This window comes from Botryllus schlosseri, chromosome 2 (assembly GCF_051294905.1).
Source record: "Botryllus schlosseri isolate E-star chromosome 2, Bs_hap1, whole genome shotgun sequence".
Classification (NCBI taxonomy): Eukaryota; Metazoa; Chordata; class Ascidiacea; order Stolidobranchia; family Styelidae; genus Botryllus; species Botryllus schlosseri.
In genome coordinates, this window is record NC_137237.1 from 23,668,485 (window position 1) to 23,740,573 (window position 72,089).

The 72,089-nt window shown below is 39.6% G+C and overlaps 4 long non-coding RNA genes across 10 annotated transcripts; 1 reads left to right on the forward strand and 3 right to left on the reverse strand.

The window, feature by feature from the left end:
* Positions 1-15,340: 15,340 nt before the first annotated feature.
* Positions 15,341-16,616, reverse strand: LOC145459463 (uncharacterized). The gene is made up of 2 exons (XR_013921427.1): positions 16,022-16,616; positions 15,341-15,581 (listed from the first exon to the last, which is right to left on the reverse strand). It is a non-coding gene; the product is annotated as an uncharacterized LOC145459463 (long non-coding RNA).
* A 667-nt stretch (positions 16,617-17,283) lies between these two features.
* On the forward strand, positions 17,284-25,602 carry LOC145434237 (uncharacterized). Of its 7 annotated transcripts, XR_013913306.1 has the most exons (8): positions 17,284-17,759; positions 19,812-19,867; positions 20,202-20,391; positions 20,453-20,590; positions 20,780-20,900; positions 21,433-21,622; positions 22,189-22,284; positions 24,440-25,602. It is a non-coding gene; the product is annotated as an uncharacterized LOC145434237 (long non-coding RNA). The 7 variants fall into 7 exon arrangements; XR_013913302.1 differs by having other exon boundaries at positions 20,202-20,590; XR_013913305.1 differs by having other exon boundaries at positions 20,202-20,590; positions 20,786-20,900.
* A 7,336-nt stretch (positions 25,603-32,938) lies between these two features.
* On the reverse strand, positions 32,939-52,187 carry LOC145434238 (uncharacterized). The gene is made up of 4 exons (XR_013913307.1): positions 50,735-52,187; positions 35,063-35,163; positions 34,827-34,929; positions 32,939-33,811 (listed from the first exon to the last, which is right to left on the reverse strand). It is a non-coding gene; the product is annotated as an uncharacterized LOC145434238 (long non-coding RNA).
* Positions 52,188-52,978: 791 nt separating this feature from the next.
* On the reverse strand, positions 52,979-59,282 carry LOC145434240 (uncharacterized). The gene is made up of 3 exons (XR_013913309.1): positions 58,784-59,282; positions 58,588-58,711; positions 52,979-53,918 (listed from the first exon to the last, which is right to left on the reverse strand). It is a non-coding gene; the product is annotated as an uncharacterized LOC145434240 (long non-coding RNA).
* Between the last annotated feature and the right edge of the window lie 12,807 nt (positions 59,283-72,089).

Here is a 72,089-nt window from a genome sequence, read left to right on the forward strand (position 1 = left end):
ACACATGTTGACTCAAGTCGAGTCGAGTCATTTCCGTATTTTGAGAAAATGACTCGAGTCAAGTCGAGTCATCAGAAAATCGTGACTCGAGTCGGACTCGAGTCATTACGACCCTGTACTATATTTATGATATTGAAGTATTTGAAAGTATGGAATATGTATCAAGTATGGTATGGAACAATGTTGGTATGGTATGGAAAATTGCAAGTATGGTATGGAGAGAGTAAGGCAAGTATGGAGTATGGAAAATCCTCGTTCCATAATATACCATACCATGCCCTGCTTGGAAGAGAAATATTCGGAACTTTTAGCATCCTTGAGAATTAGAACGGATTACTAAGCAAGTGAGAGAAGATATCTCACTTTTGATCACGAGAAACGGCGTTTTCATCGTCTGGCTACTTTCGGTAGCTTTGTGTATTGCCGGGATACTGGCATTGGCATTCTACTGTTACCATGGGTTGCTGAATGAGTTAGGAATCCCGATTTACAACTCCAGTGAATGGAACATGTCTGTTGGTAGCTCAAAAAGGATCATAAGGATCCCAAAGTGTGACATTCTCCAAAACGGCAACGTGTTTAGTGCAGTAACAATTGCGCACAGTTGGTCTTCGTGAATAATACAGACACATTGAGAATAATACAGAAACATTAAATTGTTGCAATATCACAAGCACGATTGGATCATATGTGTCAGCTTTGAAATATTGTGTGTTGGTCAGACAATAAGGATGCACATGTAACCCTGATACACATGTGCCACTGCACTGCCATATGTTTATGTCAGACAGCATACATTCAAAAAAGCTAAAATATCTAAATAATTTCAAACCTTGGCATAGTCAGCCATGGGCAAGGAGCAAGCATCCCCCAATATCTGAAGATGATGGGGGTAAGATACCTGAGTAGATTGGAGCTTACATATGTTAGGTGACTATTGCTCGAGTATCAAACGAGACAACCCACATAATTATGAGTTATTTGGACCCTGAAACTCGCAATTTATTTGTTCGGCAGAAGCAAGATCAGTTTAAATCAAACAAATAAAGCAGTGCAAATGTTTATTTGGAGTCTATTGATTTACTTTCGACTGCTTGTGGTTTTTGAACTGTTTTTTCTTAAATATATGATAAACACACAACATTAAAAGTAGTACTTATATGTGGGTTATGAGACAATGTGGTGGGTGCCTAACCCAAAAACTTGACGTGATAGAGAAAAACGAAAGTCATTTTTGAATTCAGCGCCCAAAAGTTAGTCGAAATCAATTGTCTGATCAAAGTCAACAAAAATTGTGTTGACCAGTGTGATTAATTAACGCTTGCTTAGGGATTGGTGATGCTTTAATCCAGTGGTCGGGAACCATTTTTGTCCGAAGAGCCATATTGGCCCTATTTTTTCCATCTCAATCCCCAAAGAGCCATACATGCCAATCAACTGTTACGTCACTTGGTAGCACTAATTCGAGCTCACTACATGGGATTCCTCGTGTGCGCCTCACCATTGATAACGCAATTCATCGTAAGTAGCTTAGAATTTATTAACTGATATTAATCGAATGAGACTATCACACTGATTCCAAAAATCTAATTACTTGTCGACTTCTCAATACTCAAAGTATGCAGCAGTAACATAACGTTGCGGTATACACGCATACATTTTATCGCCGATACTACATAGAGCTATACTTACCAATCAAGAACGTGGATAGCTATGGCGCTGTTTGTAATTAGAGTTTGTAACTGTGAATGTCACATCCACAGCAGTTCATTTCACGCAATGTGTATTTGAAAAATGCGTTTTGATATGGGCGTCGCCATGTCTGCTATGCTCTTTGATTAATCAACGTATCGCACAATTCAAGATTTCGTGTCGGGTACACAGACTTCGCGAGTGATATTGGCCGCTGGCGTGGCAGTAACCTAAATTTGATGATTTTAAAAAGAGGGAGTTGGAGCCCCTAAACCTAAAGACGGCATTGTCTTTACCTCTCCAATACATGTTTATACTGCCACGAGAATAATTATTCTGGCCGTGATGAAAATTTACCAACAAGTCGCTGCAATATTGATCATTTCAGAATAAAAAGAAATATTTGGCAAAGAGCCATATCTTATACCCAAAAGAGTCATATATGACTCGCGAGCCAAAGGTCCCGACCACTGCTATAATCTATCCTGGTCAAACTTTAACATTCAATATTTTATTTCACCATGTAACAAAATTTTGCAAAAGTTTTAGTTGGCTAAAATTTTTATGTATTGTGTTTTAGTATTCTAATCTAATTACCAAATACCTAAATTTTTCTGAAGTGTCCCAAATTTTGAAGAAATATCAATTTCTTTAATTTTTTATTTTACTTATAATTGCTCCGTAATAATCACAATAATTCTTTATTGGAGGTAAGAAAACGCCAATGAAAAGGTTATTATGAAAAAATGTAGCTTACTCTTGCATCAAGTAACAGTGCAAGCACTCTAAAAATCGTCAGAAGTGGTTTTGTTTGCATGACTTGCGTCTGTGAAATGAGAAGTGGACCACAAATAACGTCACTTCACAAAATTTTGCAAAATTTTGGTTGAGTAAAAATTTTTTGTATTGTGTTTTACTATTCCAAACCAATCACTAAAATACAAAAATTTCTTCCGAAGTGTCCCTAGTCTTTGAGAAATGTCAATTTTGTGATTTCTCATTTTACTCAAAATTGCCCTGTAATAATACGCATAATTCCTTATTAGACGTACAAATCCACTAACAAAACGAAGGAATATGCACAAATAGTGGCTGCCATAGATTATAAAAGGATGGAAACACTTCAAAAAAGTTCCGTAGTAGTTTTGTTTGCATGATTTGGGTCTATAGACTGAGAAATCTGCTGGTAATGTGGAATACAATGAAAATCGTTCATGCCCTTTTCTCGACGAAGGATATCGTTCACTAGTTTCAACCTTGGATTCAGAATTTCCGCATTTAATTTAGTGACTCCCGACTAAATCATCAAGTTCGTGTTGATTAGGAATGTGTGGTTTTGGATTTATATCTATATGGGAGATGTCGAAGTCGTCATCGGAGTCATTTTCTGTATCTTTAAGTCCCGTCGAGTCTTCTGGAGCTTTTTTGCCTGATAGTTTGGGCAGTGAAAACTTGCAATACGGACCAGGTGCTTAAGAGTAGATGGCACAGAAGGATATTCAATACAAAGTCATTTTTTAGCTATTCTGAACCTTGGAATGTCACCCATACAGAAATAACAGTCATCTATAAGGTTTCGAATTTCCCTTCAGTTTCTTTAATAGAAAATGACATTGAATGCCGATATCCCCTTAGCCATCCATCCATATTTCATCCGCATGTTTCGCATATTACATGAAATGCCCAGATTTTATCTTTGTCTCCAATCTTCAAGCCAAAGTAAAGTTAATAAGTATAAAAAACCCTACTTTTATCTGTATTTTGTGCTTAACTTGTTTCAAACTGATATGCAGACCACAGATACATCAAAATCAGCCAACAGACAGATTACATTTGTGATTTTAACATTAATGATGAGATTATACTCACTAGATGCACAATCAGTGCATTAACAGAACAATACGAAAAGGAATTTGAGATTGCTTGCTGTAGCTATTACTTACTAACTGAGACTGAGAAGATGATTGTTACTAACAACCAACTATTATGAATCGTATGATGGATCTATGTGACGTCACCAGAGGTGGTCAGTAACGAAGTACTTCTACTTTTTTGAAGTACTCAAGTAATTTTCCTCTACTTCTGGTACTTACTCGAGTAGATCTGATTTTCGCTACTTCTACTTCTATTTCGTAATTTTGTGATCTACTTACTTGCTTTTCGCTCTTTTCAGTTTGTCAAGTAGAAGTAGTTCAATCCTCCGATCGGGAAGATAGCTTGAGAAATTTAGGGGCTGTTTTCACGGAGTATCAACATTTAATTTTCATAGAAGTTGAGTAAACCCCAGAATTTTCGTCGTGCAGTGGATGCGGAGTAACCACTATCATTTCACGAAAGTATCGGTTAGGTAGCAGGTTGGCGTGGTTCCGTTCACACCACATTGTCGCCCTTCGCCCATATAAAATATTTCATCACAGTATATATGGCTCATCATAACGTTTGAAACTGATGTTTTGCAATCTAACATTTATTTATCATATCGTAATCTAGCATGTCCATTGTCCATGGCGTGTCCTAATCTTTAAAACTGGACTCTGACTTTTTTTTTAGTTTTAGAGCTGTTTTAGCATACCAACTTTGAAACTTTCTGGACTAAAGACATGAAATACGTGTTCCGCTTTTAGAAGTAGTATATTTATATTTTACTTTCAATTCCCACTATCATATACTTTGAGTTCTAATTAATATCAGTTCTTTTGTCTGAATAACATACATGTTGAAGTATAAAAGCAAGTGTAGTAATGCCTTCAATTTCCAGAAATAAAGCTACACAATATGGCATTTTTACGGTCCACCATATATTTTATTAATGTTTACTAATCGCACAAAGTGTTTACACCGTATCCTATACAGCTTCTCCGTATTGCTCTTCGACTATACTACGGGCCTTACAATATGGGGGAGGGGCCATACCATGGCATTTTCTAAAACGTGCTGTTCGAGACAACAGATGATTAGTATCGCATTTCCATATCATTACTATGATTTTCATCCCATGATGCGGACGAATGCTTATGCTGTCGAAAATTGGATACCTCCTGGTATGCATCAATATGAATCAAGCGCGGCACCGTTCCTATAGCTCAATTTGCACCTTTTGACAGTCAATGTGAACGAATTAGGATCGTTTTCACAACTACTTACTTACTTGAGTAGATTTAAAGTCAGTCAATTCTACTTCTACTTCAATTAGTTTCAGGTTTCTTATGAAAGAAGTACTTCTACTCGTACTTGAGTAGATTTTTTCCTCGCTACTTCTACTTCTACTTGAATAGCTTTCTTGACTACTTTGACTACCTCTGGACGTCAGTATTAATGGGAATTTCAATGAAGGACCTTGAAAACCATGGTGCGGGCAGTTTAAAAAGACTAAAATGACAATTCTAAACGACGCTTGAGGCAAATATATGCCAGAAACATGTTTTACTAAGGAATATGGTCTAGGAAATATCAAAAAATCGGCTCAACTTAATTTTTGTTACATGGTATCGTACATAGTCTCGTCGCAGCGAAAACCTACGACACAGTTTACACTAGTGCTTCCCAACCGGTGAGTCACGAATATATTTCAGGTTGGTCGCGAAGAAACTGTCATTGTTATAGTTATAGTTACTGATTCAACATTTCAAATATTCCGAACATTTTATATTCTCAAGTTTATACGAGTAAATGCACATTTTCCTCCGCCAAATCAAATTGTTCCTGCATCCATAAGCGCCACTAACCACGTTTCCGTGCTCACAATAATTAGCACAATTTTGAAGACACTGCTTACACAGATCGGATGGCGAGGAGCATAGATGAGCCATTCTCGTCTGTAATCTGTTACATGCAGGACCGTAACTCCACACTCATCCGCGTAAGCGGTGTCTTACAAAAAGCCTAGAAGTGAGCCGGCTATAAGGTAGCAGTTATGGAATAAAAATGAAGAATATCGGCCTGGTGTAAATGACCATAGTAGTCGACAAACACCATGAATACCTCAAAAAACAAACAAACTCCACATTCCACCCCCCCCAATTGGTGCATCGAGCTCGAGAGGGCCACAATTAAATCATGAATCAGCATACATTATGAACTATTTATTTGGAGAATTATGAAACTTTTTAACATCGTTAGATTTCTTGGTTTTGTTGGGGTACCCCTATCCCAAATGAAAAAAAAAACACTCATAATTTATGGAAAGAGACCTTTCGGTGTCGGCCAGTACCGCGCCACAACATACCAAGACTTAAGACGGTTCGGCTAACATGCGACTCCGCGAAATGTGCTGCCAAAACATAGACCGCGAGAAAAATTTTGCCGAAAAGGACCATTGACTATATAGGCGCCTAATTGGCTGTCGCCAAATATTGCTGCCCTGACAGTCTGACCCAACAGGATAAATGCCACCCGCATAGAAAAATCATTCTCTCTGGGATGAAATATCAATTTAGAATCGTGTGCGTCACACGGATTAGTTTGCTTTTTTTAAATTTTGGTCTGTTACTTTCGGGCAATTCCAATACCCTTTGACTATTCAACAGACGCTAGGTCACGCAACAAAAACATGCAACAAAGTAAATGAAACAACTGGCCTGGAAGATGTTATTAATAATAATCAATAATTAGATAAGTGCCCGAAATTTCCAAAGACACCACCCCTCAGCTCTAATGGTCAATCTGATGACATGGGCTGAAAGAGATCAAAAGGGGTATTTGCAGTTACCAATATCATTGGCCGAATGCAATCATGAATTCGGGAAAATGTTCACGATAGGCGAGACCAAATAACTACAACGCACTGACAACATAAAAATTGGCGCCCACGAGCAGTGGTTAAAGCGTTAGTTGCGAAAGGGGGTCTCGTGGGTCGCCTAATGAAATTCGGATGAAAAGTGGGTTGGTTGGGAAGCAGAAATGAAAAGCAGAAACTGGCGGAGCGAGTCAAAAATTGTAGCTATATTCTGCGACGCGTTAATTGTATTTCTATATTAAAAAGCAGTGAATTTGATTGTTAATGCATGTTGCTCAGTGGATGTATTGGTATCAGACAACGAGGAACTAACGGCTAATCGACAGGAAAAAATTATGCTTATTCGCCGTTATAATTCAAAACAATGGTAAACATGATACATTTCAAACTCGTTTTTAACCCACAGACACGTTTTTGTTGGCACACTAAATGTATTTAGGATACTACAAAGCTTGTCTCGGTCGCTGCCTATCGAGATGTGTGCAGGTTCGTGAAATATCTTTCGTTGGTGATGGAAACTGGAGTGCTTCCGAAGTTCTCTTTTCCGAAGCCGAGTGTCTGTCGTCGTGTTTTAGCCATAATACAGACCTAAATTATACTCCACGGAGACCTGCTAGCCACAAGCTAAAAGGAGGGGTTCGCGCCTGACTCCAGTAAACAAATATTTAGCGCTCCGGTTCTTCTTGGAATTTCGGCCGTGGGCCCTCATCTCTTTTTTGTCATGCCCGCCCGTTCATCCTTTAATCATGAGCACTGATAGACTTGTTTTACGAAATAGGGATTTGGAAACGTAGATTTGGAAACGTATCACGTAACAATTTGAAACACAGTAACGACAGTAACAGTAACGAAGTATTTCTACTTTTTAGAAGTACTCAAGTAGTTTTCCGCTTCTTCTGGTACTCACTCAAATAAATCAAATTTCGGCTACTTATAATTCGTAATTTTTGTGATCTACTTACTTACTTCTGGCTATTTGCAGTTTGTCTAGTAGAAGTAGTTTAATCCTCCAATCAGAAAGGTAGCCTAAGGAATTTCGGGACTGTTTTCACGGAGTGCCAACATCGAAATTTCATAAAAGTTAAGTAAAACCCAGAATTATCGTCGCGTTTCGCGCACAGTAGATACGGAGTGGCAAATATGTTTCACGAAAGTATCGGTGGATATAATTTAGGTAGCGGGTTGTGTGATTCTGTTCACAACGCGTTACGTCCATATGAAATCACAGTAAATATGACTCATCACTACGTTTGAAACTACCATTTTGCAAACTAGCAATTACCTATCATATCGTAATCTAGCAGCCCATGCCGTGTCCTACTCTGGAAAAGTGGACTGTGACTTTTTTTTAGCGTTAGACCTGTTTTAGCAGACCAAGGTTGAAACTTTCCGGACTCTTTTTAGAAGAGTATTTTTATAATTTCTCTCTCAATTCCCTGTATAATACTTTGAGGTTTAATTAGTTTCAGTTCTTTTGTCTGGAGACAATACATGTTGACGATGTTGCGATCCGCCATATTTTTTATTAACGTATACTAATCGCGCAAAGTGTTAACCACGTATCCGATACAACTGCTCCGTATTGCTCTTGAAATATGGTGGAGGGCGCATTGCCATGATATTTCCGAAAACGGGATGTTCGAGTAAGCGAAGAATTACTATCGCATTTCCATATCAATACTATCATTTACATTCCATGATGCGGACGAATGCTTATTCTGTCGAAAATTGATACCTCCCGCGCGATGCATCAATTCGAATCTAGCTCTCTACACCTTCCGCAGCTCAATTTGCAGCTTTTGACAGTCCGTGCGAACGAATTACGACCATTTTCACAACTACTTACTTGAGTAGATTTTAAAGTCAGTCAATTCTACTTCTACTTCAAGTAGTTTTAGGTCTGGCCATTGCCCAGGTCTGGTTCACGCTGTTTAGCCTACATGCAATACTGTGAACTCTCTATACTCGTGGAAGTTACGTCACAAAGACAAAATGCATACTATATTTCAAACGGAACTTGAAAGTGGGCAATGAAACATTTTAAAACGTTCAGTGGGACGCGGCTCTAAACAGGCTAAGTACCAATGTTCTAAAATGGCAATGTCATTACATAGTAGGGTTACCATATTTCTGAGTCTCAATTTCCTGACACTCTTCAGAGCCCACTAACGGATTTCGAAATTAGGTTTGAGCACATTGTCTGTCAATAAGCTTTGCTTATACACCAGAGGTTGTCACGATCCGGTTCAGGAGTATGTGGCTGCATGTGTCTTGTGTAACCAGGGTCAAAACCACATTTTCACCCCCTCCCGCCCAAATGAACAATTATCTTGGGCCCACCATTGGGAAATCTATGCAACTTCTGGGGGGGGGGGGGGGGGGGGGGGCTTGCTATATGCATCTGGTTGTTAAAAATTTTTTGAATGAATTCTGTCAATAATATTGGTTCTTCCATATATATCTTCCTATATAGTTTGATCCCCTCTCCGCCCACATGATTGATCAGAGTTAGAGGTAGAGCTGGTGGCGTATGATCACTTCGAAAATACAGGAAGCGTAATTGTACATCGTTCAGTCATGTTCATGTCAGACCGATAAGGTTATAGATCAGCCTAATGCCGGAGCTCACCACGGAACTTTATAAACACCCCACATCCGGTGGTTTCCAACCTTTTATGGTCCCGACTCCATTTCCAATTTAAAAATTTTCCGTGGCCCAGATTAAAATTTGACGAGCTGATTACAAAAAGAACTCAACACCTTTGCCCAGACTTTCTCACGAGCTATTTTGTAAGCTTGGCATCTTCGCGAACCCCATAATAAAGGTAAACGACCCCCACGTTTAGAACCACTATCTTTGAATAAAGCATTTAAAAAGCCTTAACAGTATCTAGGAATATACCGTTCTCCCATAATTGCGATTACAATTAGGCATATTTCCGTAAATAAAGGGTATTTTTATATATATTTTTATGGCAGTCTTCGCGAGGGCGGTCCCCATAAACAATATATATGATAGTAAATCGCGCGCAGCGCGAAAAAATTAATGTAGCATAATTCTTCCCAAAAAGAATGTTATTATGTTGATTTACGAAAAAATTATGAGCCCACGTCAAGCCTTGAAAATTTCAGACATTTAGGCATATTTTAGAAATTCCTCCCGGACGCAGCTTGAACAGTGAAATTCCGGACGTGTCCGGAAAATTCCGGACGTATGGCAACCCTACATTACACCAAGCACATGTCCTTCTTGCTGTGACTCCATGGTAACCTGCTACTGACCAATATATCTGCAATCATAAACACGATCGATGAAACATTGAAGATAGACAATATCTATTGTTGCCAATGTTACATTCATTGAATCGATCGACGCAGTCGGCATCATATTGCAGCAATCGGATGATGACTGCGATTGCAGCTCAAAAAAGCGAATACTGAGCCGATTATACATCAGCGATGCAAGCGTGTTTCGGATATACCCTAATATTAATTCCAAATATAAATCCAGAGATGCGTAAGAATCGCACGTAAGTTTATTAAATTGCTACGCCGACAACGCTGCGTCTGATACGGTCTTAAGACATACAGTAGTGCCATTGTCTAATTCACTGTCAACGTGACATTCAGCTGCACTCACTCAGAAAAATATTCCCCCTTATAGTCCAGACAACGGCAATCTATTTATTTACTGATAAATATTACAATCAGGCAAACATACCAGCGAATATAATAAATGTTAGCGATACAGTACCATACCTCGTTTGTTCTCGGTGGCGCCTCGTCCCGAGATTAGGTATTCGAAAGGCGTGCGAAATTCTTTGGTCAACATGCGTATTCTCACATGAAAATGTAACTTCATGAAGGCTAGGTTAATGATCTATAGTGGTACATGGTTAGAAATACACACTATTTTCGCTAAGAGTGCAACAACGCAGTGTGGTTTTCTCTAATTAATTGTTTTTCAACCGTTTATGGCGCCTTGAAACGCTTGATGCATTACAAAATTATCACAGAACACAAAACGAAATATTAGCAAAACGAATGAAAAGATGAAACGCAAATAATTACTTTGATAATAATAATATTTCCTAACAGTTATCACAATTTATACACCCACATATAGGTCAATGAGGTGTATGGACTAGTTTGGATAATTGATATGCATGTACAAGTACAGGGTTTCCATGCGATAAAATACGAGGACGACTTTTCACCTATCTGGAATTTTAATCTTGGAAAACACTGCTGCCCAGTTCTCACGTACAGAAGTGCGCAATGAAATACAAACACACATGACCGCATATTTTCATAGACACAATGAAAGGCGTTAGCAATCGTTTCTCACACGTTGTTCACGCTCAGTAATTTCGACGATCTCCGATTTCGTAGAAAATCCGAGTGGAGACACTGATATTTCGACTTTTTTCAACTTTCTCCAAATAATATCCAGTAGGTCAGAGTATAACAACGGGTTCATGGCACTGTTTATAGGGACGATGAGTAGTCCAGCTGGCAGATAGGCGTCGTTGGAGACTTTGACACCTAAAATCATTTTTAAACATTTCTCAGCCCGGTGGAAAATGTCATCAATCCAAAAGTTCAAGTAGGCTGGTTTATTATTATTTTGATCAGAACAGCACGGTAATACGATGCAGTTTATAGATACTGATTTAGTCGAAATCACTCAATCAAAACACCAACGGTGACCTAGCGGTGCAATTAAATTTGATTTGAACGGATGATTTGCACCCTATATAGTTGTTTCTGCGCGGCAGTCTGAATCCTGCGTTGCCGATTATAGGCGCAGAAGCCTGTCTAATGGGGTTATCTGCGGATGCTAATCGTTGTAATTCATATACGTATTCCATGACTTTAATAACGTAATAACACGCTCAATTCGGATTCGAATGAAGATAGCTGACGAATAGTGCAGCAACAGCAACATACAACTTGATGAAGATATAGCAGACACGTAGCGCAGCAACAGCAACATGCGAATTCATGAAGATAGCAGGCACGTAGTACAGAAACAGCAACAGACAACTTGATGAAGATAGCTGACACTTAGCACAGCAACAGCAACATACGGCCGACCAACGTAACAGAATTAAGATTAACGTAAGCAAGGAACCAAAGTAAGATTTACAATTAATTTTCCGTTAACGTAAATAATCAACAACTGGTGGTTCGCGGACGCTTTATATAAGAAGAAGAACAGCCTATCTGAACAGGTAAGAACAGCCTATCTGAAAAGGCTTGATTACAAATGATTACTAAAATCAAGATTAACAAATGAAATGCGTAATCGAAAACAATAGTCGACGTATACGATATGGAATAGTTGGAACCCTCGACATCGTCGTCGGTTCAACAGTTACAGCACGGAGTTGTAGATCATTGGTACAGAAGGGATGTTATGATCATGATGAGCGCTGACCTTAGATATGCTGGATTATACGATATAAACCTGGCCAAGAAAAGTTTTGGATGGTTTAGGACAGAGGTCAAAACCTTATTTGACAAAGGACACCTATTTACCCTATATTTTCAATTGGCAATGCGTTGGCGTTGATGGCACCACCTTAACGGCGGCGATAGCACCGTTTATGAAGCCACTTCAGCGGTTATGACACTTTGTACACGTGTACAGATAGAGGAATCACATATATCAGGGGTGTGCTGTCAAACCTTTTGTTGATAAGTGGGTCATGTGGACATAACCACCGGAAACTGTGGGCCGCATATATAGGTTTCCCAATCCTAGCATGGCCCAAAATAGCAGAGCGACTTATCAAAATCATTCTATATCGAATTCCACATAGAATTAATTATTTCCTGAAGGCGAATAGCACCCATCGCGAAATTTTTTTAGGTTATAAATTTTGTCAACATATTCGTTCTCTTAGCCCACTAGAGCTTAGATACGACGTGCCAAACCAGGGGTGTCCAACCCGTTGCCCGCGTGGTATTTTTTCGAAATAATCACCTACGTAGGTTAATTTATGATGAAATTACAACATGCTTCAATAAAGTAATTAGTTGCACTGGGGCACACCAAGCTAACCCGCGACAACCTTATAAAAAGTCTTAACCGTACGGCATGAACATGGCTGATGCATAATTATGTGTCCTAAATTTCGAGGACACCACCAACATAAGCTCTACCGGGGCCTGGACCGAGATACGATCAAAAGTAATATTAACATATGCAATTACCAGTATTATTGCGATTTATTTGAATGACGCGTTTACCAGTGTCGTTTCATCGATTCACTAACAGAGATCTAGTTGTTTGGATGGACACGTTGAAACGCTCTACTGGAATATGTCGAGTCTAATTCCTAAACCTAATGCTAACCCCTAACCCAGTGGCAGGGCTTTGGAGCAGTCGTAAATTTTAAACTGCCTAAGCTCCAGCTCCGGAGCTCTCTTTTATCATAAAGTAGCTCAGGCTCCAGCTCTGGAGCTCATTGATAAGCACTGATCGGGCTCCAGCTCCGGCAACTATGGTTCGGTTGTAGCAGCCGCAAGGAACCGTAATTCTGTGGGGGTATGCAAAGTCCTGTGACGTGATGATTAATTCGTGTCGTCTGTTGATGACGTCATATCCGCACGAGAATGCACTTCACTCAATGCCATAGCATGTACATTAGGGCTCTTCAAAAATGACTATTTTTGTCAAATCGTACTGGCTACTTGATAAAATTGTTAGGTTACCTAATTTAAGCCTACACACAAAATTTGGTTCAATTCCAGCCAGTAACCGCTTTGCTACAGGAGAATAAAGTTTCTATTTATCACATAAAAATAAATAATAAAAAATTTGAAAATTTTCTGTTCACCCCATGAAAGTGTTAGGCTGTCTATAGAAACGATGCTCACCAAATTTGGTTCAATTCCAACCAGCGGAAGCGCAGTTATTGCCGTCGAAAAATTTGGATTTGAATAAAATAGTATTTACGGTGACCGATTCTTTTTTTATTGATCATAGTTGAGCTCACCGTAAATACTATTTTATTCAAATCCAAATTTTCCGACGGCAAGAACTCCGCTTCCACTGGTTGGAATTGAACCAAATTTGGTGAGGATCGTTTCTATAGATAGCCTAACACTTTCATTGGGTGAACAGAATATTTTCAAATTTTTTATTAATAATTTTTTATGTAATAAATAGAAACTTTCTTCTCCTGTAGCAAAGCGATTACTGGCTGGAATTGAACCAAATTTTGAGTGTAGGCTTAAATAAGGTAACCTTACAATTTTATCAAGTAGCCAGTACGATTTGAGAAAAAAAGTCATTTTTGAAGAGCCCTAATGTACATTGTAGGTACACACATACACATTGTCGTGACACAGTGACATGGCGTTTTAATACCGGTACTGCACTCGTTAATATCAAGCCACACATGACTAATTTAATCTTGATCCGGTGCGATTTGTTCAACTGTAACTGCAGGAATGAGCGCATGTCCTGACCTTATCAGAAGATATCTACGTTTTACCAAATATACCTAATGGTCGGAAATCGATATTGGTGAGCTCGTTACCAGTCCGTCCGTCATCGCTAAAGTTTAGTGGCATATAGGTTCAAACGAATCGAATAAACTCAGAATTAGTGCCACTGAGAATCTGGTGCTGCATCAATATTCCAGAACTTAATGCAAAGCCGTACACTGTACAGTCAGTAACCAATTAAACTACAAGCTCGCAAGTGACATTGCGCGACAATTCAAGAATACGAGTGTATCAAGCCGCCAAGAATGAATACAAAAAATTGATGTTTACAAATTGGAAAGCGCGCATCCCATCACCTCTTATATTCAACACCAGGGCAGGGTTCGGACATCGCACTTACTAGCTCGCATCGCGACAACTGTATGTGTACTATAATAGCGATCTGGGCTGCTTCGATGCATTTCCCTATTTACGTTTGCAAATCGTTACTGGAGTAAACGATCATGCGCTTGAATGAATTTCAATTCGCAGGCATAAATGATAACACAGTGTCCAATTTGGCGCTACGATTAAAAATACTATCAACAAAGGTCGTGCATTTGCTCATCCAATTCAGAATGGAAACGATGTTTCTTGGCACGTGGCATGCGCGCCTCCAAATCGAAATGTGCAGCAAGGTCATGTTTTATTTTCTGGCGTTATATATTCGTCTCATTACTAATTAGGTAAATTGTTCAGCTCACATAAGCATCAATCCCGCTTTGTGACATGCATGGATTTTATTATTTTTCGAACCACACAATTGGCCATCATGGTTGTGCTGAAAACGAAATTGCGGGTAAACCTATAATAATGAGTATAATAATAAGTAATTACGGAGTAAGCGCGGCAAATCCAGCCTACCCAGGTTTGGTACCTATATGAACATGGTTACTGGTACCCGACCGACGTTACTGTGTTGACTAACAAAATGTCATCAATCTATTCTAGAATTACCCGCTTTTTACGATAGTGTATTAGTGTTGACTAAAATAAAATATCATCACTCTGACTCGGATCCCGATTTACCCGAGTTTTACGATACTCTGACGTTCACTGCGTCGGAGTCGCATTTTTCATGGCATTTGAAGCATTTTCATAGGAAACGAGGACAAATTCCCAAAAAGAGGACATTTAGGCGTCCTCCGAGGACACTTTCAATTTATTGAAAAAAGAGGACATATGGTAACCCTAACTAAACGTGTTTTTGACCCCAATATTGGTTATAGTTATTTTGCAAGTGCGTCTGTTCCCCACCAGAAATCTCTGAATTCCCCACTAGTGGGAAATTCCGGTTGGAAACCACAGCCCTAACCCTAACCTGGTCTCATCCATCACCCAATCCAAGCCCATCTCATGATCATTATTTGTCCCTCAGCTAGTTTGAAAATGTCGCTGTAGAATGCAGATCGTTGGTTACTATGTGCAAATAAAATTTTAATATGTTCAATGAGAGACAAAATAATTCTCGATTTTGTATGACAATCAATATTCACCGCAAAGCTTCAATAATCCCATTATGCATATCGGCATCCAGCATAGGAAGTCCGAAGCGAGTATCCAGGTCAGTTTGCGTTGCATCATAATGTTTTGTTTTCTTATTTTATCTTCTCCAGAATATGACCGATTTAGCGTCATCTTTTCCTTTGTCGCGAGTCTAAAAGGAGTGTTCTCGTGAAAATAATACATTTTCCTTTGCGAAGTGTTATATTTTTTTCATTCACGTTTTAAACAACGCGGATGAGGTAACAAACAATTTTCAATTTTATGTATCACGTCTGCTGCGGTTAATGCAGAGTGTTAAAAAACACAAACATTAACATATCATTTTCACACATAACGAAATCGAAAACGATAATCTGGAGAGAATTCCAAGTCTCAGAAACAGCGCCAATTGTTATCGGTACATGCCCGCAGTAATATAGCTTATTAGACCGATTTGATCCTCGCTAATCAAACTCTTGTGGACTTGCATATTACATGTATATGCTCAACTACCGAATGCCTTGTTATTTGAATGCTATGAAATAAATCGAGGATAATAATAATTAAATTATATAAATATATTATCAAGCACATGATGTGGTATACACTCACCTGTATAGAAGTACGTAAACCACAAGCATAAAAGCAAAAGCGATGAAGTTGATGATCAAAATCAGAGTAGAATATATCCAAGCTTTGTCTTTCCTACGATCGGGAAAGAAGGTCGGAAGACAGACGGTGTGACCCGAATTCGTAAAGTACCGTGATGTTGGGATTCAGTTCTGTAATTAGACTCTTCAAATCGCCCCAATCCGTGTTCCTACATTGTAGGCTATTCTGTAAGTATGTTTTTCCGTTGTGAGTATTGTATCCAATATTTGATACATACACGCTGTCTTTGCCTCGAGTTGAATCATTGTGCATGAGATCGAGCCATTTTATTGTGTATAAGATTTCATCATTATTTATCATCTTGAAGAAATCATTTTCGCTGAAGCTGAAGATAAGAACAACGTCATGTCCTGCGTATATATCAGAGATCAGCAATTTTGAGCGTGGAAATTTAATATTGGAGGACTCTGCAACTGATGATAATTTACGCCAGGGGTCTCAAACCTGCGGCACGCGGGCCGCATGCAGCCAGCAAGAGCATTTTGTGCGGCCCGCGACGGCATTTTTGATTTTCAAGTATTCGACAATATATTCAACCGCCACATATCAATTTTAGATTCGAGATCTTCAAGTTCACTCTAAAACTACTCCTATAAACATGAAATCTCATTTAACTTCACTATCACATCACTTTCAAAAGCTATAGGCCTACCATGCATGCGATGCAAGATCAGCTATTATGTTACATTTTTAGTTCACAATAATAAAACATTACCGATTGATGATTGGTGACTGAAAATTGTGATTTGGAATTGGGCGCAACCGTTCGTAAAATACTCGAATTCGGACTGAGATGGCTCGAGTTGAGACGGGTCAAACGTTAAAATCAGAAAAGGACTTGCGATTCGGAACGACGTGACTTGGTACGACCACAGACGCAACAAACTATCAAACTGTAATAGCGAATAGTAATATATCAAAAGGTCGTAGCTTGCGCTACGTAAGGTATATAACTATCTAATCAGGAAAGTATGGAAACCATTGGCATTCTGTTGCCCCCATGATATATAGTTAGTTACATCTTGGGTGATCTTTGGGGTCTTTATCCATGTAATTATCGCCGGTGGCGAGTAAAGTAGAGGTACGCTCCACAGCTGTAACACCAAGGCAATCTTCGGCGAGTGGACATTTCTATTCCAGGGGTACGAGATGCATTGTGAAATAAGGACTACACTGTAAATCCGCAGGGTCGTATTGAACACTTCATAACACTTTTTTCTGCGTACAGACACACTTTTTGGGCATATAAACGCATTGGGCCATTATCGTCGCAACGCTTCTGCGTATTTCTCCGTTTACTTGTAACACTTCGCCACTGCGGCTTATTTTCAAGAAAATTTATACTTGATAATGTATCATCAATTTCGCATTGATAAACCATCGGTACGCTTGGAGATCACATTAAATCATGTTATATGTAAAATAATATTACTCACTTGACCCAGCACCAAGTTTAAGGGTAATATTTCATTGAAATATACATATTCCCCCGTGACGCAGAGGGGTCACCACCTTCGTTACGGTAGAGCGCGCTCGATTTCAATTTGGATTTGAATTAGTGGTTCGTCAGGCTTCAGGCAGAGAGTAGGGTACACGATAAAACTTGGCGAAATGGATATATTGAAGCAGTTTCTACTACCTGATGGCGTAAAGGATCGTAACATCCATGTACTGTAAGGTATGGAAATGCGGTAAATGTTATTGAATATATGTAATGTGAGAATAGTCATAAAATGAACTCGTTTTGACATTGCAGTAAGGTCGTTTGTTTTAGATGTTTTAGTAGGCTACTGATATCGCTCATTCATATGAATGTTCTTTAGATGTTTTAAAGAATATGATTCGTCTGATCTTATTGCTGGATGATCGAGCTTCGAATCTGATAATATATCATGCTGCGACCAGGTCCAGTACTACGGTACTGATGGGAAGCTGCTATAGAAGTAACTTTTTTGACATAAGGATAAAGGGATGTTCTCTTTATCCACACTGAAATATCCCTATGTAGGCGATATTGTGGTCCATTGTGGACAAGTACTGCAACGTCAGCAATTGAATGCCGGTATGACAGACATGCAACGGTTTTCATTGTTTTTCAACTGCAACACATTATACACTGTCCTGTTTATTCTAAGTGGTAAGGTGTTAACTAAAGCGATTTTTTTGACATGTCAAAATAAGGTCAAAATTTTGTCAAAATTGTACCGTTAGGTCAAAAATTGCTAAAATTCTTTACAAAATCAAAATTTTGTTGGCAACTTGCATTTCGTTTGTATCGTAGATGATTGCACTATAGAATGTAAACGTGGAATGGCAGCGACCGATTTTGCAGCTTCATTCCACTTCACTGAAGCTTTACTCAGACTTATTTTACGGCAGCTACTGTAGGATTTATGACAATCCAAAAGTTGTCTTCCAGAGCTCAGAATTTACTGAATCTGGTCTTGATCGAAAGCTACTGTCGCACGGATTCCGAAAATATCAATCAAAATAGGGTCAGGCTCCGCACTTAGATGACAAATCACCCTCAACATCTAAAATTTGCATTGTTCAGAACAATCGGATGAACGCACAACAATGACCATAACAATGAACCATTGCGGCTCTTCGATTGTTCGGACAATGCCGATAATTCAGACTTGAAGGGCGAATTCTAAGCGGTTCAGTGCCTGATCATATTTTCATTTACATTTTCTGAGTCAGTGTGACAGTAGCTTTCGATCAATACCGGATTCAGGTAATTCTACGCTCTGGAAGACGACTTTTGGATTGCCATAAATCCTACAGTAGCTGCCGTAAAATAAGTCTGAGTAAAGCTTCAGCGAAGCGGAACGAGGCTGCAAAATCGGTCGCTGCCATTCCACGTTTACATTCTATAATTGCACTGTCGGTGATCTTATCATTTTACAATTTACATCTTGTAGCCCACTTTATAGTCCCACCGTTGTAGACGGACCATCGTCTGGTCATTGTGAATCATAAATTGTCAAATGAAACAAATACTCAACACAGCCTATTGCACTATCCTAACTGAAGCAAGACTGCGTGGGCATTGGTTTTTCTATTAGAAACCGTATGATGAAAAATTTTGATGTAGACAACTTTGTCATAATGAGAGAGAGAGTGCAGTGGACGCACAACTTCAGTGTTGCCGGCCAACAACTGCAGCTGGTGAACGTTCTTTCTTAATTCTTGCCACGCTACTTAGTTAGGACAGACACTTTCTACCCGAAAATGTAGGAAAGTATCTTTCGTTGTACTACAACAAATTTTTAATTATTTCTACCATAATACGAGATGTAACTAATACTAGAATTATTCATGAGTCGAGATTTCGATAAAATAAGTTCTTTTTCATGTAAAAATTTGTCAATTTTCATGCTAAAAGATTTTTTTCAGGTCAAATTACTTCGGAAGAACAGACAGCCCCAGTCAGAAATTAGGATAAGTTCCGGTAATACAACTCTAACACTATGTGAGAAACACCTAATTTAAGTACATGGGGTCAAAATTAAGTTTTTCATCATCAAAATATGTGTGAATTTGAATTTTTTACTCAAAATCTTACCTTTTTAGGTCCAAAAAATCGCCCCAATAATAGCACAGCCAAACAAACAATCTTTTCAACAAACCATGGATCACAAGGGGTAGTATTTGTTTTGCCCAATCCCCCATTTGACTTTTCTGAGTTTATTGAGATACGGTAACTGAACTAAACTCTATTTTGCAGGTAGTATGTATTGAACTTGGCACCTTTTTGATATGCATTTGCTGTATGGAATACTGGTAAGCATCACGGTGTTTTGTAAAGTGAACTGGTATATCCTTAGAGAATGAATTTGATTATGTTGCAATCGGTTATCTTTGTGATAAAGATTTTTATGAATGTTTGCTGATAAAATTTCACAGAAATTGTTAACAATTCAGGAAGTATACTAACTGTGCCAGAGTAAAATTGGTGGTAACGTCATGTGCAACTTTCTATTCCATTAAAGACACCCTTCTGTCACGTACAACATATTGCAGAAAAAAATAACTGTATCCAGTATGATATCTGCGTGATTACTGAGCAGTTCATTTGTATTGCGAATTTTCGCAACAAATATTTTCTTTTCGATAGTCTTGGATTGATCCTCAAATTCGTCCAACTGATGTCTACTCTTTAAAAAGAGCCCCCTGGGTCTACCGTACCTGCGCTATCAGACAATGTTGACAGTGACGTGAGGAGTCGTTCGTAACGGGTTTTGTGCCAGCACAGTCATCTTATGCGATGCAGACCTTCTCAAGAACCCATGGATACATGTGATTATGTAAGCCTATTTATTCAATTTTTATATCACCATTGATTATGTAATTTGCTGGTTTTTGCAGTCCTACTTTTCTCACGAACTATCTCGCAGAGTAGCTTACGGACTATTCGATATGAGCTGAAAAAGGCTTCATCTGTGTACACTGTACAGTGTACAGTGAACTGTATACTCTGAACACTGAAAAGGGATGTAGTTGAAAGTAATGAGCTCGTGTAACTTGTACTTTAACTATTGCTTACTGAACTATAATGGACTAGGTCAGTGGTTCTCAACCTGGGGGGTTGAGCACCTCACCTGCGCTTCTGTAACCTATTACCTGTGTGAAATATTTATATTTACTTGTGCATAAAATTTACAATTTTCCTTTGGTATTTATTGTATTTTCTAGGAGCAGCAATTGGATTTGACCAGTACAGAAAAAGAGCCGCCATGGCATGCCACGAATCAGAGACTCATCAAGCCTGGGTTGCGACCGATGGAAAGAATATGAAAAATGCCCCAAAGTGCAGGTAGTATGTATTGCAAATGGCACTTTTTTGAAAAAGATTTGTTGTTTGAAATACTGCTAAGCATCGCCATGTTTCGTAAGTAAACTGGTATATCCTTAGATAATGAATTTGATTCAGCTGCATTCGGTTATTTTTACGAATGTTTGCTGGTAAAATTTCACTAAAAGGATTAACAATCCAGGAAAGTATGGTACTCGGGCTGGAGTAAAATTGGTGTTAAGGTCACATGCAACTTTCCATTACAATAATTAATTGTTCTATGAAAGACACCCTTTTGTCACATACAATACATCCAGTCTGATATCTGCGTAAGTAAATACTGAATGCTGGTAATGTCTTATTTTGTGATAATATTGTTGATGTACAACGTTCTTTCGAGTTCTCCACTAGTTGCTGACGATTATACTATATAACAATATATTATATACTATTCAATTTTATATTGACGTTTTGTACCTCGAAGAAGCTGTTCGAATATTGAATAGTTCCCTTGTATTGCAAATTTTTAAAACAAGTATTTTCTTTTCAACAGTCTTAGATTGATCCTCAAATTCATCCAACTGATGTCGACTCTTTTAAAAGAACCCTGGTTTCACCGTGCCTCTGCTAACAGACAATGTTGATAGTGACGTGAGCAGTCATCTGAACAGATTTTGTACCGGTGCAGTCATCTTTTGTGATACATACTTTTGCCTCAAGAACCCATGGAAACATGTGATTATGTAAGTCTATTTATTCATTTCATATATCACCATTGATTATGTAATGTGCCTGTTTTTGCAGTCCCAATTTTCTCAAAAAACTATCTATATATGCTATATTAGCTGAAGAGAGGCTTGATCTGTGTACATTGAACAGAGGTGTTGTTGAATGTGAAGAGCTGGTGTAACTTGTATTTAAACTACCGCTTACTGAACTATACTTGGAACATCAAATGGAGATCATTTCCCATGTCGTGCTAATTCCAATTAATTTTGTTAGTTAAATTTTATCAGGAATGAAGGATTTTAAAAGATTGAGAACAGTTACAATTACCGCAATGAAGGAAAAGTATTCAACACCTTCGATAAGATGTCACAAAGTTTTCATACTAAAGACAATCAATGTGTGTGTCCTTTGTCTGGTATATTTTCTCGTCTCAATTCAAAGCACCTATAAAATCTTGGAATCAAAGTTATATGTAAAGCCTACCGTATGTCAATTATAATAATGGAAAACCGAACCCATAGGGATAACAATTCTACTACATTTATTGTCGGATCTTGTTTGCAATCAATTACATTTTCAGCGAAACGAGGTTGATGAAGTCAACTGTCATCTCAAAGCCAAATTGAGAGACAAACGAATATAATCCAAGACCCAAGCGCATGTCTTATTGAAACAGGTACCGTAATCTTTCTTTTTTGTGGACCATACAAATTTACATAGACCTGCGACGTTCTGCTATAACTGTCATTTTGAGTTACAATTCTGCATTCTCACTGTTGCCTGTGCGTCTGAATGTCAATGTAAATGTCAAAATGGCCGAATTGAAAAAAAAAACGCAGACCTGATTCAAGATGTTTTTATTAGTCGTTATGCTAATTTTAGTCCTTCTTCCTGTTCAACTCTACAACAAACGATAGGCCTAGATTGTTCTTAAAGTGAATCAGTTACAGCAATTCAGCTATAGAATTCATATATACCTCATAACTGTATGTTTTGTTGAAGATGATGATTTTCATATCACTTGAGACATTGTTAAACTGTTTTATATATTATACATATTGTACAAGCTGCTGTACTCATCTTTGGAATATTCTAGAACTTTGATAGTCAACCTCGAGTCTTCCAGTAAGAGTGATGATGACTCATTTTGAAAGTGTTCCGGTTTCTGGTGTATCTTGGAGTTGATCATATAATAACTCTTGTATATTGGTTTCAAAACTGACTCCACCATGTGCAGTGTCTTAGGCCGCTGGCTGTATGAACAGGTCACGGTAATACACTCTGCTATGTCTGTGAATTGAACTGTCATTGCCTAGTAAAAGTACAGATTCAGAATTTCATCATGTTCGACTTACAGCAGATTGTGGTTTATCATATGTACAAGTAATTGAAGTAATGTTAACAAAAAAAAGATCCGAGACTCTTGTTGGTTGCAAGAAGTTGCACAGTGGTGAAACTTTTCTAGGTGGTGATGGTTTTCCTTCTGGTAGACAGATAAAGAGAGTTGTTTGATCACAACTAAAGTGATCAAAGTTGAACATACCCTCAGTGACTTGTCTTTTAGTTGGGCGTATTCCAGAAGGAAAACCATCAACACCTTGAAAAGTTTCTCCAATATGCAACTTCTTGCAAGCAACAACAGTCGTGGATCTTTTTTTGTTAACATTACTTCAATAACTTGTACATATGATAAACCACAATCTGCAGTAAGTCGAGCATGATGAAATTCTGAATCTGTACTTTTACTAGACAATGACAGTTCAATTCACAGACATAGCAGAGTGTATTACCGTGACCTGTTCATACAGCCAGCGGCCTGAACCACTGCACATGGTGGAGTCAGTTTTGAAACCAATATACAAGAGTTATTATATGATCAACTCCAAGATACACCAAAAACCGGAACACTTTCAAAATGAGTTATCATCACTCTTACTGGAAGACTCGAGGTTGACTATCAAAGTTCTAGAATATTCCAAAGATGAGTACAGCAGCTTGTACAATATGTATAATATATAAAACAGTTTAACAATGTCTCAAGTGACATGAAAATCATCATCTTCAACAAAACATACAGTTATGAGGTATATGTGAATTATATAGCTGAATTGCTGTAACTGATTCACTTTTGAAACAATCCAGGCCTATCGTTTGTTGTAGTGTTGAACAGGAAGATATCCGTTCCACCAAGTTCATGACATAAAGGTTTGTGATGATGTACTATGATGAAAGTTCAATCATTCTCTCTTCCTCATCATAATTGTGCTACGTTGATATAGAAATTAATTGATAGATCCCGCCGACCATGATTTTGTTGTTAAAGCAGCAATGTAACAAATTGTAACATGCAAATTGGCATTGCAAACTTGGTAAAACTAACCAACATTTTTAATGGCGCTATAAAAATCAATAATTTGCTTATAACTTTTTTTCTGTACATTTTCAAGACAAAGTTCTATGGCAGTGAGATAGAAACATGGTGCTTCCGCAGCTTTTAAGCCCAAAACTAGCTTTCTAGCATAAGCGGTTATTGAGATATGGCAAAATCAGCTATTTTCGGCTCGTTCGGTGAAATTGCACGGCCACTAGAGGGTGCAAAAACCTAAAATTATGATAGAAGTGATTCATTTGAGATTTGGGACCAAATATCAAAGGCACTTTTTGAAATTCAAATTTTTCTTTTTTTCACTCCACCTTATTTTACATGTATCCGAACGCCTTTCCTAAGCTTGTGTAACCTGCGTGTGTGAAATCTTTATATTTATTTCTGCATAAAATTTAGAATTTTCATTGACATATTCAAAACTTTGGAATTTATTCACATTTTCAAGGAGCACAACTTGGAGTCGACCAGTAGAAAAGAAACAAACGCCATGGCACGCCACGAATCAGAGATTGACCGAGCCTGGATTGCAGCTGATGGCAAGAATATAAAACTGCTTCAGTGAAAATGGAGTATTCAGAAACATTCTTGACGTTTTGAGCTGCTACGCATTGGATTGTCATACCCTAAAGGAGTGGTTGTCAAACAGGAGAAAGCATTTGAAGCGACGTGAAGCCGCTGTAAACTAAAATCTTTTTCGCACATGCATGCATGGCAGCTTGTAGTTATTTCTCTGTGTATGGTCAGAATTTAATATTTGAATATTCTCTCATCAACAACCATTACCGTCACTGCCATCCAACTATCCGTTGGGATTTCTAGCGTTCTGGTTGCTTTTTTAAATTTTATTATACGACAACAAGGAGTGTGTGAAATGTTTTGCTATCATATGGGAGCGTGTCCAAAAATTTTTAAGAACCACTGCCCTAATGACTTCCATATTTCATATTTTGCAGCAGACTGGTAAATAACAACAAAATCTTTTCTGTAAATCTGCAAAATTTGTATGGACTCAAAGAAACGATTTCTTTGTTATTTAAACAAAAGTGATTGGCATTAAGCTGATATAAATACTACTAATGCAAGCCCTACGATATTTTTAGCAGGCCCAATTTCATTAAGAGTGAAAAAATACTTATGGTTGTTTATTGTGGTAGTGGTATTGATACTGATACATTCATTGTTTGTTTGTTTACAAGAAAATTAGAAATTTACAAGCCGTAATTTGAACAGTTTTAAATAAGTTGTAATGATTTGTGTTGATCATGTTTTCCGCTAACGGGCGTAACCAATGAATTTGATTCCATGCCCCTGTCACGAAAGTTCAGGATACTAAATGATATTTTTTTATCACTATCCCTAATTCCCTATGCATTCATTTTCATCATTGAGCGATTTGCATGATATTTGTAGTAAGTTTGCTCTTAAGCATTTGTGATGTTCGTAATTTCATCGACTCTTCCGGGAACGGTTTCAACTGCTGATCTGAATTTATGAAACCCTGTCACAGCAGCTATTGGAAATTTCAATGTTTGCACGTATTTAATCACCCAGGTTGGGTATTATAAGCGTGATTCATTCATGAATCAATAAAATCTGATTTTACTTTGAGCCCTGCGTTCCGGTGACTAGTCAACCAGCCATTTTGAGACTGAACACTTTTTAGGTAAACACCTTAAATTTGAACACTTCGCAACACTTCTAGGCGTTCAATTTTTGGATCACGTTTCGTGTTCAATTTTCCGGGTTGAGCAACACTTCAGAATTTACAGTGAGGCTATATGCTATTTAAAACTTGAAATTATTTGCAAACCAACAAAAAGTGGAATATTTTCCGAGCTAATTTATTTAAGAGAAAAACATTCTTCGCACTATGCGCAATTTTGCACCTTTTGTATTTTAATATAGGTACCATCAGAAATTTAGTTGAAAATGGACTGGGGTACGAGAAATATTATTGAAAGCACAAGGGGTACGGTCGCTAAAAAGGTTAAGAAACACTGCCATTACCATGACTCCATAATGTTTAGGATGTTGATTGATCAGTTCCAATCGAAGGCAAATCTTGCGCTGATTTAATTCGACTTTGGCAATGACATGAACCATAGCCTACCTTTATCAGGACTATACCAGAAACCAGGATTGGGCTACTCTGCTTAAATGCCTTGGTATCAGATCTATCTTTGGGAAATTCTAAAATATTTAATACCTAAAGTTGTGGCACGTCAAATGTCCGCTAGCTGCAATATTATAACGCGATGGCTTTTACGATGCCATGATGCATTTGTCCTCTCGCATGGTGTCTATGACTATGACTCAATATTTTGACAAATTATGCCCAGCACAAAAACAATGTTATTCAAATATTTGAAATTGTAATTTTTTTTCGTGCCAAGTGTGAATAGTACAGTAGTAAATTACATTTATACGATGTTTGTGGAATGCCAGTCTGCAAGGTCTCGCCAAATAAGGCCTACTTCGAAATTAGGCGTTGGGTACCACTATTATTGATGCTGCGGTCCGCGGCGTCATCAAAAACTAGGAAATCGGCCAGCGAGCTCTCTTGAATATGAGACCCCTGATTTACGCGTAACTTAGGACTTATGGTCTTAGACTTATCTCCCTATAATTTTAGATTTTAATTTTAATAAAGCATTATCCATCGTTACGTGCCGAGTAATATTTCATATGCTGGAATTCATGCTCAGTATCGTACAGGCCCATTTGGTTCTTACCCGACACTGCTCTTGAAAATGTCTTCATAGCGCGGTATCACAGAAATGACTGCGAGCATAATTGAAATCGCCCACGTCGTCAGAATTGCTATAATCGTACCACCAATGTTAGGGGTAGCGAATGGCCTGTCACAAAGGGCAACTCTGTTGGCTACAAACAATGTTGTAGTCTGAATATCAGAAGTAAAATGTTTTAACCCCCTGCTCTCGACATGCCTAATACAATTCAAGCGCAATAGATGGTACTATGTTTTTACTGGACGCCCACCTCGCTATTGAACGCAGTCTATAAAATGCGATCAAAACCATCGTGAAAACCGATTGCTCCGATCCAATGAGCAATATAACTCCTAACATAGAGCACGCGGTGCTACTCCGCCATTGTCGATCCACCATGCAGTACCTGCCATCCACTTCAGACGTCTTTAAACATATTGCTAATGCGTAAATCTAGAAATTTATAGTTGATAAATTGTTGAAAATTCCTGATTTTACGTACATCACTTACGCCGACAAGAAAATCGGACACCGCCAAGCTCATTATCAAAATGTTGAAGAGTTTGTTGTGATCAGACGCCGTTTTCTTTCTTCCCGGTCCTTCACGTCGTCTTATGCAACGAAAAGTCAGTATTACCACTGTGGTGCATCCACTGATTGCAGCGATACCTATACGACATCAAAGTTGCATAAGGGAAATATAAAACACGCACGAAGATATCTTGGATGGATTTAGAATACGCATAAATGCTCAATTCGCGAAACTCACTGATTATCCAGACGATGACGAGAATTGTTTTGCTTGTAATCAATTTTTCTTCGTCGGAAAAAGCGCTCTCAATGCAGCCGAGCTGGCATTCGTCAGAACCAGATTGACAATCCTGAACTCCATCGCACACCTAAACCAGAAAGGAAGGACATATTTATTTTTAAGCCAAGCCAAATGGTACTGCTGTTGATTCGTGCGATGTACCATCAATAAAGTGTATCATATTTCGTCCGATTGTTTCGTGAAGTCGACAAATCAGCAATCTATAGGGCTGGGCACAATGATTCGAGTACTCGAATCTGAATCGAGTCATTGTTTTAATGATTCGATTCGAGTAGCAAAGACGATTTTTCCGAGTACTGAAATTATACATTTCTCGCTACTGAAAGTTATTTTATCGACGAGAATTATGGTTTTGAGTGCAATGAAAGTGGTAGGGTCGAAGAAATACCAAAGTATCTTTGATGTGATGGATAACAGGCATTATATTCTTTGCGGTGGCACAAAACGTACGTATTTGAATTTAGACACATTACAATTCGTTGTGACGTCATAATGAGTGATACTCGAATAATCGACTCGACTCGAAGCATAATACGTGATTCAGAATCGAATCACTCAGGTACTCAATTTTGCACAGGCCAAGAGTCATCTACTACCATTTGTCTCCGTATGTCAGAAGAGGTGCTAATTCCTTTCAAGTCAGTTAACTCGCACCTTACATTCAAAATGAAATATTCGACACAAAGACGATAACTTAGTGAATGAATTTTCAATTTTTAGACAAATCATTGGGAGTTGGGCTTGGGGGCCTTATTTTCTGCAGCGAAGGCCTTCCTAGTAGGGATTGTACGAACCAAAAGGTTGTGGCTCGCGTGAACACGAACGTTTAGGTTCGTTGTGAGCACGAAGGCGGTGAAGTAGCCAAGTAATTGTTTCATTTACAGCCGGAATAGTGTGATGGTTCAGGCATAGCCTAGTTCTCGATTATTAAAGGGGAACGGCGCTCTAAATGTGATGTAGGGGAGATGAGGTACCGATGGATCACTGGGACCCAAAATACCTGAAAAATTCTCTATTTTAATTCTATAATTGCACTCCGTGAATTTGTCTACTATTGCATGCTAGCTGAATCTTTCCTCACATACAAAAAATTTCCACGTGCGCGAGTTATTGGATCTCTGACAGATGTTTTTTGTTTTTTGGGGTGTAAAATAAATTTGGATCGACGTATACATTTTTCTTTGTAACCTTCAACAAGAACAAACCAGCAATCATTTTTAGTGTGATATGTAGGGTTTGTATCAGGCTATATAATGACACATATTCTTTCATTCAATACCTTCCTTGAGTGGAATTTTTTTTCGATTTATTTATAAAACTCAGAGGGTGGGGACGGACGATACAATAGCCAAAATCGAGCAAAATAGTTGCACTAACTAATCATGCAACAACTGAAACATGCTTACATACAGAAACTCTTTATGTAATAATTGCTTGTGATGTTCTATCGCTATAACGAGGTATCTGGAAGTCCAAATGTCGTTCAACGAGCAATATGTATGTAACCTCAAAGTTATAAGTTCCTGCATATATCGAAACGTTATTTTATGGCAACAGTTCAGTTAATACTAATTATATTTTTTGACGGTGGCGACCATGCATTCTTCTTTGGCATGCTGTAGGTCAGATTATATTACACAGCAAGAAAGGATGTAATATCTGACTTTTTGAGAGTTTGTTTCATAGGTCCCAGGGTCGTGTGCCTCGGACGCACCGGGTGGGGACCGATGATACGTTCGAGCAACAAATTTTAAACGTTCATAATTTTTTTTTTTAAATACCGATATTCATTTATATATGCACGATAGGTAGAGCTTGTATCAAAGTGTTGAGCCAGCAGAAGATCTGCTGTTATCGGCTGAACATTTTGGGGCCAGAGGTCATTTTCCAATTTTTGATCCGTCGGTACCACATCTCCCCTACTATCAAATCATAGTTGGAGGTGTGAAAACATTTTGGCAGTAACCATTTTACTCAGAAAGACACCGTTTTCGAACTGCAGCTGAAAATTTTTCACTATTTCACTCTACATATCTCTATGGTATTGTGGTAACTCGTCATCACTGCTTAACTCGGTGCGAAATTATAGAACGCATTTCTTTACTACTGTATTTTAGCGACGCGATCAAGCCAGAGCAAGAACGGTGTCTTACGAAACACGGTGGTTTAGGTACGGCAAGTAGGCGTACGGTGTTGGCGACCAACGGATGACGTTGGGCCAGGTATATTAGCTAGTGAAACTTGTTGCCGGTACCAGTACAAACCTCTTTTCAGCCGTCGTTGTGTTACGTCGTAGAGTAGGATAGTCTACGGCTACTTGCCGCAACTAAACCGCCGTTGTGGTTTTCGTAAGATATAGATCCTACGAAAAAATGGTTTACAATTATCGAAAATTTCTTCCCTTTTTTGACTGCGTCGAGAGAATGCAGATGTGAAGAAATGACTGATCGAAATTTCGCAAAGAAGCGATGACGTGTGACCTCGATACCACAGATGTAGCCAGATTTGAATGACACTTTTCGTGGAAATCGCTGCAATTCTAATACGGCGACTTTCTCAGGAAAATGGCTACTGCCATATGATTTGAACACGTTCAGTCATAATTTCTTCTGTTGTCCTATTTTCTAGCTGTTAAGAACTCAACCGGAATCAATTCCTAGAGTAATCGCCTATATATTTCAATCTCCTACTAATAAGTAGCTGTGACATATCGGAGGATATCGGGTGCAATGGAATAACCATAATAACCAAAAAAGCCACCCTACCGCATTTTCGTGGATGTATTCCAAGATACCGGCATCGTCACAGTTGAATAAAGAGCAATTGCTTTCATCGGCGCCATTTGGGCAATCCTAAATTTGACATCACTCATTTCGACAAATATTACAGTCAGGAAATATCCGTGCAATACGTACCCCGCGTCGATCGCAATGCTTTTCCATTGGAATATTCGGCAAGGGATGGTTTGTACAATAAAAACTAAACAAGCATACAAATCATTTGTAATAGTCATGATAGTTTATAGGTTTTTACCCAGGGGTCCGTCAACCCCTCGGGGGTACGAAGCACCAAATTAGGGGGTACCAGACGCATTGTGGAATCATAAGCTATATAGAGCCCAAATTTATTTCGCAAACCAACAAAAAGTGGTATATTTTCTGGACAGATTTATTCAACTCGAAAATTTTCTACGCGCCTGGCGCGACTCCATGTAAATGAACTTGTTCATTTTAATATAGAGACCATCTCCCAAAATATTAATAAGAATAATACAATTAAACAGACGCATAATTGAAGAAATGAGTTAAACCGTCTTTGCAATTACGATGGAACGGCATATTACTATAGTATCGCTTAAGGGACTCGGTAGGGTATAGGCCCTGTAACCTGCTGGAGTGCTGGTGCATGGTTATGTTATTGGGCACCAGTATTTCGGCGCCGGATATAAATCCCGCCACATGACACAACATGTAGTAATGCATTTTGGGTTGCATTTAAAACAAAAATTAATTACAAACAAACATGTTTAAAACATGGCCCTTGTACAAAACATGTTTTCATTGTGTTTTTTTTATGTTCTTTTTAGCCATGCCGTCAAAATCATTGTGGATTGTTACGTTACGATCACTAAAGACGATGTAGCATACAGTGAGATAGGACATAAGATGACAAAAATATGCTTTTAGCTAGATTTACGATACTAACATCTACACTCTAAATTCGAATGCGTGCAGAGGAACGCAAACTTACATGCCAAATCCGGTTTTTTTTTAACTACCACACAACGTGCTGGAGTCGATGTGTGCCTGGCTATCCTGTGTTTAGTAGTGGTATGTTCATGTTGACTGGTGCAGAGCTAGAAATTAATACCAGCCATCCATGAATTTTTACTCAGCTTAGGCTCAAAAAAGATTTTATTGCAGCGAAAGATCAATACAGAACATTCATTTGCAGACGAAAATGTGTGAATTTCTAGCTTGCACAATTGAAAAACTTAAGCTTATCCAAATAGAAATAAGAACTACAGCTACAAAGTTATCATAAATTAGATTCTAATTAGAGCAAAGAAACGTTTCACTAATTGGTGTAGAATTAGAATTATAGCGACACAGTTGTTTTTGCAAATTAGAATCTAATTAGAGAAAAAAAGCATTTCACAAATTGGTGTGGAAATAGAATTATAGCGACACAGTTGCAACCACAAATTACATTTGAATCAGAGCAAAGAAACATTTCACAAATTGGGATAGAGGTAGAATCATAGCGATACAGTAAGATTCTAATTCAAGCAAAAAACATTTCAAAAATTGGAGTAGAATTACAATCCTAGCGACACGGTTGTTATCACAAATTAGATTCTAATTAGAGCAAAGAAACATTTCACAAATTGGTATGTGATTAGAATTATAGCGACCAGTTGCAGCCACAAATTACATTTGAATCAAAGCAAAGAAGCATTTCAAAAATTGGAGTAGAATTACAATTATAGCAACACAGTTGTTTTCACAAATTAGATTCTAATTAGTGCAAAAAAATATTTCCCAAATTGGAGTAGAGTTAGAATCATAGCGACACAGTTCTTATCACTAATTAGATTCTAATTTCCGCAAAAATATTTCCCAAATTGGAGTAGAATTAGAATCATAGCGACACAGTTGTTATCACAAATTAGATTCTAATTAAAGCAAAAAACATTTCAAAAATTGGAGTAGAATTACAATCCTAGCGACACGGTTGTTATCACAAATTAAATTCTAATTAGAGCAAAGAAACATTTCACAAATTGGTAGGTGATTAGAATTATAGCGACCAGTTGCAGCCACAAATTACATTTGAATCAAAGCAAAGAAGCATTTCAAAAATTGGAGTAGAATTACAATTATAGCAACACAGTTGTTTTCACAAATTAGATTCTAATTAGTGCAAAAAAATATTTCCCAAATTGGAGTAGAGTTAGAATCATAGCGACACAGTTCTTATCACAAATTAGATTCTAATTTCCGCAAAAATATTTCCCAAATTGGAGTAGAATTAGAATTATAGCGACACAGTTGTTATCACAAATTAGATTCTAATTACAGCAAAAAACATTTCAAAAATTGGAGAAGAATTACAATCCTAGCGACACGGTTGTTATCACAAATTAGATTCTAATTAGAGCAAAGAAACATTTCACAAATTGGTATGTGATTAGAATTATAGCGACCAGTTGCAGCCACAAATTACATTTGAATCAAAGCAAAGAAGCATTTCAAAAATTGGGAGTAGAATTACAATTATAGCAACACAGTTGTTTTCACAAATTAGATTCTAATTAGTGCAAAAAAATATTTCCCAAATTGGAGTAGAATTAAAGTCATAGCGACACAGTTGTTAACATTTGAAAAATTGGAGTAGAATCAGAATAACTACTGCAGTATATTTTCTGAATTAGACTTAGAATCCAATTAGAGGTAGTTTTTATTTCAAATTAGAGTAGAATTAGAAATATAGCTATACGTTAGTGGTTTTCTAAATTAGATTCGATTGAGAGCAAAGAAACATTTCACAAATTAGAGTAGCATCAGAATTTATAGCTACACAGCTTTTTCCAAACTAGAGTAGAATTAGATTTGTAGCTCTTTTTTATTTCGAAATTAGAGTGGGATCAGAATTATAGCAACACTTTTTTTCAAATTATAGAGTAGAAGTAGAACTATAGCTACAATGTTTTTCCAAATTAGAGTACAATTAGAATTATAGGTTCAGTTGTTTTCACAAATTAGATTCGAATGAGAGAGACGAAGCACTTCACGAATTAAAGTAGAATTATAATTATAGCTAGTTTTTTTTTCAAAATTAGAGTATAATCAGAATTTTAGCTACACATTTTATTTTCACTCTAATTAGACAACTAGAGTAGTACTAGAATTGTATAGTTGTCCAAGTCAGCAAACGAAATAAAAATCATTACTGAGATTTCTAGAATCTGCTCATAAAACAGAGAAGCTTGTTGGATTGAAACCCAAATTTTTGTATCCAATCAGGACATACTGTAAAATTGACAGTATCTGGAAAACTTTTGGATATGGTCACAAACATAATAACACGCGAGAAGATCCAGCACCATCTCAAATGGTTTCGCTTTATTGTGAGACGATCCCTTTATGCGGATGCCATTCGCCACGATCCATGACTGCAGGTCACCATTTTCATGGTACGCTAGTACGAGATGTCGAGGACTCAGCTTTGTGGCCGTTAATTGGACTGAATGGGCCTGGAATTGAAAGAAATATGTTAAGTAAAATTATATTGCCAATAATCCATGTGTGAATCGAAAGCACAAGATTTAGATTATGTAGAATTGCCTTTATGGGACTTCTGCATAATGCATATTGAATAAAAATAGAGCTGAATAGGTCAATATAGGTTTTTGCCAATATGGTTTAACAAGCTTAACTCATGGAAACAAGTGATAGCAAATTCTGTCGTCACGACATGCTGTCTAGTCGCTGACATGTATGGGTTTTTCCACATAATCATAAGTTTACTAACCTTTAATGATCCATTCAGATTTGATCAGTATACCATCATACAGGTTCCTTTTGGAACGGCACAAGCATTATGTTCACATTCACTGATTCTATGCACTATATCCATGGTAGCCATCCTCATGGACTCGAAGTCAGGAAAACCAAAAATTACATTAGCAGCAGAAATGATTTTCCGTGGTGTGGGACGAAAACGAATTTACACCAGCTCATTCTAACTTAGATTTATAGCCTTATCAAAAATAATCATGTAATTGAAAAGCATTTAATAATCATTTATTTTTGGAGGCCTTCTTTCAGTTTGAGTGTTTATTGCACCGTCATAACGTAAACAGCGTCAATCAAAACATAGGCCTACAATATTTTCAGCACCCAAAAACAAAATGAGGCACACGTCTGAGCTCAACAGACCCCGAATTAGAACACATGTTTGTGTCGCAACTTGGAAATTAACAGACCCCGAATTAGAACCAACTCAACATGCGCGCATGTTAAGCCATAAAATTTTCAAACAACTAGCACTAGCAGTACTTTTGTGACGGTCTGTTAAGTTCAAACTTGTGCCAGATTGTGGCATGCAAAACGTTCAAGGTGTTATGGAAAACGACGAACAATGTTTGCCGAAAAATCAGGACAAGAGTAGAAATCAGTACAAATCTGACAAATCAGGACGTTATGGTACATCTAGGTTCATTGTTCACACAGTTCCAGGTTAAGCAAGCAGCAAATCCTACAACTCACCTGATAAGCGTTATCGCCCTCAAATCCTGTTGTGATTCTCTCTTCAGTTACTGCATTTCGTAACTCCCTCCCTCAGGAGCATAACCGCAGCGGCTTGTTTTCCCTACAAATAAATATCAAGTAGAAGATTTGGTTGAAGGACATTCCACTTATTGCATTCCGGTTGATATGAAGGCAAGAGTTCTGACACAACAATATTTAATAAATTCATTCTAGAATAGTTGAATAATACTAACCTCTTCATCTGTCTCTAGCTCTGCTCCAAATATTTCGTCAGGAGTAGTAAGTATTTCGCTTCGACACTCCTCGGAACGAACACTTGAAACCCCGCTCTGATCTATTACAAAGGCAAAGTGTTACTATAAAAGCAGCTAGTGAGCTAAGCATGCACATTGCACACACTTCTATGTGTTATATAGAGGGAACTTGATATGAATATAATAAGATTTATTTCGCTGGATAATATAAACAATAATTATTATAATAGGTTCATGAATAAAATATCATGTTTTCAACTAATGAAAATGTCGGGCATCCCTAAAAGACGGAGAAGCGGAGGCAGCGGAGACAGCGGAGGCAGCGGAGAACGGACCCTAAAACGCGGAAACAGCGGAGACAGCGGAGAGAGCCAAAAATGCCGATTCCTAAAAGACGGAGTTAGCGGAGGAAGCGGAGAGCGGAGCTTTCGGTCATTAACCTTTATAGACACGCGCGACATAGCGGACGGATACTGAAAGCGGAGTTCGGGACCCAGCGAAATGGACATAGCGGACGGTTATATAATATAGAAAGCGCAGATCAGGGCGTATCGGAAGATGTTTCGAAGCAGTGGAGAATAACGGAGAAGTCAGCCATGCAAGTTAAAGACCAATTGGGCGACTGATTGCCCGTAGATGAGATGACATAACGGACGGATACTGAAAGCGGAGTTCGGGGCGTATCGGAAGATGTTTCGAAGCAGTGGAGAATAACGGAGAAGTCAGCCATGCTATTTCGAGGCCAATTTGGCGACAGATTGCCCGTCGATGAGATGACATAGCGGACGGATACTGAAAGCGGAGTTCGGGGCCCCGCGAAATAGACATAGCGGACGGTTATATATTATAGAAAGCGGAGATCAGGGCGTATCGAAAGATGTTTCGAAGCAGTGGAGAATAACGGAGAAGTCAGCCATGCAAGTTAAAGGCCAATTTGGCGACTGATTACCCATCGATGAGATGACATAGCGGGCGGTTATATAATACAAGGAAAGCGGAGTTCGGGGCGTATCAGAAGATGTTTCGAAGCAGTGGAGAATAACGGAGAAGTCAGCCATGCGAGTTCAAGGCCAATTTGGCGACTGATTGACCGTCGATGAGATGACATAACGGACGGATACTGAAAGCGGAGTTCGGGGCGTATCGGAAGATGTTTCGAAACAGTGGAGAATAACGGAGAAGTCAGCCATGCTATTTCAAGGCCAATTTGGCGACTGATTGCCCGTCGATGAGATGACATAGCGGACGGATACTGAAAGCGGAGTTCGGGGCCCCGCGAAATAGTCATAGCGGACGGTTATATAATATAGAAAGCGGAGATCAGGGCGTATCGGAAGATGTTTCGAAACAGTGGAGAATAACGGAGAAGCAGTGGCGGCTCGTCCTATAGGGCAACTGGGGCATTGCCCCACCTAAAATTCTGTTCAATAACAGTTCTTTACCATTTATAGACGCACAGCAATCTATATATACCGAAATCACAGCAAAAATCGTATTCTTCTTGTCCTTTCGCTTGTAAAAGCCCATATATATAGCGAAGTCTCTGCGAAAATCGAATTCTCTTCGTGTTTTCGCTTTGCAAATGCCTAGCCGGGGCATGCCCCGGTAGCGCTCATAACAAGCTTTCACTGTCTATTCTCTCAAAGCTGCGCACAATAAAGAAACAGTGATTTACTCTCTCCTATTCATAAAATGACCGAGCAACCGGGGCAACATAGCCTACTCGCCCTTAAGGTGTGATGTAACAATCGTATCTACATCTGAACTCGGTTACCGTCATATGCGTTTAGTCGACCTTTGCTGGTATAGGTCGATTTTGATGGTGTTTCACACCATGATAATTCTTGAAACTTGGTATGTCATGTCGTGATGGTGGTATTTAACATTGTCCCAAGTTTCAGGGTTTCTACTTAAAGTTTAGGGTAGTAATTCCGTTTCCGAAGTTGAGTGTGTGCTGATTCGTCATGTATCGCAAACAGATTTTACTCAAAAGCCGGTATTGGTATCCATTGATTTTGACGATGTTCCATACCGAGATCGGTCATGACATTTGGTACGGTAAGTCTTAATGTTAGTATTCAACGCGGTACCAAGTTTCAAGTTTGTCACTGTACTGTGTTAGTGGTAATTTCGTTTCCTAAATCGAGTGAGAGCTGACTCGTCATTTATCGCAAACATATTTTACGCAAAGCCGGTATTGGTCTCCATTGATTTTAACGATGCTCCTTACCTAGATCCGTCATGAGCTTTTGCATGGTATGTCTTGATTTTAGTATCGAACGCTGTGCCGAGTCTCACGGTTGGCACTCAATGATTAGGGCAGCAATTTCGTTATCAAGGTCGAGATGTTAAAGATGTGCGCTGATCTGACACTTAGCCTACCTAACGCATTGCGGATTTCACGCAAAAGTCGGCGTATCTGTGTTAACGCTAACTGTGTTCCATACTGAGATAAGTGATGAGATGATGATATCATGAAACAGTTTACTAGCATCCTCGGTTTGCATTCAAATATTTATTTTTATTTTATATTCTCCGATGTCAATTTTGACCGTGAAATTGTGGCCTTCAGGCCATTTGCTTACAATTACAACCCCTGTCAAGCGCGATAGCTGTTTCGTTTTCGATGGCGGCTAACAGCTGATCGCTTGATCAATGATCAGCCTATTCCTCAGTAAATTTTACGCAAAATTCGGTGTTGGTCTGTTTGTATTAATTTTGACAGTGTACCATACCGAAAACGGTCATGAGGCTACTTCTCGTTGATTTAATGTAACAGTGTACCAAGTTTTCGGCTTTCATCCACGTATTTATTCGGTAATATATTTTCCAAAGGCGATTTTGCAGCAGACATATAGACCGTAAGCCGTATGTGTCGTGTGACAGTCTCCAGCACCAAGGCCAAAACATCTCCTATGCTGTATCGGGACCGAATTTCCGAGGCTGCTATCCGTAGTTCTTCAGAATTATGTTTTGGATTCAATATGACATTGTCCAATCTATGAGATAACAATTGCGTATGTGTCCGAACTCGTTGACCTTTCCAGCTAGGCTTACGCAATCTCTCGAGTTATAGTCATTTCCATTTCTGCAGATAATTAGTCAAGTCAGGTATAGTGCGAACATGAGCCGTGTGAAATCTTTGTTCCGTACGCCGTTTACGCAGTTACCACACTTCAAGTCACAGCTCACCGGCAGACCTCTCGCGGCACATACGTTAAATCACTGTTGTCGGGAAGTTCGTGTTACCGTAGTTCGTACCACTAAGTTACTTGTTTACGTTGGAAAACTCCATTGTGACGTCATCTTGATAAAAAGTCGCTTGCAGCCCTTGCCCCACCACCCGATATTGTCACGAGCCGCCACTGCGGAGAAGTCAGCCATGCAAGTTAAAGGCCAATTGGGCGACTGATTGCCCGTCGATGAGATGACATAACGGACGGATACTGAAAGCGGAGTTCGGGGCGTATCGAAAGATGTTTCGAAGCAGTGGAGAATAACGGAGAATTCAGCCATGCGAGTTCAAGGCCAATTTGGCGACTGATTGACCGTCGATGAGATGACATAACGGACGGATACTGAAAGCGGAGTTCGGGGCGTATCGAAAGATGTTTCGAAGCAGTGGAGAATAACGGAGAATTCAGCCATGCGAGTTCAAGGCCAATTTGGCGACTGATTGACCGTCGATGAGATGACATAACGGACGGATACTGAAAGCGGAGTTCGGGGCGTATCGGAAGATGTTTCGAAACAGTGGAGAATAACGGAGAAGTCAGCCATGCTATTTCAAGGCCAATTTGGCGACTGATTGCCCGTCGATGAGATGACATAGCGGACGGATACTGAAAGTGGAGTTCGGGGCCCCGCGAAATAGACATAGCGGACGGTTATATAATATAGAAAGCGGAGATCAGGGCGTATCGGAAGATGTTTCGAAGCAGTGGAGAATAACGGAGAAGTCAGCCATGCGAATTTCAGGCCAATTTGGTGATTGCTTGCCCATCGATGAGATGACATAGCGGGCGGTTATATAATACAAGGAAAGCGGAGTTCGGGGCGTATCAGAAGATGTTTCGAAGCAGTGGAGAATAACGGAGAAGTCAGCCATGCGAATTTCAGGCCAATTTGGTGATTGCTTGCCCATCGATGAGATGACATAGCGGACGCGTTTCGTATGACAATTTAACTGATGATAGTTGTGGAATATTATACTGAACTACTTTCTACTTTACAAAAACCGAATTGTAAATGTAATTAGTTCATCCAGAATACTGTTCAGGTAGATGTTGAAGTAATTGCGAAACATTACCACTTCAGTAAGTACCGGAAATAGCCCAAATCTACTTGATTACCTCGAATAAGTAGAGGTATTCAACATATATAATATCTGAACAACGTGATGTGATATAGCAAAAATAACGTCAGATTCGTATTCAGCGCCCCCAAATTAGGTATAATTGACCCGAAGAAGTCCTGGCGCAAAAATCCTGTAGATCAGCGTTATTGGTGCTGCGGCGTGCGACGCCATCAAACCAGGAAATTGGCCCGTGAGCACATTCTAGTTTGAGACATCTGCACTAGTGACTATAGTGCGAACTCCGTAACTACTTGCTATGAACCCAATATCGGGGCATTTTGCCTGGCCTTAACAATCCACCTTTGCTCGACTCGATCTTCTCCTTATTTGCTAACACATGTCACTTCATTAACGAAATATCTTTTACAAATTATATACATATGTTACCAAAATGAAACGATGAATGAAACGAAGAAAATATACAGTCATGATAAAAAGTTAAATAAAAGTTCACGGCTGAATTTTAGCAGCTAAGCAGTTTTTGCGGTAGCAAATGAAGTATGTCATCTCATCAGCCTTTTCATCGACTAGGCAGGACTTGTGGAACCATCTTCGACATTTCACACACATTATCTGCTGATCTTGGTCTTTACTACCTTTACATAAGCTGCTGTCGCAATTATCCCATTTCGATTTATTCATGACACCAATGGCAGATGAGGAATCGGCTAGCTCTGCATATGTAATATCACTTTCTGATATTGCATTCCAATCACCCAAAATACAACCGGATTCTGATTGCGTTTCGTCAGTCGGTCGACGGCCGGTTGGCAGTTGGTTCTCAGTTGACCGTTCTCGAATCCCTGCCAAGTAATCTACCCAGACTCGGCACTTTCCCGACGGAAAATCACGCGCTAAAGGTAAATTATTTGTCACGCAATAAGCATTTGCTATCACATGTATGCCGCAGTCAAATGTGTTCTCCTGTTGTTTAACGTCCCTGCACAGAAAAAACTGCCACTCGTCAATTGTGCATCTCACATTCGCAACCCTGAAGCAAGCACTGACAATTTTGAATGAGTTGCGAAAAATACCCTCATATCTCGTCCGATTAGGAGATATAAAAGAGTCCATCACCAGTATAGTTTTGGTACTCAAGTTAACTACTGTCAGTATCCAGTGATTTGGAACATGCACTAGAAAAATGAAGAAGTCTTTGTTCGCTGCTTGGTGCTTACGCGCAAATCGGCACAGCGACGGCACATTGTGATCTTGTTCACTCCATTGATACCTGTACGAGGTGAAAAACAAAACCAAAGGTTTTTCGGTACAAAATGCTTCTATCGCTCGCTCTATTGTTTCATCATCTAGCCATTGCTCAGGTTTCAAGCATTGGCGTATCACATGCTGCGGATCTTTATTTTCCTTTGACGACGAAAGCCAAGGGTAATCATTGAGGGCGGGCAGCTTCACAGAGTCGGTCGTCAAGTCCAATGGCGCTGTTTCTTCATTGATTTCAGACATCTGCTCGTCGGATATCATTGATAGATCAGAATGCAATAGCGGTTGTTTGGGTTGCTGTTTTCTTGGTGTTGAATGGTGAGCTGGTGTACTATTTACGGTATAGTCAAAATCTACCCGGCGAGGCCTTTTCCGACCGGACTTCCTGGTCCTACCCTTGCGATTTTTCAGGAGCTGACTCAAATTGCAGGGGACCGCTTTCTGTGTGCTGTTGTCTTTTAATGACATCGCTACAGCTAGAATATGATAGCATATTGTTGTGCTTGGGCAAGTACATGAGGAAGGCTTTGGGAAATACCTGACGCAATGAACTTGACGTTGAGTCATTGAAGCAACAGTGAACACACCATTGGTCGACGAGAACCCAACCATATTATTTATCCCGCACCACCTCGCCATAGCGCGCTGGGAGAATCTTTGATTCAACTTATTGTTTGACCTGAAGAATTTTGTCACATTTTGGTCATTGTTGATTTCACTTATGATATCGTCAAGCGTCAACATTTTAGGAAATTTGATATGTTCGAGTTTTTTTCTCATGTAACTAAATTCCGTTTTCAGTTGATATTCCCCATGTCCGCATTCCGCACGGCGAAAATCATGTAAGTAGTTCGTCTGCAGATTATGCATCCATAATATGATGGCATCCAATGTCATTTCTTTACGCCCGCTCGCAGCCTTCAAAACGTTGTTCATTGACTCGCTAATATTGTTAGTGGGTGGGCTCTCACTAAAAGCGGAAAAATATTTCGTTCTGAATCTGCAGGTATTTCTGGAAATGTCACCCTTCAAATGTTTGTCAAAATATTCTCTGAATTTGCCTGTCCATCCATTTGCCAGCGTACGATATTTATCGTTGAATTGATCTTCTCCATCCGACAAAACCAACTTGCGTATATCACCCAATAGAATGCTCACTTCGTGTGTTTTAAAAGAGTGTTCGCGAAGCCATCTTTTTGCATCATTGAGGATATGGTTCAGACAATAAAACTTTGGCAAGTCTGGAAAGTAATCATGGAGTGGTTTAGTTATGCCTTTTTCCCGGTCAGTCACAAACGGAATGTTTGAGCATTTATCCATACCGAGGCAATGCAATATGTCGCGGAACATCTGTTCATGGTTTGTCATGAACTTTTTCTCATGCACCATAAATGCAACTGGGAATATTGGGTCCCCCTTCATTAGCACATTGCGGCACACTAAAATGGAAACGTAAAAGTCCCCTAGGGAGAAAGTTGTATCGTAGGATAGCACTTGGGGTAGTTCCGTATTCTTCATTGAGATTTTCAATATATTTCTAGTCTCATCAAGCATATCGCTGTGTGCCATACGGATAGTTATGTCGGGAATTATTTCGATCTTTCTGACAAAGTCACCGGTGTGAACTGACATTTCTACAGCATTATAAACCGTGTCCTTGGAAATTCGAAGCGACTGCCGATTTGCGTATTTCATATTTTCGCATTGTTTCACATCCCGCGGTCTGTCTGTGGGCATTCTAGATTGATCCGATTGCCTCATTCCTTTGGCTTGTAAATCGACATACGTTTGTTTGGGTGTATTTTTGTCGTCCTTTTTGATTTCGTCCAGGCACGCCCGCGAGGTGTGTACGAACACTGAATCTTTTTTCTTTATTGCATTGCCGTGTGAACTGTCTCGATGCAGAGTAGTGTCACCCATATAGTGTACAAGATATATGGTGCCGGACTCAGTATTTCTTTCTTCTTCTAAAATCAGTGAATACACGTGTCGCTTAAACCCGGGCAACGTTTCTCTAAGCTTGCCGTTTGGATCCTTCAATTCATAATATCGCTTGCATACCTCTCCTTTAACGTCGCGACATTTCCCCTTGTGTATGAATCTATATTGGTCGCACTGGAAGTCGGATCGTCCTGATTGACAGGGAGAGCGATACAAATAACCTTCGCCACCTTTGGGTAGTACTGCCGGTTTATCCCAAACATTTTCAGGATTTTCCAAAATTTCTCTTGCTCTTGCGTAACTCAGAGATCTATTTCCAAGCTGAAGCATACTTTGAACTTTACATCAATACTGCATAGGCCTATCTATAGGACTAGAAAAACGGCCATCATTGCATTTTTAATGAAATATATTGCAAGTAGGCTATAGATTCAATACACTGGCTATGTGATAATGTTTGAAATACATGGCACTAAAGTCGCGCCGCACCACTACGCAAGTCCACGACGCAAGTCAGTGAAATCGAGGAACGAAGATCGAGTTTAATATGCATGCAAAAAAGCGTTGTTTAGCCGACGCACGCGTAGAAATGCTTAACGTCGTAAGTAACTGCTCTAGTGATGGTGTGTACTGTGTACCCCGGAACGGTTCAGGTTCTGTGTGAACGTCATGTCTGTGTGACGTCATGTCTAACATTTCAGTTACGTGTTATATTAATTTTTGAGTTTCATCCACACTTTTTTGCAAAAGAAATTTCATTCGCACAAACCAGGGGCGGGCAACTTCTCCAGTCGGCGGGCCGGATACAGGAAAATTAGGTACTTGGCGGGCCGTATTGCTGAATCGATACATTAGTCCCCCAGTTATCCACATATAGAAGATGTAAATCGCATTTATTGAATGTATTTTAACGACAGCAATGTCACGTCAAAGCCATTTCTCGCCGATATTGACGAAGACAGTGTGGATTTGAGAACAGCATTGTCATACAGGCGCCGCCATGTTTGCTTCTCTCTGATCAATCAACACACGGTGCAATCACTAATTAAGATTGCAAGGCGTTCGATAAGCCCGGTACCCCAAATTTACCGAGATATCAATTCTTTAGGGCTGAGCGGGTAACGAGATAGGGTCGTTGTTCAACTGTATGGCCTATTTTATCTCGATATTGAATTCATGCAGACCGCGGCTTCTACGACATTTGAAAAGTGGCCCAGCCGTGTTACAAGTCGGCAGCTACTGAATCAAAAATAAGAAATATCGGCCTGGTGTAAATTACCATTGTAGCTGGTGACGCACCGTGTTGCTTCATTCTGACAATGTTGTCTATATCACAATTTTTCAGCTTGCGTTTCTTAATGTAAGAACCATGCAATGTCCAAGCAGTCTTGCTTCAGTTAGGATATTGCGGTACGTTGACCATAAAACCATGTCACTATTTGTTTCATTTGACCGTTTATGATTCACAATGAGCAGACGATGGGACGTTTACAACGGTAGGATTATAAAGTAGGCTACAAGCTGTAAATTATCAAATGATAAGTTAACAGACAGCGCAAAATCTACGATACAAACGAAATGTAGAGGTCAAAAAATGTTTGATTTTGTATACAATTTTGACAAATTTTGACCTAACGCTACAATTTTGACCTAATTTTGACTTTTTTTGACATGTCCAAAAAAAATCGCCCTAATAATAACATACAGCCACTAATATTTGACGTAGTAAGCAAGTAGTGGGGAATCTCGGGAGACTGTAGCCGCGGGCCACATTATTATATAAGACAGAAAACTGTCCGCGGGCCGGACAAAATCCCTTCACGGGCCGGATCCGGCCCGCGGGCCGTATGTTGCCCACCCCTGGCACAAACGAACCGAAAGTTGTCATACAAAAAATAATATGAAGATACTGAACAACATTTTGTTCAGATGTGCAGCAAATTGGCTATCTATGTAGCTTAAGCTATAAAGTTCCTCACGCCCCGACGCCGAAGGGGTTGGCCTCGAAATGAATGAGTCGAATAGAGGCATTATGAACTCGCTCGTTGCATGCGCATTGTGCATGCACACTAGGGTTGTTCAGAATTGACCGGCTTTCAAAAAGGAATATAGGCATCATGAACTCGCTCGTTGCATGCGCATTGTGCATGCACACTAGGGTTGTTCAGAATTGACCGGCTTTCAAAAAGTAATGGTTTTCAGTACGTCTCCCATGCCTTAAAAACGTTTTCTAGCCACTTTTTCTGTAATTCATTCCTTGCATCTGTGGACATGTGCAATGTGCATGTTGAGCTGGAAACCTAACTGTAGATATTTAGCCTAGTTCAGGTCACCAATTTCATATTGTACAATGCCTCATCCGAATTTTCATTCACACCACACCTTCGCCATTCTCACAGCAATTTTTTTCATTCGCATGAGTACGAACCGTCACACAGGTTGAAAAGCGCTGATGTACACAATGCTATAATAATCCCATGAAATCAATATCATCCGTCATTTTGTCACCAATTTCGACGAGGACTTGCACGGGAATATAAGCTTACGCCTCAACGGTCTATGCCCGACCGTAAAATGTATTCGGCCTGTGACTATCAATACATTGACATTGAGCAAATTGTAATATACGAAAAAGATTCACTTCACAGTGCAGAGCCTACCAAGGTTCGTTTGTGAACGCGAACCTCTAAATTCCCGAGTATCACACACAAAACGCGAACGTGAACCTCACGTCCGCACCATCCCTAGGGCCTCCGCCTATAGGCTAATTATCAGCAAAAATAGAGAATAGAGTACGAAACCGCAGATAATTGGACCCGTCCAGACAACCATCTTAGATCGCCACTGCCCGTGTAAATTTGTAATTTTTTGCTTGTATTCACATCAATAACACATTGTCCAATTTTGAACTCGATTAAAAAACATCGGAATACGGGTCGCGGCACATCCATATTATGTTTCCATTTTTGCTACCTAATATTTATGAAATTTTCATTTTAATCAGTGGAGGCTAGCCTACTTTCAAGACGACACTGTCCCATTTACAACTCATATCTTGAATATACTAATTCCCCAATAAATTGTATCAATGCAAGAAACGTTGAAGAGATCAGAGTCGGTCTACATAGAAATAACTCAATATTAAATTTAGAGATACTGTACTGCTACGACCCTCATATCTCGCATCTGCCTGGAGTTGTGCTTGTCCTCTCGAGTATATGAAAGGGCTGTCATATTCGACGTTTAGCTGTAATTGCAGACTATAGCTCAACTCGTGGCGTTTCAAGTTTTACCCTGCCTGATTTCGCGAGCTTGGGACCGGCACTGGCTAGAAGATCATTCTGCAGTTTCGAGTCTTTACTCAATAGATTTGACAGCTGATGACTGCTCGCAGACCTCTGCGGTTTTATTAATTGCTCGTGATCTGGCGATCCGCGGGTTTAGATGTGATGTTTGTTGCCCAGTAGCCTATTTCCTTCAATTACCGCTATCTGTAATCGCTACACACACGAAATATCAACCTAGCTCAAACTATTCATGTATTCAACTATAGCTTGCCGCACAAACAATTCATTTCAAATCGGTAAAGACTAAAGATATATATTATCTCCCAAGCTCAATAACAATTTAAGGACTATTTGACATACTGTAATAGCCAGAGCAAATATTTCCAAATAATGAAACATCATACTTAATCCTGAAGTTTTCAGGTATAAGCACATGTTATTTATTGGATTACTGATAATGGGTATAGTGGTACCCGCACCGCGTTGCTGATATTTCAGCCATATACGCGGGGCCGGACGGTTTTATCAGGGGTATTGCGATGATCTAACATTGCGTACATTCATAAAGCGCCAGGTCATCCACCGCATTGTGTATTGCATTTGTCTGCTGAGGCGCCGTATCGCCTACCCGCATCGCCGCGGATCCGGTTCTTAAGGATTTGAAGATCGCTATATATTGTACACAACAATTTGTGTGTGTTTTTTCAGTAACATACATCATACAGTCTTTTCTACCTATCCTGATGCTACGTTTTATACCTAAATGATAAAACAGTGCGTTGTATGAGCAATTAACCGCTTTTGGAAGACTTTCTTATGGTCAAAAATGTCCGCCTATTTGGGAATAGCCTACACAGCCAACGATGAAGCCATACGGAGATAGAGCATGATTTACTTCTTATGTAACATTGCTATATATTCAGAGGTGATCAAAGTAGTCAAGAAAACTACTCAAGTAGAAGTAGCGACGAAAAAATTTACTCAAGTACGAGTAGAAGTATATTTTCCATAAGAAACCTAAAACTACTTGAAGCAGCAGTAGAATTGACTGACTTTAAATCTACTCAAGTAAGTAAGTAGTTGTGAAAACGATCGTAATTCGTTCGCATGGATTGTCAAAACGTGGAAATTGAGCTACGCGAAAGGTGTCGAGCTTGATTCATATTGATGCATACCAGGAACTATCCAATTTTCGACAGCATAAGCATTCTTCCGCATCATGAAATAAAAATGCTGGTATTGATTTTAGAAAATACCATGGTATCGCACCCTCCTCCATATTATAAGGCCCGCAGTTTAGTCAAAGCGCAATACGGAGAATTGTATAGGATACGGTGTAAACACCTTCCGCGATTAGTAAACGCTAATAAAAATATGGTGCATCGTAAAAATGCCATAGCCATATAGTGTAGCTTTATTTATGCCGCATCCACTGCACGCGAAACGCGATGAAAATTCTGGGCTTTACTCAACTTTTATGAAAATTAGATGTGGATACTCCGTGAAAACAGCCCCGAAATTCCTCAGGCTATCTTTCTGATTGGAGGATAAGGCTACTTCTACTTGACAAACTGAAAATAGCAAAAAGTAAGTAGATCACAAAATATTACGAAGTAGAAGTAGTGAAAATCAGATCTCCTTGAGTAAGTACATTATATAACCGTCCGCTATGTCTATTTCGCGGGGCCCCGAACTCCGCTTTCAGTATCCGTCCGCTATGTCATCTCATCGACGGGCAATCAGTCGCCAAATTGGCCTTGAACTCGCATGGCTGACTTCTCCGTTATTCTCCACTGCTTCGAAACATCTTCCGATACGCCCCGAACTCCGCTTTCAGTATCCGTCCGTTATGTCATCTCATCGACGGGCAATCAGTCGCCCAATTGGCCTTTAACTTGCATGGCTGACTTCTCCGTTATTCTCCACTGCTTCGAAACATCTTCTGATACGCCCTGATCTTCGCTTTCTATATTATATAACCGTCCGCTATGTCTATTTCGCGGGGCCCCGAACTCCGCTTTCAGTATCCGTCCGCTATGTCATCTCATCGACGGGCAATCAGTCGCCAAATTGGCCTTGAAATAGCATGGCTGACTTCTCCGTTATTCTCCACTGCTTCGAAACATCTTCCGATACGCCCCGAACTCCGCTTTCAGTATCCGTCCGTTATGTCATCTCATCGACGGGCAATCAGTCGCCCAATTGGCCTTTAACTTGCATGGCTGACTTCTCCGTTATTCTCCACTGCTTCGAAACATCTTCTGATACGCCCCGAACTCCGCTTTCCTTGTATTATATAACCGCCCGCTATGTCATCTCATCGATGGGCAATCAGTCGCCAAATTGGCCTTGAACTCGCATTGCTGACTTCTCCGTTATTCTCCACTGCTTCGAAACATCTTCCGATACGCCCTGATCTCCGCTTTCTATATTATATTACCGTCCGCTATGTCTATTTCGCGGGGCCCCGAACTCCGCTTTCAGTATCCGTCCGTTATGTCATCTCATCGACGGGCAACCAGTCGCCAAATTGGCCTTGAACTCGCATGGCTGACTTCTCCGTTATTCTCCACTGCTTCGAAACATCTTCTGATACGCCCCGAACTCCGCTTTCCTTGTATTATATAACCGCCCGCTATGTGCTCATCGATGGGCAATCAGTCGCCAAATTGGCCTTTAACTTGCATGGCTGACTTCTCCGTTATTCTCTACTGCTTCGAAACATCTTTCGATACGCCATGATCTCCGCTTTCTATATTATATAACCGTCCGCTATGTCTATTTCGCGGGGCCCCGAACTCCGCTTTCAGTATCCGTCCGCTATGTCATCTCATCGACGGGCAATCAGTCGCCAAATTGGCCTTGAAATAGCATGGCTGACTTCTCCGTTATTCTCCACTGCTTCGAAACATCTTCCGATACGCCCCGAACTCCGCTTTCAGTATCCGTCCGTTATGTCATCTCATCGACGGGCAATCAGTCGCCCAATTGGCCTTTAACTTGCATGGCTGACTTCTCCGTTATTCTCCACTGCTTCGAAACATCTTCTGATACGCCCCGAACTCCGCTTTCCTTGTATTATATAACCGCCCGCTATGTCATCTCATCGATGGGCAATCAGTCGCCAAATTGGCCTTTAACTTGCATGGCTGACTTCTCCGTTATTCTCCACTGCTTCGAAACATCTTCCGATACGCCCTGATCTTCGCTTTCTATATTATATAACCGTCCGCTATGTCTATTTCGCGGGGCCCCGAACTCCGCTTTCAGTATCCGTCCGCTATGTCATCTCATCGACGGGCAATCAGTCGCCAAATTGGCCTTGAACTCGCATGGCTGACTTCTCCGTTATTCTCCACTGCTTCGAAACATCTTCTGATACGCCCCGAACTCCGCTTTCCTTGTATTATATAACCGCCCGCTATGTGCTCATCGATGGGCAATCAGTCGCCAAATTGGCCTTTAACTTGCATGGCTGACTTCTCCGTTATTCTCCACTGCTTCGAAACATCTTCCGATACGCCCTGATCTTCGCTTTCTATATTATATAACCGTCCGCTATGTCTATTTCGCGGGGCCCCGAACTCCGCTTTCAGTATCCGTCCGCTATGTCATCTCATCGACGGGCAATCAGTCGCCAAATTGGCCTTGAAATAGCATGGCTGACTTCTCCGTTATTCTCCACTGCTTCGAAACATCTTCCGATACGCCCCGAACTCCGCTTTCAGTATCCGTCCGTTATGTCATCTCATCGACTGGCAATCAGTCGCCCAATTGGCCTTTAACTTGCATGGCTGACTTCTCCGTTATTCTCCACTGCTTCGAAACATCTTCTGATACGCCCCGAACTCCGCTTTCCTTGTATTATATAACCGCCCGCTATGTCATCTCATCGATGGGCAATCAGTCGCCAAATTGGCCTTGAACTCGCATTGCTGACTTCTCCGTTATTCTCCACTGCTTCGAAACATCTTCCGATACGCCCTGATCTCCGCTTTCTATATTATATTACCGTCTGCTATGTCTATTTCGCGGGGCCCCGAACTCCGCTTTCAGTATCCGTCCGTTATGTCATCTCATCGACGGGCAACCAGTCGCCAAATTGGCCTTGAACTCGCATGGCTGACTTCTCCGTTATTCTCCACTGCTTCGAAACATCTTCTGATACGCCCCGAACTCCGCTTTCCTTGTATTATATAACCGCCCGTTATGTGCTCATCGATGGGCAATCAGTCGCCAAATTGGCCTTTAACTTGCATGGCTGACTTCTCCGTTATTCTCCACTGCTTTGAAACATCTTCCGATACGCCCTGATCTGCGCTTTCTATATTATATAACCGTCCGCTATGTCCATTTCGCTGGGTCCCGAACTCCGCTTTCAGTATCCGTCCGCTATGTCGCGCGTGTCTATAAAGGTTAATGACCGAAAGCTCCGCCCTCCGCTTCCTCCGCTAACTCCGTCTTTTAGGAATCGGCATTTTTGGCTCTCTCCGCTGTCTCCGCTGTTTCCGCGTTTTAGGGTCCGTTCTCCGCTGCCTCCGCTGTCTCCGCTGCCTCCGCTTCTCCGTCTTTTAGGGATGCCCAAAATGTCGTGTAATTGGAAAAACAAGTGAGTCAACTGCAAAGCAAGATCTATATAACTTGGTCATGAATTCTAGTTGTAAACCCATATTGCATCAACGTAGAGGATTAACTGACATTATGAAACTCCGTTTCGATGCTACTGCAAGTTGATCTAAAAGGCAATCCACCAATATTTCTCACACTGCTGCTTGCTGAAGAACCCTCTTGACAACATACCGGTAATCATAACATATCGCATGTTGATATTCTTGAACGAATTACCTTCAATTATTAAAGCAATGTGTTCTCTTGTAATGGCGTACGCAATCAACATCTTCTTTATTCCTTCCGCTATGATGAGATTAGCGACACGTTCATCCACATCCATAAAGTCACTGTACTGCGACCTGTCGCTCCATTTAAATTTGACCCTTTGACCGTGACTGAGTTTCCGCCGTTACCGAGAGATGTGAAGCGTGAATGAGAGAGAGAGAGAGAGAGAGAGAGAGAGAGAGAGGGATAGCAATAGAGAAATTATAGATAACTAACCTACGTAGGTTTATCTATAGAGAAACGTAGGTTAGTTATCTATAGAGAAATACAGAGATGTTTATTCAGTCAACAGTCAAAAGCAGAATGCACTGATAATAGCCAGGTAACACTAACGATTACTAAACAACGTACTTCAAAATTACATGGTGATGACAATGATTGATTGATTGATTTCTTCATTGCTATACTGCTGATATATCAATGATCAATAATGAGGAAATGCAATATAATGGAAATGATCAATTTCTTCTGCCAGTTTGGTAGGTAAATAAAATGAGAAGAGAAACGATCACAAAATCTAGTAAATGCAAGAAAGCGACACACTAAAATAATGGAGCGACATTGATGAAACAGCAGTCCACTTCATGGCTCCTGAGCAATGTGCCCTTTTAGGTACGCATGTGTGCAATTGATTTGAGCTGACGCAGTCTCTGCTCACATAAATTATCAGTTGCGCACAAAAAATCCGAAGAGATGACCTTTTTTTTAGTGGTTACGCACTGTTGTCCAAGGGACCGCGCAGTGAATAGGTGAGCGCTTGCTGCAGACTCGTCAAAATTAGAGGTAACATTGCTTCTGAGCTATATGTAAACGGGGCTAAAAGCACGCATTACTTACGCGAGAGTCGTTATTACCGTTCAACATCTATTATAGAAAGGCTGCATCATTTGAGAATCTATATCTTGCAGCTTAATTCCTCCCCTGCAAATAACCCAGCGGGAGCAAACAGACCCCAGGGTCATTGGGTTTACCGATGACGTCATGATCGGCACACGAGTGTACCGTACGTTACCCTGGATGATCTGGTCATTTACCAGTGACATTACGATTACATTTCAGCAGCGTTTCCATCGTCGACCTCACAATCCCTCTCAATCTTACTGATCTCACAACTCGTGCGGCGACTTACCGGACTATTAAAATGTATACGTAAACTCTTTCATAGTGATCAAAGCCGGCGACAGATGATAAGATGAGAGCAGAAGCACATATTTCGTAACTTTATCTGATGAAGTGTGGACTTGCACATATTATGACACCACTTCGGCGAAAGATTTGGGTCGACTTTATGTGTTTGTCCCATATTGCATCTTTGAATGCACAATTTTGTGTCTAAATCGATGCTTTCGATTTAGAGTGTACATGAATACTTTTGTGTCACAATTCTGCGTTTCTCTCAATTATTACATGTTGTAATTCATCATTGAATTCTTTCATTGTGCCTCCCTGAGAATGCTCTGCGGCCACCTTGGGGAGTCGAGGGCCAAGTTTGTGAAGTGCAATTCGTCTGAAGGCTCATACTATACATGTTTTTTCGAAATGATTTACGCAATTTTGACATAATTACACAATTTAAAAAAATCATTTTTAAATCGCATATTTTAAAACACCGTTTAAAACATGTTTTAAAACACCTCTTGTTTTAAATGCAGCCACAAATGTATTAGATGTGTATTGTGTTAGATTTTGGATTTTATGAATCAGAGAAAATTTGGGGTTGCCGAAGCCTTGCCGGTAGGGGAAGTGTTCTCCGTGTTAGTTAACAACCACTGCCCTAATATGTTCCTAAATCAATTTGTTGGATCTGTTTTTGTCAGATCTGGCGTTAACTTCCAGTCCACAAAGACACATTAATGAAAGCAACCAAGGCACCAGAGAGTCTCCAACACTTGGAACGAATTTCTAACACTGGGCCCAAATAACATTTGCTTTTATATCAGGCTCCAGGCATACCTAACTCGGGAATCTGCGCGGAAAGATAGGCTCATGATTGCGATCTAGTCCGCTTTCGCGCTAAGCATGCATAATTTAATGTCAGTTATACATCACATCAAAGTCCATTTGTTGTGTTTTAACCACACCTATTCAATTTCTCTTTGCAACAATGCTGTGGATTGATGGCGATAACAACATGGCATGTCCACCAACGTGCGTATAGCTTTTAATCACTTGTTTTGGACGGTACTGCACAGGATCCAGATTTACATCTTTCGACAGTGGAAAACAGTATTGAAGCTATAATGGTCATAGATGAATCAACTCTTGGTTGCATATAGCTTAGAATTTCAGTACTTGAAAAAAATCATCTAGACTCGAATCATTCGGGGCTAAGGTTTTTTTTGCGAAAGCAAACGTCTGAATTATCAAGGCTTCTATACCGAACACAAACACGAACCGAACGTTCGAACCACCCCTACTTAGCATTCACTTCGGAAGGGGAGAGGATGAATTGCTATTGACTAGAGTTCGTGAGTATCAAAGCATAAAGTCAGAATATTTGTCCTTTGCGGGAATCAGAGTGATACAAAGATGACAATACACATCATTGCCTGGTTATTTATCACACAGCGGAAAAGGAATAGGTTAAGTCAGTAATTCCCAACCTTACTGTGCCCCCTTGTTCCCTTATCCCATTTCATAGCTTTATTCAATTCTCATTATGTGACGTAAACGATAGAATATTGGAATTGATGGAGCATTAATACAATAATTTACATCATATAGGCCTACTATACAGGTCAAATGAGAAAATATCATTTGCTCACATAAAGTGATATGATTTACCTTCCGTAACTTCACAACATTTCATGACTTGAAATTGACCTAAATATTTGTATTCGAGTGGCGAGTTATTCCGCATTTCTTATACGTCGTGGGTATGGCTGCAGTCAAGTCAAGTCATTCAAAAATTGTGACTCGCGTCACGTCACCCAACACTGACTGTTGATTATATTGCGTGCTGTTACCAACATTCGCATTTTCGCCTCAATGTGAATATAAACATGTAAACAAAGACACTTCTTACTTATTTCTACATCCTAGCTCGTCTCCGAAGTTTTCACAAAATTGTACTCCGTCACACAATGAATTTAACCAAACGAGGCTGATGGATGATCCGTTAATAGGAACGCATCTGTAAGAATTATGAACAAGTTAGGATTCCATAATCTGTTTCGATTCGGATGTGAGGATTTATATGTAAAATTGTGACGTAAATCGCTATTGAATCGCAGATCGCGTAATCGCAGGTGGATGAATGGTCTTGAATTTGTAATGTGTACTGTATTTTGTGTGACCTTACGTAAAAGGTCTTATCGTATCTCAATCGTCAAAGCATCTCGATGGTACTAGCGAACATAAATCTGATCCCCCTCTCTCTCTCTCTCTCTCTCTCTATATATATATGTAATGTTCACACCTGATGGGATTTTGATTGGGAACTAACCGTTTTGATTTATATTCTGAGCCTTACGTAGGCCCATACCATTGAGCAGATGTGTTCAGTAACCAACTTGTACTACTGAATATGTTTTATAACTACTTCTACTTATACTTGGAATGTTTTTACACGAAACTACTTACGATTTCAATTGGTATTTTGAAAACTAGAAAGTAGTTTCAGGATGGGATTGCATCACTTTGATGAGCGAAAATGTCATTTCAGCTGCTGTAAATAGCTCCCGCACGACGCTAACGAAATATATTGATGAAAAAACTACTTTATAGTGCCTTTCGTCATTTTTGTAGGAAGACACCCTCGATTAACTGCTTAAAGTATATGACAGTTGAGCACAGACATCGGGTAATCGCGATTAGAAATCGTAATCGATTACGACGATTACAGCATTTTCAAGTAATCGTAATCGCAATCGATTACATTCGAAAAAAAATCCGAAGTAATCGTTATCGTTATCGACTACTTCACATATCTAATCGATTTTTTTGTGAAAGAACGATTACTTTTTATTTGTACCAGGACTAGGACTATGACATAAACAGAACTAAATGCAAGACAGACTTTACGCAAAAGTTGCTATTCTGAAAATTTTGTCAAGGTAATGGTTTGAAAACTTATACTTGAGCACTACGAAATGTACAAGTACTTTATCTTTACACGACGTTTTTTGTAAAATGTATACTAATTTTATTGAAAAAATAAAAACGAGCGAAAAATTACATTTTATCCCGGAGCGCAACAAGAAAAATCGTATGAATTTGTAAACTACTTATTCATGACATAATAATAATTTCGCGTAGGCTATGCATACAAATGAGGAAAGTTACATCAACGCGTGTTAACTATCGAGTTATCGAATGATTTTTTCCTTACATCAAAACAACTAGAATGTGTAACTACATTAAAAAAAACGTATCTAAATGAGCTCCAGGGCATTGTGATTATGCAGCATACCAAATTTCATCACACATTGCATGATGGAACAACTTTAAAACTAATGCAGTTCTATAGCAACTTTTGCCTAAATCTGTCACTTTTTACGTGGAGGGAGTACATAGCGAAGTACTTGTACATTTTGGAGCACTCAATTATAGGTTTGGCCTGCTTGCGCTATACTTAATGAATCATTCCTGTGTCATAAATACTTGAGTTGTTGGTGCGTGTAGACAAAAACCTACTTGAGAGCATAAATTTTATTTTTTCGATAAAATTAGTATTCATCTTACAAAAAACGTCGTGAAAAGGTAAAGTACTTGTACATTTCGGAGTACTCAAGTATAGGTTTTGCCATCTTATTATATGCTCAGTATATTATATGTCAAGAATTGTGGAGCATTTATGTGGGTCTCCGGGGTGCTCTTCATTGAGTGTCCGTGTTGATCGATAAGTTTAAGTCGCAAAATTAGTGTGTTCAAATCAGGCCTGTCGCCAACATAGTGATGTCGCATAAGCCCTAAATACACATAATAGAATATCAAGGAAAAGTATCATCTAACGTATAATGAATGTTATTTATTTCTCGGAAGCAAGTTATTATCAAAACATAGTGGTCAAAATTATCGCAGAGCAATGCCGATTTTGCGTAAATTCCGTTATGCGTCCGACTATGTTACTAGGGATTTTGTAGTTAGTTAGGAAATTAGGAGTCCTATCTTCCCAATCGGTATGGAACAACATCAAAATCATCACAAAGCAATATCGAATTTTGCCTGCATTCTGTTATGCGTTTTACTACGGTAGTATGCATACAGGTGTCCAGACGTGGACTTTCTACTATATTCGATTCATTTGAACATGGGACCTCCTATATCCCGATAAACTTGATTGCTGAATGTACTCGAATCGAGAACAACAATATCGACTATTAAACTATAGGGCATTTGGTAGGCACTGAATTTCTTTTGATAATATCGCGGCATGCGCCCGGAAGTGGAATTAGTTCAACCTGCCGACGTGGAAGGAAATTTGTGCAGCCGTCAACACGTAATTCAATTAGTATGTGTTGCCGACGGTCGACATGCAAATTGAATTTACGAATTGACCGACATACTCTCAAAATGCTTCGCGAACGTAAATCGGGAAATGTACCAATGCCGCAAAAATCGCTGTTTTAATCTGAAAACAATTGCCGCGATGCGACCTAATCCATACGCTAAGCCAGAAACCGGAAGAGACAATTACTGACTGGCTGCGCGATTTCGCGTTTGTAATTATCATATTGTCTGCTTGAAACCTCATGTTCGAGGGTTTGTTTGTTTGTTTTGGGATATTCATGGTGTTTGTCGACTACTATGGTCATTTACACCAGGCCGATATTCTTCATATTTTCCGTAACTGCCGACTTATAGCACGGCCCACCTCTAGGCTTTTTGTAAGACAGCGCTTACGCGGATGAGGTGGCGAGGATGTTCGAGGGTCGTCGTGTGTTACTTGCGAACTTGCCAGGCCAGCGCGTAGTATATTTGGTTACTCTCACCTCGCACGGCGCATTGTGCGTGAATAACATTAATGCAACTCCAAATTCTCAGTGACCTAAATTCTGATTTTTGTTCTATGTATTCTGACGGACGGACTGGTAGGGCAGTTACACTTTCGAATGATCGTACCGTTTTAAGATTCCATTTAATAACCCGGATGCATGATTTGACATTAATGAGTGCACGTCCGGTATTAAAACGTCACACGAATGGTTTAACACTGCACGTACGCCACGCACCAACGTTTTGTGCGACGATGACGTAATCGACATGGAACAATTATGTCGTCACAAGGCTTCGCCACCTCGTAAAAAAATAAAAGTCGGCGCCTATGAGTCTCCAAGTATGATACTGGGAATTGAAATGTAAATATAAATACTACTTTTAACAAGCGGAAAATATATTTTATGTCTTTTGTCCAGAAAGCTTCAACAATGGTCTGCTTCATTATCGTATCATAATCTCCGTATAAAAGTCATTCTGAGAGAGAAATTGAGACAGACGGAGAAAAACTATAAACTTATTACGTTCTGTGGATGGGGTAGGCCTATATGTTTGGTAGCGCCACCTTTGCGGATTTCAGAGGATTTTTATGTGTACCTTCATAACTTACGATTTGTATTCTAACTTGAATGATCTGCCTTGACGCTTTCTCCTATTTTCCTACTTGAGCTTATATCCTGCTCGAGATCATAAGCGTATAATTTGACAACCGCTGAGCTAACATACATGTCGTGCATCCAGGGATATCTAGAAACTCCTAGTAGTTCTACATGTCCCTGCGTGCATCTAAGGGAACATCTTACTTTATTTCGTGTTTCTGTTTCTCAAGCTTTCCGATATTGCTTAAAACAGGGGTGATCTGATACCTTGTTTACAGTGTATTTAGTACTGAGCATTCCTGAGAGCAGACTTGGACTAGAAAATTTTCAATTTTTCCGTATTAGATTAGAAGTAGAATTAGAGCTACACAGCCTTTTCCAAATTAGAGCTTCACAGCTTTCTCCGAATTATATTAGAATTAGAATTAGAGGTACACAAGTTTTCCCAAATTAGATTAGAATTAGAATTATAGCTTCGCAGCTTTTTTCAACTTAGATTAAAATTATAATCACTGAATTCGCAAAAACTTGGAAATTGAAAGAGATTGTGAATGGGAAATGAATACAGCAAAATCAGTTCATATCAAATCGCAGTGTATTCCCACAACCATGAGAATGGTGAACGTCTGTACACCAAACCAAGCTTGACTCGTTTTGTACTATACCAGGGGTCACCGCAATCGCGGCCGGCGATCTTATTTGTGATTTTGGAAAAATGCGAAATAAGGCATTTTGAAATGCCCAAATTGTTGTTGTTGTTTCAAAATAGACTACGGTATTCGCCTGTGCCCAACAAAACTATTCCACAATGTCTGAAACGGCTTCGGCGATAGCAATAGCATTCCATCGATGAAGACTCAGCTGATATTAATAAGAATATTGCCTTGGCGTACAATGCCCCAGACACTGCCAACACGAGGAAGCTTAGAAAACGGCATAGGACGTCCCCACAAGATCAATCTTTATAGAATTATCTAGTTGTCCAAGTCTGCCTGAGAGTTCGCGTTTTCTTCTAATTTGAAAAATGAACTAAACATTCAGAAACAAGCAACCTGTACTATCCGCTTAATTGCCATTCTTTCAATAGCCATTGGTATTTAATTTACGTATCCGTGATCCCAGAGAAATGGCAAACTACCCCATAGTGGTCGCAACCTCTAGTCTGGGTACCGCTGGCTTAGAAGGATATGAATGTCGCTGTTTTACGTTAAAAAAACCGATATCGTATATGAGATTGACATTACGGAACAAAATCAATAAAATTACCCTGCAAATCCTTCCTGGTACTGATATGTTGTGAAGTAATCACAGAATCCCGCTTTCTGCTCGCATTCACATTCCTCGCTTGAAAAGTTTAAACATTCGGGTACCCCGTCACAAGCAGTTGCTTCTGTAAAATTGAATGTTTTGGGTCATCATTTATTCACAGCCTTCCCCTCAGGGAGATGTACTGTATACGTACTGGTGCCATTAAAGCAGGTGAAATCTTCTAGCTTTGGCAATTCCGCTGAACCTGAATCTAGACATCAATGAAACGTATGTAATTTCATGCGAACAAAAATTACCCATGAAGGTGGTAAAGGCTTCCCGTTTCGATTATGGCTCCTATAAGATAGGACGAGTCACAATTGGTTGCTTTGATTTTTAAAGCATACGCCTACAGTGGGTGCTCATTAGCAGATTTGACTATAACAATGACAGGACTCTATTGCAGTCTTTCTTAACATTTTTAGCGCTTGTACTCCTTGCGCTGTAATGAAATGTTTCTCTTACCCCCTATCCAGGATCGAAGCAGCCCTTCGTCAAGCCGCCCTCAAACGCGGGTCTTGAGCCCCCTAAGGGGTTTCAATACAACTTCTGTGGATTTCAGGGACAGATCACATTTCAGCCACTGGAGATATTATTATCGAAGGTTTCACCAAGGTGCTGTGATTTCAGTGTCCAAATGTTAATCGCCACCGCCGGTGTACCGAAATATCCCAGGTCAAGGTGTGTTCTGGGGCGGAAGTTACGGCTAGCGCCGAAATGCTCTAATATGTGATAGTCCCGCACCAGGAGGTTTCACAACCCTGGACTAAAACACTCCAACGGCCCCCAGTCATCATTCTCACATAATTGCGAAAAAGGCTAAGACTCATTTCAGTAACTCATGTTATATTTTGTGTCAATGGACCCCTGTACCCGTGGTTAATAATCACTGCTCTATTGAATGTTTTATCGATTTTATTCGACTTATTGTTTCATAAAACATATTTACTAATAGACTCGGAACATTCATGGGGGTTTGATCACTCTTGTTCGCCAATGTAGTCATGAATTCTATCAATGCCAATACGGTGTCAAGTGAAAGCCGCATGCAACCAACTCCAACAGTCCAAGCGTTAAATTCATAGAAAGTAGACCCACCATCGTTTTCGCAGTTTATCTCATCTTCGCTGTTGTGGCAGTTCGGTCTGTTCAAAAAAGGGAACGCACACGCACAAGTTAGTTGTGTATAGTTAGTAGTTACTGTGTCTTTTTTGTTTTCTTTTATTGCACACAACATTGGCACTGATCGCCTTGAACAGGGGTGGCCAACCTTTTCGGTCAAAGGGAAACTTGTAATTGACGAAGCACGGGGCGGGCCACTAGCCGCGCCTAGCGCGAAAAATTTACAAAGTTTATAGGTCAATAATATTGTTACTTGAGTATAGTGCGGGTCTGCTGTAACTCTCTGGGCTCAGTTCGCAAGGATTGGACTATTCGGCGCCTGGACAACCGATATCGAAAGCTTCGGCCAACATGCGTCAGTCATTTTGTGCCCATAGGTTTCACCGTCGACGGTCTTTCTGCGAGCGCAAACGCAAGGTCGCATGTTGGACGGCACTTTCTCTCGTAATTGCGAATACAGTTAGACTCAATCTAGTACATTAGGCGTTCTTCCATTTTCAGGGGGGGGGGGGGGATTAACAATATATTAAAAGCAAGAAATCGAATGACAACATACTGCAGAAGGCGTGAAGAAAATTTTTACTTTAGATAAATCTACCGCAGAATATTCTGCTTCATTGTGCTGTACGAAGAAGGTCTTCCAAACATGTGACTGTTCCATGGATCTGCCAATGCGTCGGAACTGATATTTTAGTCGTCACATCCCAAGTGTTACGGCCAGAATAATCATATTTTTGGTTGGTCTTGCAGGTTCACAATCTGGGCAATCCATTTTTGATAATAATAATAATAATTTCGAAAATTACCTCGCCGGTCCCTCAAAACCTTCTCGCGGGCCACGGGTTGGCTGGCCCTGGCCTAGAAGGTCATTTGCGCCACGCACAGTAATTCCAGTAATTTTGAATGTCTTTTAGGTCTTTGTAAGATTACAGACGAATTTCATGCCCGCGCGCTTCCACCATCAGTCTCTCTCGTTTTTCATGCGCCCGTAGCTTGATCTTTTACAGCCGACTTTCTTGACTCGGCTCATCATCACTCTAAGCTTTTTCAAACGCTGCTATGGCAGTGAGGCTAGCGACGAGGAGCCCAGATAAACCTCCGACACATAGAAACTTGGCAGAGTCGAGACTAGAGCCAACAACCATTGGTATCGTGACGGCGTCGCTTAGCACATTGCGCCACTCGCGTCATAGTTACCGTGTAGAACAGTTTCATAACCTCGTCATAAAGTAGGCCTACATCATGTCATATGTAGCTTTCCATGCAATACAAGTTTCGAGGTATTTCTTTGTTAGAAAGTATTACGTTTGAGAAACGGAGTTATGTATGTTAAAACAAATGCCTGATACTATTAGAGAATTTTACCCACATGCTGTCACAAATCATAGTTGCGTCGAATGCAATATATTCCTCGTCTACGGACAAGCAATGCGGCCAATCTTTTATTTCGTTCCCATTGTGATCTACATATTAGCAACATTGAAAACAACCTTCGGGGACATTGCTTTTTTTCTTACCCAATGTCAGCCTTTGACAAATATCATGTCGATTTCGTAATGAACAGAGACATTCATCAGTAAGATCTGGGCAGTTGAACGAACCATCACACAGAGTTGACACAGGCATGACTATCCCCGGATTTGACAAACATTGGAAGCAGTCTTTGTCCATGAAACCTGGATATGGAGTCCATAAAAAATTACTAATTGGATATAGATCTGCAATGCATGACCGGATGATTCTGCGAATCGCATCAAGTCTTTGAAATGTCACAGAGCAATACATATTTAATAATATAAATCCTTTCTAGAAGATAGTGATAAAATCAAACATTCGTAATCTTTGATAAAATGCTGATGGACTTGTGTATATAAGCAAAGGATCCAACACATAACGACAACTCTTCTAGTGACCACCAACCAATATAGCGAGAAGTTGCGTTTATGAATTTACCGACATCAACAAAAAGAAAATGAAGAGACTTAACGCTTTTTTTTATTCAAATATACATGAAGTTGGTTACTGGTTTATTATAATGACACAGTGACTGCAAAATGTTTTAGTTAGTTAGGCACAGCTACTTGCTCCAAAGCTCCCCTTATTAGGCCAACAAGTGCTTCATCAGAATGACAACGCATTTTTCTCCTGTTGATTTCAATAGTGTATCCACGGCTCTTTCGGTTAAATAAGTGGTATGGTTATGTACAAAAGCTTCTGGTGCTTGGATATAGCCAGGTTTTCATAAGAACTATCCAGAACTACTATTCAAAATGAAGCGTATTTTCCGCGATATAAAAATGCTTGTCGTAGGCTCCTGTTAACCGAATGGGTTCTGAATCCCCAGTGAATTATGATGATTCTTGAAAGAAACAAACAAGAAAGTCAATCTACGTCATTTCCCGCGTGGCGCTGATTCAAGGTATGCCTGCCAGTCTACACTCGCGTTCGAAACATACTTTAGATCAAGCAATAATATTACTGCTAAATGATAATTCACTCCGTCTGCATGGTGTGAGACAAAAAAAATTGTAAAAGCTTCGACTAAGTAAGCAAGTTTTTACAAATACATCGCAACGGCGAAATATATAGAGTAACTTTACTTCATACCATATATTTTATGTTTATCTGAACTGAACTGTTCCACGTCAGAAATAAATATAAATCTTGCATCTGCTAAATTTTTCTCATTCAAATAAATCGTAAGCGTGATAAAGAATCTGATAAATTGGCCGACAACACTGGGCAACAATTCTGAACGAAAAATTTGTTGACTTTGATTTTGCACTTGAATTAGGCTAATTTTGGTATGCTGATTCCAAACATGTCGCTGGTTTTTTCCATCACGTCAAGTTTTTGCTCTACGACTTATTTCCAAAGTATGCAAATTTACAAGAATTTAGCCATATTACTTTTTCATACCATATAGAAATACACACTTTTATCATAGAATAAGTTATATAGTCAATGGATCAATTGAATTATTAGGAAAAAAGGTACTGGTATCGATCTAGGCCGATGCTTTCACCCATTTCTGGTTAGATGATGGATATGGATGCGATGATCCGAGGATATTTCAGACACATATATGATGCAAACTGCAGGATATGGCAAGAAAAATGAACATTACATTTACTATCAACTATAGGTCCAATGCCACATTCAGCTTATCCAGTGTAACTTGAAACTCCTACAAGCTCGATAATTTGGATCAAGATGAAGATCTTGAGGATGGCAGGCCTAATGATGAAGATTTTGAAATGGAAGATGATTCAGAACGTAGAGTAATCCCTCAACACAAGTTAAATGATCTGACATAGGCGTTGGGACTCGAAAGAGAAATATTCGGAACTTTTAGCATCCTTGCGATTTGAGAATATAATACGAAGCGAAGATATCTCACTTGCGATCATGAGAAATAGCGTTTTCATCGTAGGGCTACTTTCGGTAGATTCGTGTATTGCCGTGATACTGACATTGGCATGATACTGTTACCATGAATTGCTGGAGGACATAGGAATCCCGATTTAAACCTCGCGTGAATGGCAAATATCTATTGGTAGCTCTAAAAGGAATCTAAACTGAGATATTCTCCTAAATGGCAACGTCTTAGGTGCAGTAACAATTGCACACTCAGTTAGTCTTCGTGAATAATACAGAAACATTGAGAATAATACAGAAACAATGAATCGTTGCAATATCACAAGCACGATTGGGATTGGATCATATATGTGTCAGCTTTGAGATATTGTGTTTCTCAGGGGTCAGACAATCAGAATGCGCATGTAACTCTGCTACGCATGTGCCATTGTCGGACAGCAGACATTCAAAAAAGCTAAAATATCTCAATAATTTCCCGGAAAACCTTGGCATAGTCAGCGATGGGCAAGGAGAAAACATTCCCCAATATATGAAGATGATGGGGTGAGATACCAGAGTAGATTGGAAATTAAATATGTTAGTTGACTCTTGCTCAAGTATCAAACGAGACAACCCACATAATTATGAGGTAATACGTAAATTTGGCCCCTGAAACTCGCACTTTATTTGTCCTGCAGAAGCAATATCGATTTGAATCAACCAAATAAAGCAATGAAAATGTTTTATGGAGTCTATTGATTAATTTTTGACTGCTCATGGTTCTTGAAACGTTTTATATAATAATCACAAAATATTAAAAGTATTACCGTACTTTTATGTGGGTTATGAGTAGAGCCCGACCGATTATCGGATCGCCGATAATATCGAGTCGATATCACGCTTGGAGAGAAATATCGGTATCGGCCATTGAAGGTAAAAAAATATCGGCCATTTTCGTGACGTCACAACATGGTGGCAGGGAGTCAGAGAAGTCGATAGAAGACGTGAGGGCGGTAAATTATAAAAATAAATGGCCAAGCTGCATATAGTGCATACTGCATACAGGCAGTAGGCGTGCCTATCTGAAAAATATTAGATAACTAACCACCGTTATGCCCCACTGACTTCGTTGGAATCCCCCAGAAGTAATCGATCACCAAAGACATAGAGCAGGTGGATTGATAGTTGTCTGCTGAAGATTTCAATCAGTAAGAGAAATGAGAACTTCAATCATGCTGGACTGACCCTCGTGATGATAGAGAAAAGCGTCGCGTCGAAACATTTCTGGGAAGATGGGGCTATTGGTTCGGTACCAACGGAGCTAATTATACCAGTAATATATGAAGTCGTCTGACTGAGGCTCGCGGGGCCACCATGATAGGAAATATGCGAGCATAGAGGGCAAGAAAATCAAGCAAACGTGGAGTAAAGCCAATAATTGATACGAAAATTTTGGATTCCACGATGACATTGGCCAATTCTGACAAACGAGCTTAAAATATTGATCGATTGATTGTTGTAATGCTGGTCATGGTCAAGGCCCGAGGGGGATGGGTGGAGCAGTTGCAGACGTGGACAATTTCAGTTGCTTTGCACATTCTCTTCAGTTGTTTGTTAATGATGTGCTGAAGGCTCCAGGTACACTGCCAGAAGAATATCAATATTAATATTTGGTGAAACCATTGAAGGAAAGATCCCCTCCAAGGGAGCGGTGGAATCAAAATGAAGAAAGATTTCCAATTCTTGCTGTGCCACTAACTATGGTACCAAGTGAAAGACTGCTCACTGTGTTTAGTACTATATACATCATTTATGGAAGACCACAAAAGTTGACTCCTTGGAGAAAGGGCCGAGAAATTGTGCTTCGTGAACTGTAATCTGCAACTGCTGGATTGGTGCTTTTGATATATTTTTATAGCTCCTAGATCATGTATTTCATAATCAAGCATATCAATGGCTGTAAAGTTGTTGAAATAAATGCTCTGAGGTGTTAAATATGGGCCTTGAGCTAGATTCCATATATTTTGAATATCGGCTGAATATATCGGGGTTATCGGCGGAGGTATTGGCTATTGGTCTTATCGGTATCGGCTCAGAAATCCAATATCAGTCGGGCTCTAGTTATGAGACAATGGGGTGGGTGCTTACCCCAAAAACTTGACGTGATAGAGAAAAACCGAAGTCATTTTTGAATTCAGCGCCCAAAAGTTAGTCGAAATCAATTGTCTGATCAAAGTCAACAAAAATTGTGTTGACCAGTGTAATCCACCAAGCGTTTCTGGCCTAGAACGACGATTTAGCATATTTCCAATACACCCCCAAACACACATCATTTCTTACGCGTCATCAACACACGCTGCTGGTACGGATTGAATTCCGATCGATTTTATCATGCTGTACTAATCAGTGTTGGGATGACTTGACTTGACTCGAGTCACTTTGCTAAAATGACTTGACTTGACTTGGCGTATCAGAAATGTGGATTGACTCGTAACTCGGAGCAAAATTCACGAGTCAATTTCAAGTCATAAAGTTATCGGTGTCGATAAAAATGAATGAATCTTGCATATATGTTCGGATTGTTCGCGACACGCTGGTGTAAGCCGTGAGAGCGACCAATCATTCAATTATGGTGCGTTTAACTGAGCCGCCATTGTTCACTCACAAATAAATTGACCACAAACGAAGTGTTCGAAGCTTACAACTTACGTTGCCGTGAACAAATAGTAAACTTATTTAATAGTAAAATATATATTTCTGTTTCTGTTCTTACCTTAACCAAACCTCTTGTTTTATTGAAAATGAATACGAAAATAGTTCATATACTACTCAACCATTGGCGGCGACTCGAATTATATCATATCAATATGTAATTTGGTAATGTATTGCATCTTATCAATTCGTCTCTCTATTCTCTATTCGCTATTTTGGTTGGTAACTATAAACTGAGGCTATGCAATTACTTACGTAGTTTAACAGTTCTACGTATATGGGAGCATTACAGCACCTTCTTGCGTGTATATTTATATTCGTTCATCGGTTCAGAAGAATGACCACTTAATTTGTATTTAAGACAGCTAGCAAAATGCAATGACGGAATCATGCCTCATACTTGAAAAGGCAACTTGACTTGAATTGTGACTTGACTCGTGACTTTACCTGACTCGACTCGACTTGACTCGAGTCACCTCCAAAAATTGACTTGACTCGAGTCACATTTGAAAATCGATTGACTTGACTCGACTCTAGTCAAAATGTGCAATGACTCGAAATGACTCGTGACTCGAAGGTAGTGACTCGATCCCAACACTGGTACTAATTCCCCGATTCGCCACTAATGATAGACGTGACAGTTACCTGGTCTGTCTCCATTGCATGGTCCTTCTCCGACCTCTGAAAATGAATATTTCATACGATTCTCAATACGTCATTCTATAAGACACACATAATTTCTAGGCAAGATAATGTGGGTCAAGTTCCAAAATGACGACAACGTCACACAAGTTCAGATTCCACAGAACTTTTAGCTGTTTCGACGATATTATCGGGGAAGTGTGCAATTATAGGTTTGGACTACTATATGAACAGCTATGATTATAATAAAAGTTAATAGTTCATCAGCGTCGTGACCATCACGGACTAATAACTATATTGATAATTTCCGGGCTAAGAATCTAGCAGTGATGGAAGAGAGTCAATTTAAATAAATTTAAACAAATACGATGCCATAATATTTCAAGCTCGATTCTCGAGAATCAGCATGATTTGGTTGATATAAGGTTGATCTACGTTTCTGTAGAATGCCCGTGCTTGCCACCGCCTGGATGCAGCGAGCTACAGGAATATTAATGTAATACAATACATTAAGAATAGGTCGGTGTAAAATTCAGACATTGCGCAAACATTGCAGAATTACTAAAATGATTTTCCCTAACGCGAACCTGTAATTTATTAAGTTTCTCGTACCAAACATGAACGCGAGCCGACTGCATGATTGCACCATTTCTACGAATAATCCAATGATCACCACTTCGACCATCTCTGTATATCAATTTCACTCCTTCCGTTTAATAAAGGGGTCGACAACCTCAGTAGAACATATGCTGAGAGTGTGGATGTGGACAGAGAAAATACTTCATGCGTCTACATATCTGTTTACACTTCAATTTGATATCAATTCATAGTTCAAATGTTTTGTGACACATGAGGAAATTTTATTTCTCCGGCAGAGGTTGCCAACTTTCGAATGCCCGTTTATCATTATTAATATTGATCAACACCTCTCAAATATTAATGATTTGATGACATACGACGAACAAATTGACATCTGTTGTAGAGATTCCATCCAAAATATCACTTCGTCCGTTCATATTCTACTCTGTGTGTCACAGAGGGCCGAGTAAGGTTCGTATTGAAATATATTTAGGTTTTGGCTACTTCTATACGCTTCAGGGTATAAAGCCAATTACGAGGACTTCGCTGATCGCCACCAGAGATGAGAGAAGATATGACGGAAAGTAATATTGCGTTTGTCAGGCTTTGAAGAGGGCGGGTAAAATGTCAAATCATGTTACAATATAGCGTCCGCTTATGTAATCTACATACCATGTACTACTGTTTGATTTTATTCATCTTCATTGAACCAAGCAATAAATCACATCCAGTGCTTCTCCGAAGGTTGCCAATCTCATGTAGTTACACGTTACACCTTACCGCAATTATGCTGACATCAAGAAAGTTCAAGATATTTGTTACCAATATCATTGTGACGACAATTGATGGCATTCTAGAGCCGTTTGCCTGCGATATCGCTACTGATGAAAACAAGTGAACAAATGATGACTGATGAGTAGGGCGACTTTTTTTCCTAAAAAACGAAAGATTTTGACCTAAAAAATCAAAATTTTGACTTTTTTTGACATTGAAAAATTTAATTTTGACCTCACGTATGTAAATTAGGCGTTTTCCCACAAAATCTTAGAATTGTACTACTTATCTTCATTTCTGGTTGGAACTGGCCGTCATTACGAAGTAGTTAGGGCTGAGCTAACTTTTATGACTTAAAAATGACAAATTTTTACGTGAAAAATCTTATTTTGACTAAATCATGACCTATATGAAGAATTCCAGTAGTGTACATCACGCATTAGGGGAGAACTAATGAAAATTTGTTGTACTACAACGAAAGATACTTTCCTACATTCTCTTACCATAATTTTCGTAATGCATGCTTCAAAACGTAAGTTATATACTGTACCATTTTACTGTGAGTTATCAACCAATATCAAGGCCCACTTGCGTTCTAGGCTTGTGTAAAACACCACTTCTGCCTGAGGATAGGAGGTGCGACGGCGAATCCAACGAAACCATATATAGGGTGTTTCGTTTGTAAATAATAAATCGACGTTACACGGTGTTTTTCATGCTATTGAACGAAAAGAGATTTTGCCAACGCATTTTCACAGTAAATTTACTGCAATAACTCCGATAACACACATATTTGTGAGAAGATTTTTTTAGTTCTGATTCGCGAAAAAGTGGATGCCTGCTGACCAACGAAATTAAATTGCAGGTTGTTGATGCAGCAGCAATAAGTAGCAATAAGCGATAGATCAGTGGTTCTCAACCTTTTTCTCATCGCGGACCCCTTTTGGACAGTCACGGACCCCCGCGGACGCCTCAAGTTTTCGATCACAATTAACTCAATTATCTTCCAACCGTCATCTGTCTTGCGCAGATATTAACTGTAGGCTTGTTCGAAACAGCCACAAAATGACTTTTAGTGACAATAACATGATACTATATGTATAAGTTGGGTTGAAATTTATTATTTCAAGGCTTATTTGCAGCTGTATTTATTGTCTTGAAAATCCACGTCTTCGATTTGATGTAAACGAGTGGCGAAAATATTTCCACAAATATACGTGCTGGCATATGTAGGCTACTATTAAAGCGTAACGCTTCCCACGATACCTTTTGGTGTTATCACAACATATACGGCACCAATATTGATGAACATAGTTTTTAATTGACATTTAGCGTCCAGCCTAGTCATTTCTATCTAGCATCTCATCTTGAAGTTATTCTGGAATAGTGCTTATGTATGTATATCACAGGTGAAAATGGATTTCGTGGCGAGGTTTCAATCCATTCATTGGGTCAAATTAGGAAAAAATTTCCGAAATTTCTATTTCAAACGACCCCAACAAAATGTCTCTAACAGCAATATGTTTGTATCAGTGGGCTATTGGCAATTTGGCAATTATATTGAGTAGGGTTGCATTTCAAACAAACCATGATTAAAAAAAACTTTGTTTAAAACAGTGTTTCAAACAAATGCCTTTTCGAAAAGAACTAAATTGTGTAAATACGTCCGAAAAACCATGTAGTATGAGCATATATACGGACAATTTGCACCCAAAATAGTCGACGTATACGATGTGGGGTGGCTGGAACCCTCGAGATCGTCGTCGGTTGAAAAGTTTTTGCTCGTAGATATAGATCATTGGTACGGAATGGGTGTTCTGATGATGATGACCATCGACCGTGAAAATGCTGCATAGCGATGTAGTCCTGGTTAAAGATATTTTTGGTGTGTTTATGACAGTTATCGGAAGCCCTTGTCTTCGTAGGAGCCATATTTACCCTATATTTTCAATTGTCAATGTGAATCCACGGTTACGTCACAATTAAATAATAAAACATGTTTGTTTTAAATGGATTTTTGTTTTAAATGCAGCCCTGAATATGAGTTTGCACAGTAGGATATTTCATCTCGGACGACCGCACTAATGATGTGAGTCCTGAAGTTTTAGCAAACATGAAGCTGAACTGTCTCATGCTTTCCCTAATATAAAAATTACGAATTAGGTTATCAATCATTTTCCAAATCTAGAGGTTTCGAGGACCCCCTGAAAAAGCTCTGCGGACCGTTAGGGGTACGCAGGACCCCGGTTGAGAACCACTGCAATAGATTCATGTGCTGCTATTTTGATGCTGTGTGGCCTGTACGTGTTTCCGGTACTCGCACAAATCATTCTTTCGTCCTCATATAGGCAGGGATCACCGAGACGCATGCGTAAGACTGCGGGGGCTCAACGGAACTTGCGTCGCGGACCTTCAGAGCACTCGCGGGCCGGTACAGTCCAATGACCCCAAAACGTTACCACAAAGTCTATATGCCCTTGGTCTTGACTTGAATACTCAAGCCTTTATAAATAAGAATGTATTACGGTATAGCACGGGCCATAGGGTTCTATTCTATTAACACCATTATTCGCAAACATTGCAATAGGCAAAAGTACGATGATTGGCCAGTTGAATAGTTATATAAACTTCTAAAACAGGGGCTTTAGCGACGACATACGCTGGCATATTTCTATGATCGGCTTGTTTAATTCGTTATCTGACAATAGTCCTGTGTATGAATTGTGAGGAATATAACCGATTTAACCGTAAGCGCAGACGTTGAAATTTGGTTCTTTATTATTATATCGCGATTTAGGTTTCGCTGGATGATGAGAAGCTGTTAAGTCATAAGCAAAAAAGGAGTGTGATCAAAGATATTTACCTTAATTAGTTGACAGCGCCAATTAATCAGAGATGATCAGTAACGAAGTAGGGGAGATGTGGTACCGATGGATCAAAAATTGGAAAATGATCGCTGGCCCCAAAATGTTCAGCCGAAAACAGCAGATCTTTTGCTGGCTCAGCACTTTGATACAAGCTCTACCTATCGCGCACATATACATGAATATCCGTCTTTTCAAAAAATATTTATGGACGTTCAAAATTTGTTGCTCGAACGTATCATCGGTCCCCAACCGGTGGGTCCAATGGCACACGACCCGGGGACCTATGACACATATACCCTAAATACCTCAGATGTGTCAACTTTTCTTGCTCAGTATTATAATCTAAGCGACAGCAAGCCAAAGAAGAATGTTTGGTCGCAACCGTCAAAAAATAGAATAAATATTAACTCAAATGTTGTCATAAAATCACGTTTCGATTTAAGCTCAAAATTATAAATTTTAGGGTACATGCATATTGCCCGAAAATCGACATTGTGACTTCCAAATACCTCGTTATAGCGATGAAACATCATATGCAATTATTACATAAAGATTTTCTGTACGTAGGCATGTTTCATTTGTTTCATGATTAGTATGCTTGATTATTTTGCTTGATTTGGCTATTGTATCATCGGTCCCCACCCTACGAATTTTATACATGATTGAAAAATATTCCACTCAAGGAAGGTACTGAAAAAAATAATAGGTGCTATTATATAGCATGATACAAGCCCTACACCTCACAATAAAAATGATTGCTGATTTGTTCGTGTTGAAGGTTACAAAGAAAAATGTATTTGTCGATCTAAATTTAGTTTACACCCCCCAAAACAAAAAACATCTGTGAGAGACGCCATAGCTCGCGCACGTCAATTTTTTTTGTATGTGAGGAAAGATTTGCCATCATGCAATGGTAGACAAATTCACGGAGTGTAATCATGGAATTATCATAGAGAATTTTCAAAGTATTTTCGGTCCCAGTGATCCATCGGTACCACATCTCCCCTACTTCTCCTTTTTTTGCAGTACTCGCGTAGTTTTCCACTACTTGGGCACTTACTCAAGTACATCTAATTTACTGCTACTTCTACCTCTACTTCATAATATTTTGTGATCTACTTACTTACTTTTCGCTATTTTAAGTTTTTCAAGTAAAACTAGTTTAATCCTCCAATCAGTAAGATAGCCTGAGAAATTTCGGGGCTGTTTCGACGGAGTATCAACATTTAATTTTCATGAAAGTTGATTAAACCCCAGAATTTTCGTCGCGCTTCACGCACAGTGGATATGGAGTGACCAATATGATTTCACGAAAGTATTGGTGAATATAATTTAGGTAGTGAGTCTGGAAAAGAGGACTCTAACTTTTTTTCTAGCTTCAGACCTGTTTTAGCATACCACCTTTGA